The 65,875-nt window shown below is 38.4% G+C and overlaps 1 protein-coding gene across 1 annotated transcript; it reads left to right on the top strand.

Annotated features, from left to right (window-relative positions):
• Positions 1-7,467: 7,467 nt before the first annotated feature.
• Positions 7,468-31,681, top strand: LOC132546166 (putative mediator of RNA polymerase II transcription subunit 26). The gene is made up of 2 exons (XM_060209874.1): positions 7,468-8,012; positions 25,529-31,681. The coding sequence occupies exons 1-2, from the start codon at positions 7,749-7,751 to the stop codon at positions 28,010-28,012; spliced, it is 2,748 nt and encodes a 915-aa protein (XP_060065857.1). The 5' UTR covers positions 7,468-7,748; the 3' UTR covers positions 28,013-31,681.
• The last annotated feature ends 34,194 nt before the right edge of the window (positions 31,682-65,875 follow it).

The following is a 65,875-nucleotide window of genomic DNA, read 5'->3' as shown; positions in this document are numbered from 1 at the left end:
AAAAACTTGTAGCATGTTACGTAATCGTTGTAAGATAATGTCATTGGAATGATGGTGTCTACAACAAAAACAAGTCCAAATCAAATCATCAGAGAATTAAACTACAATTACCATAGGGTGATAAATGATCTTTTGTATCTCTATCCCTACTAAGTATGGTGTAGGAAATTCGAACTAAGGTTATTAGCATTCTAAAAGCTCAATCCTGAGCCGATCATCTCTCAGAATTAGACAGGAGAGAGAAGAAACTCTCTTTTACATGTTTGTCATTACGAATGAAATGGTATGATATATTAGTAATGACCTTGATCATTGTTTTTAAAATTGTTGGTATTTACTGTCAGAGGTATCGATGTCACTGAAGTGTCCTTTTTGAAATGATTGCAGAATGAGGCATTTAGAATTCAGTGTAAAATATTCTCCACCTTTAACGCTTAGGTGTAAAGACATGCATAGACATCACTTATGTGTGTTCGCATATAATTCATTTGTAATATCCTTAAGTGTGACTTTTATTTGCTGCAGGGTAATCTAGGAATTAAGAAAACTGCATCAATTAATCTGCGTGACTAGTCGGCAACTCACATCTAACGGTAATGTTAACGAAATCCTGCATGTCAGGATTTAATTCATTTGAATAGAGGAATGTTTCATAATATACACATATATCTGATGTTGTTTTGAATTCATTCGGCATAGAAAATGGTGAAAGATATTGAATTCGCGGATAGTGCACCTCCCCATTTAAATGTTATCCATAGCAGTCAATTAGGAGTTTTCTTGGTCCCCGCATTGCATTTTAAGCCGTACTCATCACTGACAGGTCTTGTAAAGGCTAAATAGCTGTACGCTTTGTAATGAAAGATGCTACCTAATTATGTACCATCGTTATCATTATGACGTAATTTCTGCTACAGATAAAGAACATACGTTTGAAATGTATGTGTATATATATAAAACAAAAGATTTTTTTAATTAATTGTGTCTAACGATGTAAATGATAATTCCGGATAAGGCTTTAATTTTCCTGGTGTGATATTCATGAAATGATCGTGTTTACATGAGGAGGACAGGAGTCTAAGGAAAATCGAGAGCGGAAAACAAAGGTTATGGAAAAAAGGGTAAGTGGGAGTGAAAAAAATTCTTGTAACCTCTCCATCAACTGCCTACAGGAGATAAAAGGGAAAACGAAACGCTTTCTTAGGCGAGTCAAAACAATGACTAGCTCAATCTACATACCGCTACCTAGGCGATATATCTAGTTTGAGAACCAGAAACAGAGCTAATTGGAGTATATGTTGGTCTCCGTGGACTTACATGTCTAGCCAAGGTCAGGGGTGCCGTCACACGTAGTCCTATTGTCTTTGGACAACACCATAATTGTATTAAGATTTTGCAGTTTTGCAATTTATAGATGAGGGTCCCCTATGCCTTTAAAAAGGCTGTAGACTTCTGATCTCGGAGGAATAGAAAGAAATGTACTTGCATATTTTTTTTATAAAATAACAAAAAACACACTCGATCTCTTCTGTGACAAAGGACATATTCAGCTGAATTGAGTTTCCCTAATAATTAGCCAAACAGTCGTTCTAGATTAGCCGCCAGACGTCTAACGACCTTTCTGTACACGAGGATGGAACTCACAGTAAACAGATAGGGATGTGGGTCTAACAGTGGCTAGTTGGAAGGTTTTCCTCTCAAAATTTTCGTGTGCTGTTAATTACTTACTGTTCCAATAATATGTAATGCACTATCTGCTTTGCAACGTCGCTACGGCTTTCATAACGAGTCATAATCTATTTGAGCCCAACTGGTTAATTACATTAACACAATAAACATGTTCCGGTGTAAAAGTCCGAAGGAAAAGTTTTAATTGAGAATTTAAAACACGGAACACTAAAGTAACAAATCGTGAGAAATCAGGAAGCGGAAATCACATTTTAAAGTAGATTTTCAGCGATCGATACATTAACTAGCATGACTGAACAAAGAACCCCCAGTTAAAACTTCATTAACGAAACATCCTTAAGAACTTATTTACATAACTATTAAGTACATGTACATATCTTAAAATATCTAGTATACATCACAAACACGCTGACACACGGAAATACAGAGTTAATTCATGCCTGAAATGTTTATTACCATAATGATTAAGAATTGTCAAATCGAATACAGTACAATTTCTTATTCAGCATGCCGAGAGTTAGAGTTATAGCCCTAGCTGTTCACATTCATTACGTCGTGTAGTCTGGATGGCCAAGAAACTTAATCATCTGAGGTTTGAAAACAGGCCACCTGGAAGTTTAAGACCTTCCTTGTAACAGAAATACATCTTGTTGCTGTATATGTATATAGATAAACATTATTGTATAATATATAACAGGTGATATATTCTTTATTAAATTGTGGTACATATCTTCAAAGAATCGTGAATTCTAAAATCCCCACTGGCAGTTTTCAGTCCTCTCTCTTTGAACCGTCAACCAGTTGTAATATTGTCTTGGAATGATTTTGTGATTAAATAGATACTGTCTCGCTCCTGACAGTCTAATTGCACTCTTGTCTAATAACTACTGTTATTTAACCACCTATCATAAATATGACACTGTGCCCGTTCAAGCCATCATCCAAGTCCATTTGTTTGTACCGTTTTCCATCCTCTGTATGGAATATTGTCTTAACATATTCAACAAAAGAGAAACTGCCTGACTTCAAATTCTGCAAGACGGGTCAAAGTCGTGAATGTATGAAATGTTGCACAAAAGACTGACACAAGTGAATATCACATGTTAAAACAAATTCATTCAGACTTTGATAGATTATAGTCAGGTAATGAAACAAACTTCATCATACAGCTCTTTCGTCCATAGAAACCTAAAGGCCAAGTACATGTTCTTCTATTTGGACGTGCCTTTTAGTAGGACAAATTGGCTTGAATTAAAATTGTCAATTGATTCTGTGTAGAAACTTCTGGTCGAGACCCGAGACTCATTTGTGATTGTAATATGACAGAGCATAAATGTTACGATCAAGAAAAGGAAAGTTCATTAGGGTACTGTACAAACGACACACGAGAGAATTTAAAGTCATGTATCTAGGTAGAGTACCGTCAAATTAATAAACTTCGTATACGGCAGTTTCATCCTCCTGTGACTCATCAATGATGTCAAGGGCTTAAATTTTGAAGCCTAGAAGACGACTGAGAAAAATCCAATTTGATCGAAGTACATGGCTTAGAATACACTTGTTCTGGTGATAAAATTCACAGGTTCTTCACTATCTGTTCTAATAAGCTTTTCGATAGATCCTGAAAAACAAAATGTCGCTTCCAAGTTTCTACTCCATTTTAGCATTGTGATTTGAGGTTGGTTGTGTCCTCCATCTGATGTCTTTATTTCAATTTCTCATTCCTGGTTCTTCTTCTTTTCAAGGGGGTTTAATTTATGTCATTTCAGATATTAGAAAGTTTCCATCGACAATATGTTTTTTTTCTCCTCCAAGTACCGCCTTCATTTCACTTCATTTTACAGGATTTCTTCTGTCTTTTTTTCTTTTAAACAAAATTTAAATCACGGAGTTGAACACCAGACTAAGGTCCATAACACAAATGCAGTATGGAGAAGAAATAGAAATCGATAAGCAAATATCAATTCAGCAAACCTGTTGTGTGTATTTTGTTATTTTATATCTCAATTTGATTCTTTTCCATTTACAAGGACTGAGCATTGCAATCAAAGAAAAATTTGAAATAAGTCTGTAAATAGGAGGCACTAGCACAATACATCATAGATTTCCCATTTGATTTTCTCTCCATTTCGTCCCCTTCTCAGAGGATGTCTGTTTTCACAGTGACACTAATTACCCGCAGTTCAAACCATTTACACGACATATTATATAATCAAAAGCATGACGTCTACAGAAAAAGAAGAATGCGCGAAGATGATAAAGTACCTATATTCATAAAGTAATTTAGATATTCCTTTCGTTGTATCTGTATAGAATTTTGTATAACTGAAATTAGAAATAGAATGTGGGACATCAGTTTTTCACAGACTCTTGAAGACTACACAGATGTCAGAGAAATGTGACATCAGCCTGCCACAGACTCCTGAAGACTACACAGATGTCAGAGTAATATGACATCAGCCTGCCACAGACTCCTGAAGACTACACAGATGTCAGAGAAATGTGACATTAGCCTGTCACAGACTCCTGAAGACAAGGCTGATGTCACATTTCTCTGACATCAGTGTAGTCTTCAGGAGTCTGTCGAAGGCTAATGTCACATTTCTCTGACATCTATGTAGTCTTTAGGAATCTGTGGCACGCTGATGTCACATTTCTCTAACATCTGTGTAGTCTTCAGGCGTCTGTGGCACGCTGATATCACATTTCTCTAACATCTGTGTAGTCTTCAGGAGTCTGTCGAAGGCTGATGTCACATTTCTATGACACCTGTGTAGTCTTTAGGAGTCTATGGCACGCTGATGTCACATTTCTATGACATCTGTGTAGTCTTTAGGAGTCTGTGGCAGGCTGACGTCACAGTTCTATGGCATCTTTGTAGATGTCGAAGAAATGAGACATCAGCCTGCCACAGACTGTTGAAGTCTACACAGATGTTACTTGCTAAATATAGTAAAAGAGAAATCCATCAAAATCGTCAACTTCAGAACTCTAAGTCGATACGAGAGTGGGAACTAATGAGACTACACAGAACTCAAAACGGTGGTGAAATCGTTTAGCCCCCAAAATAAGTATAGCTGATATCACATGTCAAACTACTGATGTGTATAGGTGAGTCACCTATCATTATGTCAGATCTTGAGGTTAGATGGCTGGTGTTGTGTGCGTTTTCTAAATTCTGCGATTTACACACCGGAATATACACGTTTGGTGGCGTGAAGCTGCAATATACATTGTATATCTGCTAGGGTGTTTTGCATGACTTCCTTTTGGCGTTTTCGTTGAAGGTTGAAGAGCAATAATTTCCAATGGTTATCCTATGGCGCGGCTGGTTGTGATATCACTTAATTACGTGTATATTACACCTGCCTTTGGCGCTGTGGATAGTAGGATTTGAAGACCCATAAAATTGTTTTGTTGTAATGGTATAAATGAAGGGCGTATTGTAATTGTTTTTGTTTTGTGCTTGTGAATTCATATTGTGAGAACAGTGGTGCTTATTGTTTGCTGAAAACTCTTTCTAGAATCTGTGCTGACGTATCATTTTCTACGATATCACCAACTGGATGTTTTCAGCAATGCTATCTGCAGTTCAATTTTCTTTCAACAATTATCGTTCACTCTTAGGAGGCTTGTACTTCATGGAGACACAGACTGTATAGCTTCTTGTTCCATAAACAAGTTGGTCACAATGGGAGATAATGATCTGCACATAGCATTGCCGTAAACATCGCTGGTGATATTTTAGAAAATGACACGTCATTACAAATTCTAGAAAATCACAACATTCAATACCTGGAACACTATGGCTCTCGGCACTGTGTAAAACGTTTTATCTCAATCGTGGGCATTCTTTACAAAATAGACTTTGTATTCAAAACATTTTGCCCTGATTAACCCAGTGATGGTTCAAGAATGTCTCCTGCAGATCAGGAAATATAAAATGCCAATGAAATGGAAGCAGACTCCAATAGGACCCAAGGGATTCTTCTTGTTTATGTATCTGTAAACTTTACAGCTATAATGCGATCTCCTATCCATATATAGCTATATCAGCATGTTGCTTTAGTTGTCATCTCGTTCTTTTGACTAGAGAAGCTGACTAGTCACTGAAATGTTGTCGTGATTTTTGTTGGTTGTGCTAAATGGAAACTGAATATATATACTAAAGATACTTGAAAACAAAGTCTTCACAAATCGTTGTCCCTTGAACACCTATGGTCATTTTAAGGCAGATCGTTCTTGTAGTAACAAGTAGTTATTTCACTTAACATGATGCGGGAGGCCCATCGCATAGCCAGAGCAGTTGGGCAATGTGTCTTTCTCAAAGACACGACCACGGTCTTCAATATAAGTATATGAAATATATCACAATAAGTTATTTTAATTTTGGTCAAAATCTTCCGAGTAGGAGTAAAATATCGGGTAAAGTTTTTATTAGATAACTGGATTTTTTAGTCAGGTTTGAGGACAAGAAATGAAGTCATTTGAAGGGAGGTAACTTGGTATAAATGTTGACGTCCTTTTCATATTTAATCCTGCAATGTGATAGCTCTGATCACTGCTTTGCTTTGCGGCTATCAAAGGCAGAATGTCGAGTCCGCCGGAGATCTGGGTTACATCTTGTAACAACACAGACTCGTGTTGAACGGGACTCGTGTAACATTTAGCATTATGTGTGCACACCAGCCATGCAGTATTACAGAAGCCACCTACGACTTTAACAGGGATTGATACACCTTACATACAAACACATGTACAATGCCACGGCTTTTGTTACGACGTGTCAATAGCAATATTAACGATTAAACACTGTTATCGGCGTGTCCGGAGACGTTGATTTTGGTCAGCGATAATGTTACCCTGGTCCTTGCCTATAAGTTCACGTTGGCTTCTCAGTGCGTAAAAATATAATATTAAAATATATGAAAAAAATAATTTGGTAGAAAATATTTTTGTTTAAAATTCCATTATATATTTAATTTATTTAGAAGGTTAAGAGATTGATAATGTCTTTTCTCTCTTTTTTGTAGCGAAAATAAAAAAAAGAATCTGTAACTTATAAATACATCCGTTAAAAAACACTTTGATTCGACAAAGTAAATCTGTGTGTATCAGATACCGTGTAGATAGATATATGTGTGTATGATATGATATACTGGGTCGGAGCTAGACTTGTAACACTGACTGGCCTAAAATGACGCTAGCACGACCACAGCTATATACGTGTGTTGCTGTTTCCTGTCTAGTGGTCCGCTATCCCATGACGTTCGAGCTGGTAACAATAGGCCCTCATTCAATCTCTATTCGAACATTTACAGTAAATTGTCGAGTGCAGTAAAAATCATTGAAGCGAGGCAAGGACTCGGTGTCAGTGTCTTCATCGTGTGTACTCCGACTGTACAGGTAAAGCGACATACCGATATAGTAACACACCGGACAAGCTCTTCTGCGTAGCAATGACAGATACGGTGTAAACACTGTCCGAATCAGTCTCTTAATGTCGGTAAAATCTAACTAAATCTTCTACTAAAGTCAGCGTCAATACACAGTGGTGCAGTTCACCTTTCGCCTCGCATGAGGTGTATTCCGTTTCATACTATGACCCGGCAGACGGTAGTTTATTGCCGACTGCCTTCTTCTACTTCCTGAAACCCCCGTATCGATGAATGGATTGGCCCGAAAATTGGAAAGCGTGCCGTTGTATGCTAGCTGTAGCGATAGGCAGAGTGGCCGACTCTCGGTGGTAGGACGGCCATACCGAAGTGTGTGTACTAGACTTAGCAAATCGAGTGACGCTGTCAGCTGATTATCAAATACTAAACTTGAGGAACAGAGACAATGGTGCAGATATAGTGTGTGGGGTAGTGACAGTCGAGTTGGAGGCACTGTCAATGTGGAGTCCGGGTCAGGTTTGACAGGGTCACTGTTGATGTGGAGCAGTACTATGTGTTTCTGGTTTTACCCTATGTAGTGATCGGCCGGGGGATTCTATAACATATATCTCCACGGGACCAGCATCGTCTCATAAAAACCTCACAGTGCAGGCGGTGGATAGCATGGGGGATTTGTCATCCCCTAAAAGGCGGGAAGTTTTTGATCGTCTGCGAAGGAGATACGAATTTTATCGCCGCCATCAAAACGGGTCATTGAGGAGATTCGAAAACACAATAAACGGTTTGTACGAACAACAACGCCAAGACACTGTTCTATTACATCAACGATGGCTGGAGAGCAGGGCTAAGAAAGTCTCAAAGCAGTCCAAGGCGAGCAAAGATTCCAGCGCCGGACACGGGACTGACCCCCGTAACCTCGTAGTAACGGTAAGCAACCCATTCATAAAAATCATTTTACTGTGTCGCGGGACCCCTGAACGTACCCCTGTGATCGGCTGGCCTGGATATTTTCCCACACTCTATCTAACGCGATGTGATACTGGCTACCTGTCAATGTGCAAGCTTTGTCGTATAGAAATCAACTATTTCACTAGTGTCCATACAGTTTAGATGTTTTGACCTTCCCTAATTAACTGACCATTCAGTTAAGGTGTGTACCTATTGACCTCAACATATACATTATTATATTCTAATCCGCCTGTGTGTATATAGGTCTGTCCTACCCAGTGACATTCATTAGTCGAGTAAATAAGTAAAAATCACACTGTCATAAATTCGACCTTTGTTTACTTTCGGATACGTAGGCGCTACCCAGAACGGTTTTGTTATTGTATATATAGAAAACAGCGTGGGAAGCTGTGTATAGTTCGTCATAAACCCCTTTACACACGCTTATAAATAGGAAGTAATTCGTAACCTACCGTCACACTGTGATGGTACGCAAATGTGTGGGTAGTGGGTACACTCGATATCTAAGATCTTGACATACAAATCGTTCAAAGAAAGCTATGATTCCAGTCATCCTACGATACTTCCGTTGATGTTTTTCTTATAATTAACGAATTTCCGAACAGAGGAAACTTGTATTAAATTTCAGGAAATCCAGAATTAATGACGTGAAACGCATAGTTTGTGTCATTCAGAACGTATGATGTCGTTTAAACGAGGATATTTAACATGTGATTTTAATATGAACATTTCCGATATAACAATAGCTATTATTGATAAAATGGCCCAACAGCATAATTAAATAATACGTGACTTGTGTCATTATTTACTCGTCTGTTGTTTGAATAATCGAGACCCATGTCGTAGCGTTTAGATAATACGTTATTGTATTACCAGAGAATGTGACGTGAAAGTGTAGAGTACATTTTAGTTCTTGTAAACGAAAGATTTCAAAATACCAAGAATTCGCGGATAATTCCTACCTTTAGCTGAGAATTTTCATAAATATTTTCTGAATTTATCGTATAGGAAATCCATCAACCCTTTTTTCATAAAAACCCAGGAATTTTCGCCCAAAATCTATGAAAAATTCCATCCACTTTAACGAAACTCCTTAAGTCTTTGACAGTCGTCCGTGATGACCCTACGTCTCGTCTGTAAACCAAGTTACTTCGTCCAATCGTTAACTTGTAGTCAGGGTCCGAGTTTTACGATACGGGTATCTATAGAAAGCAGTCGGCAGTTATCTTGACCGCGTTCTTTTGTAAGCGAATTTGGAAATTGGATACTTTAGGTTTGAGGCGGGCTATTCCTCCCAAACAGGAGGACAGGTGGTCGTGTGTTGTCTAGTAGCTCTACTAGACCGATATATAACTGAATCTAACCTTGTTTATTTTTATACGTCTAAAGTAAATTGACACCGGTTGGTTCCGGAGTTTATCATATTTTGGTTTTTACTGGTGTCACGTGAATGAAGCTACAGACCAATAATTGTAAATAAATACGATACATTACTCGCTTGTTATATAGTTATTTTACTGTTGTTGAATTACAAATTCGAAAAGACATTTCATAATTGTGTAACTTTATTAATTTGAAAAAATATATATATATACATATGATGTTAGAACATGAAAAAAGTGCTGGGATTTTGAATTTAAGTATAATGCAATTTTACAAATATCCTGATTTTTATGAACTTCACAACCCAGTTTAGTTAGTAATTATCGAGCCGACTGAATCTTGCCCTTAAAACGACAAAGAGTAGAATTAGTATATTTTACACAGCATAAGATTAGATACCTCAGGCCATACGTAACACGGTCAGCGACATGGTAGTGTTTAGTACCGTCAGAACAACCTAACGGTATGTAACGCGAGCGATGACCCATGTCCTAGGTTTGAATAGTAAACTATCGAGGTAATTAATTAATACAGAGTATTTCGGTGTGTTGTGTCCTATGTATGGGTATTTAGGCCTCGTTTACTGAAATGTCTGGTAAATAGGCTTGTTTTGGTCATCATCTTGTACAATTTAGTAGCCTACTTCACATATTTGTAAATACTTGTGAATAGTCTACTAGTAAGCCACTCCTTTGTACGTGATCAGAGCTACATACGTAGTTTGTACTTATATAGAGTCGGTGTAAACAACACCAAATCAACAGTAGGCACCCTGCACATCGCTGGGACGATGTCATAAAATACCTGTATGATTGTAATTAATAAAAACGAGTAATTATCAAATAGGAAGTATTACGATAACGTCACTTTCATGTTGTCTTGAGAAAAAAATATATTAAATGCCGAGAACGTCGGGCCCATCTTTGCGTGAATATATAACTTTTAAGATGTGTATTAAAATTTGTATTAAACTCTTCCCCAAACATGGTCTATGCCAAGTTCACAAAACCAAGTTAACGAACAGCCCTAGCATATCTTAATGATAAGTTTTAATGTGATATTTACGCTAACCAAATTCATATATAATCGTTGTTTGGTTATGCACGTAACTAGATTATAATATTGCACATGGTTCGAGGGTATTCTTTTAGGGAAATAATGTCTAGTGCTATATGTAGTTATAATACGTGATTCAGTGGAATTTTTTTTATAAAGTGAAAGGATTACGATATGTTTTTGTATTTTTTACGCTGACCTTGGGTCAGTTTCATGTCTTAACGTGCCTGATAGGCCAGTCCTCCTGGTAACTTTTACAGCACGACAGAAACAAAAACCCCATGTTAAACCGATTATGCCACATAACTGGACTATCTTTCCAGAATACACGTTCATTTACACTCGTACTTCGCTGTCTGTACTATTGGTCTGTGATAAACGAACATGTCGAATATATTTGAAGGCAAAAAATTGGTCTGTTGGTTTGATTCACCTTAGAATTTGACATTTCTAAATAGGAAATTAAAAGATGTTTTGATGACCACGTGTCCTACTTAGGTTACGACTCGTGTTTTTATTCCACTTAAACACGAATAATGATTCACACTTCACAGTGACAGTTTAGGTTTTGAAGAATATATAATTAATACAAATTGTATGGGCAGCTGTCTTCACCACTTTCACAAGTGTAACCCCGGAGGCCTAGCAAAAAAACTGAAATATGTAATTTTACCCCCCCCCCCCCACCACTTTCTTTTAGTTTATCATAGAATGGTCCACCGTAGTATTGACACATATTAAAAATAGTTGAAAATGAACCTGCTCTCAAGGATTTTTTACCCTTGCACTCAAAATTTTGTTTACGATTTCTGTTATCCTTCTGAGTAAATAAAAATCTTCGAAACTCAAATGTTTTTGGTATATCCTCTGTAGAGGACACGTATATATTGAGGACAAAACCCTCTGTTGTCGGAGATTTATATACTGCATAGCTATCCTTCAATCAATCGTGATGTTTATTTCAAGAATAAAAGAAAAATCAAGAGTAGCTACTCCGCTAAAGAATATTCCGCGACAATTCTTTAAAAAATGTTTAAGATTAAATATTTTTGACCCTAAACTCGGCTACAACAACTGTCGTGAATGTAATATATCAGTTTACAATTTTGTTGACTGACAATTATTGTCATTAAGAGCCAAACAACACGGACAAGATACATGTTTAATTGTGGTTTTCTAGTCTAGTCGGTATTTCCCTGATATAATTAATTGTCTTTCAATTTATCAACCAGTTACGATAGAATCTCCTTCAATGTTTCACGACATTGTTGACGATGATCAGATGCAACGGTTTTGATGAATTCATTATTAATTGTCAACTGATCAGATAATTGTAAAATTTCATGACCTCGTTTTTGTTTTAATTGTTTTAATTCTGATATGAAATAAGTTATATATTACAATGCCATTCAGGATGGCAGTGATGGTAAAGAGTAAGGTCGTTTCTTGAGCATTCGTATTTTCTTTTCATGTTTAATACTAATCCCTGTTCAAGTGTGGAGCGTATAGCCGTTAATGATTTTGGAGCACTTCGAAATGGAGTCGTGCTGTCAATATATACATCGTGTTTATGTAATAATCATTCTCGTAAAAAGTTATTGGTGAAATCTTTATCGTTTATTGTAAAATTTCATTAAAGTACACTGGGAAATTTAAACATTTTGGCACAGTGATGGAATTCGTTGCCAGTCTGACAAATTTGTCAAATATTATAACTTTTTCTTTATTTTTAAGTCCACCAACGTAACTATTGATAAACATTCAAACATGATTACAACAGCATGGTGCAATAAAGAAATAATAGTAAACTAATTACGTTAACTGGTTTGATGGGCAAGAAGATGGAACACATTAATAGAACTTGAAAGTAATATATAGAAAAATACAATGAAGTAACTCTTCTGTGAAATGTCCGTTTTCAATCCGCGTTTGGTCAAAAGCTGTTTACATCGTTCCTCTTCTATGTCTTAATTTCCCTTGAGGAAGGCTGTTGATAGTGTCCCGAGAGCGGTCACTGACGTCTGTATCACATGCGCGGGGCGGTGGCCGAGAGGTGGTGGGACTTCACTCGTCTGGAATGCTTTAAGTACACTCGTTTCCTGCCTCTTTGTAAAGACGCATTATTTACATGAGATTTGATACCGTGTAACATACAATTTACTTCTGACACAAATTGATTGTAGAAGATGATCGCAACAGTTCAAACAACGCGTATAAGCGATATTTTGTCGCCTGCTAAATTCTAGGTACGCAAGAGTGTATTTCTTTCCTTCAAATTGGGGATATTTTTAGTGAACTCGTTTCATTTCAAATATTAACGTTTTTTTAACGATTCTGGTTTGAAGACATTTTGTGTCAGTTTTAAACAGTTTAAATACACCAGTGCAGCTCCCCACCGAGAGATCAGAACCACTTGTGTACTTTTAGATAGATAGCCTGGTTGTCTGCGCTCGCTGTCTTTGTTAAAACCCATTCCTTTCCAAATCGTTCAAATATAATCTGTAGCGCATCAGGTGGTTTTTGCACCAAGACCACAAGGGGTGAAAAACTGAATACATGATAAGTTGCTGTACATATGTACACCGACACTATGCTTTAGAGGGGGAGTGTGGGGGATAGTCATTCCCGGAAGTAAGCATGGACTAAGTGAAGCATATCGCGATCTCCGATAGAAAAGACGCAATAAAAACTGATAACCTGGTTTTGTAAAGTATATATATATATATAGGAAGTAATGTATTCAACATGCACACGTGTAGTGCCAAATACCTACACGTGTATGTAGAATATCGTCGTTCTAACTCGCTGTCACACGACTGAACGACGCACATTCAATTGATTTTTGTAATAAAACTCTTATGTATTTCAGTTTGTGAGATAAGTGATTAAAGCTACTCGTGTAGAAACCATAGTTGTAACATACACTACAAACTTCATGGATAGCTGGTTGTTTAACGAATCGTCAATAATACATGAATTTATGTACAAAATATAATATCTTCCCGCAGGCTTTGAACGTTTTACAAAAACACAAGTAAACAAAAAGGTGTACCTGGATACTAAGTACAAATATATATATTATGTAATTTACAAGGAACTTCTCGAATATAGAATAAGTCTTGCAAATATTTAATTGTATCAGTGTTTGCAAATCCGTACCGTAATTTATTTTCACATACATATATCGCCATATATCTTGGGCGTGTCGTCAAATATATGTATAATGTACTAGATATAATTCCGTCATTTAGTTTCACACGAATGCTGTGTAATTCGATGAAAACTCCCATATATGTTATCGTGTTGTATTCGTCAATGTGTCATTAGTATATCATATTATAATATGAGACTGTATTCTATAATTTACAGGTATTCGGTTCGTTGATTAGAAATGACCGCTGGTCACTTCCGGTATCACCATACTTGTATGAAAAACTTCTCACTAAAATGAAATAACATAACAACATATACCATTAAAACAGAACAAGTTTATTGTTTAAACGTAATTTACCAGAAAAAAGCATTGCTTTCGACCGCAGACGTCGATATGACAGTCAACACTTGATATTCGTTACAAATAGAATGCCTGTGTGATCGTTTTCACTTATTGGACAGAAGCAACTTTTATTTATGACTTTCATGGCTTATACTATTCTAAAAATAACACCAATCCACTCCATGCGTGAAAACGTAAATATTCCTAAAGAAACACTAGACATTTCGCTTCATCAAATCCAGCCGATCGAGAACCGCATCAGTTCTTGAGATACCAATGCGCAATAAACTGCTTTTATCATAACGAAAAGAAAAAAAAAGTGAAATGCTGTATATTAAAAGAATTTTGCATTTTCAGACAGAAAAAAATGTGATGATACTATTTCAAAGATTGTTGTTTATGATAACATGAGGAAATATAACATTCGGCAATTCTAGATTTTGGATTGAAATTTGCTGACATCAGTATTTGGTTAAATGGGAAATTCAATCGCAATTTTTGTCCTAGACGACGAAACTTTCATCTGAATGTTGCACTGTCACCAGATGGTAGTTTACAGTCAACATAAATACAGTTTGTGTGACCGATAATTACTGAACTATGTTGCTGATATTGTATTCCAATCGAAGGTATATTTTTTTGTTTTTTTTCCCTGATGTCTCCGTCGACAGTGCCTCACGTTTGGCCATTAGTGGAGTAATAGCCAGTGTGAGGTTTCTTAACGTCTCCTGACCGAGACCTGTCGTCGTCTTTTAAACGATTTTGCTGTCTACTTGGCGCTTAGCATTATGGTAGTGTGACATCTTTGTCAGTATAATGTGGTCGGTGGAGTGCCCTGATGGTACCGTAAGCTTCGACAGTAAAATTCAGTGTGATAGCACTATAAAGCTTGCTTCAGTTCCGCACAATCACAAGGAGTCTTACACGAACATATCCCAGCTTCCGATAACACGTATACTCAACACATACACTCTCCTGGCATGTATGTTGAGACTGTTCTTTAGTGACCATAGCTGATGATAGGACGTCAAATAATATAAAAACCAAAGCATTTCAAACGTTACCTCAACTTCAACTCGAGTATGCCAGCTATACGTTGTAAATGCGTTGTATGCACATCCTTTCATGCTTCTGCCTGCTGTCACACATACCGCCATATTCCATCATATTGTGTATGTACCGTCACATATCTATTACTTGTGAACCGTCTAACATCTACCGTAATACATCCTACATTGTGATACATCTTGCACGTAACTCTTCTGTGTACATGCTGTATACACACTCGAATCAATATGCGATTTTGTTCGTTTGACAGTTGCAGGTGCATAATTGATGGCGCTTGTTGACGAATTAACCCGTTCATGCTGCAGTGAACCGAAAGTATGAACGAGATTTATATTTGAAAAACGTTCTTTCATGTCAGTTTTTAATTTTCTTTTCTTCTCAAATAGGTTTAGACTTCAAAGAATCGGACATAAATGCCCTCAAATAAATTTTACTCCGCTGAAAGTTGAAGGAGTTAAGTGTGAAGATTTTTTATATGAAAACTAACAAGTTAATGTAAATATGTTTAATATAGCACTTCACATTTAGTCATCACAGTTCCCGTGATTCCATTACACTATCGTAAACATACATTAATAAATAGACTGGTATACATTACTGTGTCTATGACTTGCATATTTCAAACAGTCTTGTTTGCTAACTTTGCCTTCTAGCTTGAATATGTCTCAGTTTTCTTAAGACTACTTAAATGTTTTCACCTGAATTTTCTAATGTAGAATTTTAGGCCCTTTCTTGAGTTTAGACTGTCCGAATTGTTTCTACTTCACATCAACTTTCTTATATCTTATAACTGGGAGTCAAGACCAAGATAAGATAGCCGATATAACTTCAGAATAATTCAAACTATCAGGAACTTTCTTTTTGTCTTGTTTGTGGAACGGACTATGCAAGGCAGATCACTTTCTCACAATTTTTACAACTTTACGTCATGTTTCTTAAATTTCAGCCATTGTTTCTGTCTACTCTGAAAGTAAAGCGCTGTTTCATGATTAAAATTGGTGACAAGTCTTGAGCACTGCTAATTTCATAGCTACCAGGACGCTTTCTATTCTGGATCATGTCGGCTTGGGAGACGGTCCTGTTCCATTGTAAAATGATATGTCCTCTGTTCTATGAAAGTCCTAGCTACGATACCAGCAAGCTTAGTATTATATCTAGGACCACAGGCTAGCCTGATTCAGTAGTCCGCCTACATCTGTAAAAGCTACCTTGTTCTGCGTAGGACGTTGTCATCTTCAATGGTGTAGGTGGGAGACTGTCTAGTAGTTTGTCTATAATGCTGCTCTGCTCTGTTCTGATATGGGACGTTGCCTAGTTCACTGGCCTTTATGTTACGCTGTCTATTTCGTCTAGCTGTAGTGATCGGACATAGTCTTGTTTGATGCAGATATATGACAATATCTATAGTTCGCTGGAATAGCCCAATGGTAACTATAGGACGTTGGCATAGCCCAATGGTAGTTATATGACGCTGGCATAGCCCAATGGTAGTTATAGCACGCTGATTATAGCCCAATGGTAGTTATAGCACGCTGATTATAGCCCAATGGTAGTAACAAGACGCCGGCATAGCCCAATGGTAGTTATAGAACGCTGATTATAGCCCAATGGTAGTTATAGCACGCTGATTATAGCCCAATGGTAGTAACAAGACGCCGGCATAGCCCATTGGTAGTTATAGAACGCTGATTATAGCCCAATGGTAGTTACAGGACGCTGATTATAGCCCAATGGTAGTAACAAGACGCCGGCATAGCCCAATGGTAGTTATAGGACGCAGATTATAGCCCAATGGTAGTAACAGGGCGCGGATTCTAGCCCAATGGTAGTAACAAGACGCCGGAATAGCCCAATGTTAGTTTTAGGACTGTTATATGGCACTCTCTATTGTCCACTGCCTAGTTCAACGGTACAGCAGTTAAAAGGACGCCGTCTAGCTAGTTTTCTTGTCCTGAAGTAGTTTAATGACACGCAGTCTAATCCAATGTTAGTTATAAGACCAATAGTAGTTTCAGGCCGTAGTTAAAAGACGACGTCTTACTTTGATAGGCTGCTTGTTATTTATGATAGAAGCCAATGGCTGGTCTACTATTTTGACAAACACTAGTATGATGAAAAACTTGAGGCCTGCCTACAAGGCATCACCTAGGTCAACTTTTATTAATAGAAAACCAGTGCATATCTGTCCGATCTTCCAGATCTGATAGTTTTGTCTCCCCAAGACGAAACTGGGAAAATTGATCGCAATGATGCCCCACACAACCATTGATCGACGACAAACAGACAACTACACACACAGTTTATCGATACAGAACATGCAGTATCACACGAGTGCCGGGTATCCTCGGACACATGGACCACACTATGTACCGGGTATCCACGGACACATGTACCACACTATGTACCAGGTATCCTCGGACACATGTACCACACTATGTACCGGGTATCCTCGGACATGTACCACACTATGTACCGGGTATCCTTGGACACATGTACCACACTAAGTACCGGGTATCCTCGGGCATGTAACATACAATGTACCGGGTATCCTCGGACATGTACCACACTATGTACCGGGTATCCTCGGACACATGTACCACACTATGTACCGGGTATCCCGGGACACATGTACCACACATTGTACCGGGTATCCTCGGACACATGTACCACACTATGTACCGGGTATTCTAGGACATGTACCACACTATGTACCGGGTATCCTCGGACATGTACCACACATTGTACCGGATATCATCGAACACATGTATCACACTATGTACCGGGTGTCCCCGGACATGTACCACACTATGTACCGGGTATCCCCAGACACATGTACCACACTATGTACCCGGTATCCTAGGACATGTACCACACTATGTACCGGGTGTTCCCGGACATGTACCACACTATGTACCGGGTGTCCCCGGACATGTACCACACTATGTACCGGATATCCCCAGACACATGTACCACACTATGTACCGGGTATCCCCAGACACGTACCACACTATGTACCCGGTATCCTAGGACATGTACCACACTATGTACCGGGTATCCACGGACACATGTACCACACTATGTACCAGGTATCCTCGGACACATGTACCACACTATGTACCGGGTATCCTCGGACATGTACCACACTAAGTACCGGGTATCCTCGGGCATGTAACATACAATGTACCGGGTATCCTCGGACATGTACCACACTATGTACCGGGTATCCTCGGACACATGTACCACACTATGTACCGGGTATCCCGGGACACATGTATCACACATTGTACCGGGTATCCTCGGACACATGTTCCACACTATGTACCGGGTATTCTAGGACATGTACCACACTATGTACCGGGTATCCTCGGACATGTACCACACATTGTACCGGATATCATCGAACACATGTATCACACTATGTACCGGGTATCCTTGGACATGGACCACACTATGTACCGGGTATCATTGGACACATGTACCACACTATGTACCGGGTATCCTCGGACACATGTACCACACTATGTACCGGGTGTCCCTGGACATGTACCACACTATGTACCGGGTATCCCCAGACACATGTACCACACTATGTACCCGGTATCCTAGGACATGTACCACACTATGCACCGGGTGTCCCCGGACATGTACCACACTATGTACCGGGTATCCTCAGACACATGTACCACACTATGTACCGGGTATCCTCGGACATGTACCACACTTATGTACCGGGTATCATCGGACACATGTATCACACAAGTTACTTTGTATCCCCGGACACATGTACTACTGTATAACTGTCCAAATAAAAAGGCGATTGGACAGTAAATCCCAACAGGTTTGAGAACACGAACCTCCAAGGTACACTTAACCCTTGTGATTCATCATACCGGCCACCGATCTACCGCACACTACCGTGACAACCTGTGTATACCAACCAATGGTGCGCCACGTGCTGTACCATGACACCCTGTGTATACCGGCCACAGGAAAATACTGACACCCTGTGTATACCGGCCACAGGAAAATACCGGGTACATTGATCTTTCTTGCATACACGAGAATAAATGGCAATATGACCACACACTAGTAGTAATTCAATCACTCTTTTCTTCAACACACAGAAGTATTGATATTACTGTCAACAGAGGTTCCGATAAACGTTTGACGTTGGTAGTCCTATAGTATTGATACCAAACACACTCCCTTCCTGCGATTGATCTGAAGTTAAAACAGTACCGTACATTACCAATGATCAATAACCAACTCTCGCGTCGGACGTTGTGATCAAGGTAGTCCGAGATCTGTTGTAATCAACCCATATGCATCCAAGTCTGTTATTTGAATATGCTAATCAATTCACATATATCGCATATGCAGTTTACTTTTAACCTTTCTATTAGGAAATTCGGTTAATGGACTCTGTGCAGATCAGGAAACGATATTACCAGTTAGTCCCTGTGATCACACAAACGTAAATGTGTTACAAGCGATGACCTACACTATATCTATATGAAATAAATGTAGTTTTAGGACATAATGGTTCAGTGTCACACCCCAAACTGGTCACTTGTTAAGAACTTGTCTCACTGCCTGCAACATTTATCCAACTTTAAAGCATACAATATTTCGTGACACTAAACCTGTCGTTTCCTGAAGACCTCGTTCGTCAACTTGTTACATCTGAGACTTTCTATTGTCAGGCTCATCATATTCGTATTTACATACCTGTACATGGTTAATCTAAATTAACATTCATTGGTAAATAATTCGCTCATTAAGACGGCCCTAACATACACCACAAAACTTTAAGTGATCCGACGACAGCAAATTTGAATTCTCATGAATTATTTTGCACGATATTTCATAATGAGGCCTTCCTAGACCTGTACTTGGAAATTTCTATAACAAGGTGTCGAATGAAGTGAGATTTCTCTTAGCCTGATATTGCGATGAAGAGTTAATGCGAAGTTAAAACGCCCCCGTTACCGACACGTTCCTCAAAAGGTAAATGAAAAACATTAAATATTCGTATTTTGCCTAGATTAAGATACTGTATTTTATAGGTAGAAGTGAATAACAATGTAACTTCAGTATTCTCCATTAAAGCTTGCGTGTCGAGGAAGTCCGGGTAAAACCCGACGAATTGAAAATTTCTAGAAATTATGCATATCAAGGGGACCATTGCTTGTTGGGTTTATTCAAGTGAACAACCAGGGTCATCTTGTGGCGAGGTTTCCTTGTAGTAGTCGGTGACTTTTTCATTGAATGAAGACTGAGCTATCAGGATCTCTTCAAATGGACCTATTGTTGTAGATAAGAAATTTTTGAGGGGGTGGTCTTGCCCATTAGATAGTTGGATGGCACAGTTTTAACGCTCTTGCCTTTCACCTAGCCGTCCGGTGTTCGATTCCCCTAACGAAACAGATGGAGGGTCTCGCGCTCGACCCGTGAGTTTAACCCGGCTACTCGACTTTCGCTTACACCCGGACTAATAATAAATGATAGTTAATATATGTAGAAGAATCATACAAACGGATTATACATTGGTCAAAGTCATACAGGTCAAAGTCTACTTCGGTCGGTGACTAGTCCACAAGGACAATACAAAATTATGTGTAAATGATTGACTGATTAAACCGTCACCATTTGGTGAAGGTTACTGAGGGGCATATGAAGTACATACACGTCATCCGCATACGCACTGTCGCATCCTAATGCATTGTCACACCTGTGATGAATTTTGATGGGATTTTTATACACAGAAGTCAGAGAAGTGTTCGTTTTTTATTGTTTAAACAACCAATATTAATTATCATTGTCACATTTCCCAACAAATCGTCAACAAACTTGGTCACGCCACACAAATATCGGGTAAAAAATGCCAGAGTTACTCGATGTCATCTTTTTATCATTTCATATCTTAGATATTATTTTTAGAATTGGGATTATTTTGTCTAAAGTACTACATTATATATGTGAATGCTTTCCTTTAGAGTAACTTGTCCAATTTATAGTCTCCATTTCATTCCAACACTAGACAGTATTGAACTGCTGAGGTAAACTGTGAATTGATTGTGGGCTGCGAGGCTTGTATCACCACCACTGTAGATCTGGTCTGGTAGTCTGGATCAAGGAGGGGGTCATGGACGACGAATTTGAGACTAGTCTAGCATTGGATAAAAATTAAAGAAATGCCTCGGGTAACTCGGACTGTTACTGTTAAGGGTTAGTCACTATTTCCGAGACTGAAGTATAATCGCAGCGAAAATCAAGATGCATTGAAAGTGAAATTCAAGGATAAATTCATTGTACATCCTTAATGCTTCAAGATTTTTTTTAGTAAACTCACGCACATATGAATAGTAGTGAAAACGATACTCTCGATAGTTCAGACAAACTTTGTTACCTTAGACCTAACTACATGCACCTAATTACTTCTATAACAAGGCGAATGTTCACAACCACCGTTTAAGGTGTTCTTTCTTCCTGTTCTGAAAATTCGACCCCATTCTTATCAGTTTATGAAAACAAAAACAAAAAAGTGTGTGTGAATGTTTTATTGTTATGAATAAGGTGAAATACTTAGATATTTGTCTTTGAATATGCTAAATTTTCTCTTGTATGCTACTTAAACATGTTCTCTCCAGGCTGATAGAAAGTACACGTAGAAGCAGGTAGCATGATCGAGGTGTCGACAGCGTTAAAACATATCGACACCATAGTCAGATGTTCTGGAAAGATAATATCACAACTTTAATTTTATTCGGACTGGGCCGCTTCAGACTCTATCGATGGTAATCTGTCCATACTTAATTACCTCATCACTAAGATTTGTAAACAAATATTTCTCCATCTATGCTGTAAATTGTTTATTTCAATTTTTGAAATGTTGGGCAATGTTTAATGTCGTACAATATGCGTTACTTTCCGCACTGCTCGTGTTCGCGCAGCATGCATTTGTTGAATAAACATGTCTGTGTATATTCGGACCATCTGCGAGAGTCTGGCCACGGAGCAGCTGCTGGCTGAGAGGGTGTTGACTGAGATTATCGGACCTGGCCCTCGCTGTGGTACACATTTATACCGATCCACTTGAAATATGTAAAATTGTAAACAGACGTAAAGATTAAGATAACACACACAAGATATATCATTAGAGGATGCACATCTCTCTCATTGTACGAGGTGTCTCGTGTTATGAAATTACCGTGTTTACTCGACCACAATTCAAATATTTACTAGAAATACAGATTTATTTAAATATATTTTACATTAAGATTGTTAGCGTTTAAACAAGTGATACAAACGTGTTGTTGTTTTTCTTGTAAATAATAGCTAAGACTGGTATATCACAAACGTACATAATACTTTCATACACACGAATAGTCACGCCATACAGAAATTATGCACATTGCTCACACTTTATATTCAATTAATGAATACAGTCATCATGCAGACATCGACAATCACATCATACACGCATGCACGGTCATATAAGCAAAAAGATTCCTTGTTTTTATGTGGTATTATTACCAAGTATTAATATTCTTTGACCTTGTCATTGAAAATGTGCATCAACTCATGATGCACTGACAGCAAACACGTTATTGACATTAAAATTGATTATTTTATCATTGGAGAGCGAGTTAAATAAAAATCAGTATTCGAAATGTCTTACTGCTTTACTTGTAAATGCGTGCAAACTACCTAAGTAGTGCAAGCCTGAAGATCGTTTCTTTAGGTTCATAAACGAACATTCCCCATAGCTGTAAGAACATGTCTTTAGGTTCATAAACGAACATTTCCCATAGCTGTAAGAACATGTCTTTTGGTTCATAAACAAACATTCCCCATAGTTAGAAGAACATGTCTTTAGGTTCATAAACGAACATTCCCCATAGTTAGAAGAACATGTCTTTAGGTTCATAAACGAACATTCCCCATAGTTAGAAGAACATGTCTTTAGGTTCATAAACAAACATTCCCCATAGTTAGAAGAACATGTCTTTGGTTCATAAACAAACATTCCCCATAGATAGAAGAACATGTCTTTAGGTTCATAAACGAACATTCCCCATAGTTAGAAGAACATGTCTTTAGGTTCATAAACGAACATTCCCCATAGCTGTAAGAACATGTCTTTTGGTTCATAAATAAACGTTCCCCATAGTTAGAAGAACATGTCTTTTGGTTCATAAATAAACATTCCCCATAGCTGTAAGAACATGTCTTTTGGTTCATAAATAAACGTTCCCCATAGTTAGAAGAACATGTCTTTTGGTTCATAAATAAACATTCCCCATAGTTAGAAGAACATGTCTTTAGGTTCATAAACGAACATTTCCCATAGCTGTAAGAACATGTCTTTTGGTTCATAAACAAACATTCCCCATAGCTGTAAGAACATGTCTTTAGGTTCATAAATGAACATTCCCCATAGTTTGAAGAACATGTCTTTAGGTTCATAAACGAACATTTCCCATAGCTGTAAGAACATGTCTTTAGGTTCATAAACGAACATTTCCCATAGTTAGAAGAACATGTCTTTAGGTTCATAAACGAACATTCCCCATAGTTTGAAGAACATGTCTTTAGGTTCATAAACGAACATTCCCCATAGTTAGAAGAACATGTCTTTAGGTTCATAAACGAACATTCCCCATAGTTAGAAGAACATGTCTTTAGGTTCATAAACGAACATTTCCCATAGCTGTAAGAACATGTCTTTAGGTTCATAAACGAACATTTCCCATAGTTAGAAGAACATGTCTTTAGGTTCATAAACGAACATTCCCCATAGTTAGAAGAACATGTCTTTAGGTTCATAAACAAACATTCCCCATAGCTGTAAGAACATGTCTTTTGGTTCATAAATAAACGTTCCCCATAGTTAGAAGAACATGTCTTTTGGTTCATAAATAAACATTCCCCATAGTTAGAAGAACATGTCTTTAGGTTCATAAACGAACATTCCCCATAGTTAGAAGAACATGTCTTTAGGTTCATAAACGAACATTCCCCATAGTTAGAAGAACATGTCTTTAGGTTCATAAACGAACATTTCCCATAGCTGTAAGAGCATGTCTTTAGGTTCATAAACGAACATTTCCCATAGCTGTAAGAACATGTCTTTAGGTTCATAAACGAACATTCCCCATAGTTAGAAGAACATGTCTTTAGGTTCATAAACGAACATTTCCCATAGTTAGAAGAACATGTCTTTAGGTTCATAAACGAACATTTCCCATAGTTAGAAGAACATGTCTTTAGGTTCATAAACGAACATTCCCCATAGTTAGAAGAACATGTCTTTAGGTTCATAAACGAACATTTCCCATAGTTAGAAGAACATGTCTTTAGGTTCATGAATGAACATTTCCCATAGCTGTAAGAACATGTCTTTAGGTTCATAAACGAACATTCCCCATAGTTTGAAGAACATGTCTTTATGTTAATAAACGAACACTCCTCATAGCTTTAACAACATGTCTTTTGGTTCATAAACAAACATTCCCCATAGCTGTAAGAACATGTCTTTATGTTAATAAACGAACATTTCCCATGGTTTGAAGACCACGTCTTTAGGTTTATAAATGAACATTTCCCATAGCTGGAAGAACATGTCTTCAGGTTCATAAACGAACATTTCCCATGGTTTGAAGAACATGTCTTTTGGTACATAAACAAACATTCCCCATAGCTGTAAGAACATGTCTTTAGGTTCATAAACGAACATTCCCCATAGTTTGAAGAACATGTCTTTAGGTTCATAAACGAACATTTCCCATAGCTGGAAGAACATGTCTTTAGGTTCATAAACGAACATTTCTCATGGTTTGAAGAACACGTCTTTAGGTTTATAAATGAACATTCCCCATAGTTTGAAGAACATGTCTTTAGGTTCATAAACAAACATTCCCCATAGTTTGAAGAACATGTCTTTATGTTAATAAACGAACACTCCTCATAGCTTTAACAACATGTCTTTTGGTTCATAAACAAACATTCCCCATAGCTGTAAGAACATGTCTTTATGTTAATAAACGAACATTTCCCATGGTTTGAAGAACACGTCTTTAGGTTTATAAATGAACATTCCCCATAGTTTGAAGAACATGTCTTTAGGTTCATAAACGAACATTTCCCATAGCTGTAAGAGCATGTCTTTAGGTTCATAAACAAACATTCCCCATAGCTGTAAGAACATGTCTTTAGGTTCATAAATGAACATTCCCCATAGTTTGAAGAACATGTCTTTAGGTTCATAAACGAACATTTCCCATAGCTGGAAGAACATGTCTTTAGGTTCATAAACGAACATTTCCCATGGTTTGAAGAACACGTCTTTAGGTTTATAAATGAACATTCCTCATAGTTTGAAGAACATGTCTTTAGGTTCATAAACGAACATTCCCCATAATGTAGAATGATGTGTGCTAATAATCCATTTCTTCTTTTTTTCTTGCAGCAACGTCTGAAAAAGAAGATCGATAGCAGCCAGACGGAAAACCCTCCAGTGGACACCAGCGCATTTGACTTCGACGACAGTGACACAACTACAACAAAGAAGACCGTGAACGCAGGATCACAGGGCCTTGACGTTTCTGTGCATATCGTCCAACAGATTAGTGGCAATTCCCACCCAGACCAAAAAATCCAAACAAATGTGAACGTTAGCACCACAGTCAAAACACACTATTCTGGGGCACCTCCCGAACAGGGAAGTGCGCAGTCCTCAGCAAACGTCGAAACTAGCACGAGCTTTGAGTGTAAACAGGAGCAAGGCGCTGACGATATTCCATGTGGTGGTTCTAATCAGTCTGACTCCAGTCATAATTCGTCGGATATTCTTAACCAAGCCGAGTTAGATGATATTCTAAACACAATCGATAACGGTGATAGTGAGATTAGTGACGAATTGATTGAGGAATTGAAAAAGTTTGATCAAATTTATACTAAAGTGTTACAAGAAGACAGTAATGATAGCCAGGACAAAATGTTTAACATGACTAGCACTTCTCCGGTGCTTCAAAAAGGCCCTGGACCATATCCTGACGCGACTCCTACTGGGTATGACTCTAATCAAAACTTGAATCCAGTAAGAACTCCCCCAATGCCACAGAACTTCCGGTCACATTTAAGTGAGACCGGGCCGGCTGCCGAGACCCTCAAACAAATGGCAGCCCAGCACCAAAGTCTTCAACAAGACGTGTACGGCATGAAGACGATGGAAGACACCTTTTCTCAGACAAACACCAATTACCGCCAAAATGGTTACCCACCGAACATGAATCAACAACAGCATTTTCTTTCATCGCAGCAGGCCGGTTATCTAGGCCAACAACATGGTATTAACAGTATGCGCGGACCGGTGCCGTACGGTCAGGGCAAGGCTGATATGAGTTTGACGTATGGTGGGACGAAACCCCTTTCTCATTACTCAACACCACAAGGCTCCTCTCAGCCAGCGACACCTTCATCATTACAACAACTTCAAAACCAGGTACAAGCACATTTCGACCAGGGAACACAAATGGAAATTACACAAACACAACACATGCAGGTTTCTGACGGTCCTCACCGCATGCAAATGTCGCAGACACAACAATTACAGATGCGACCGCCGCATCAGATAGCGATGTCGCAACACCAGTCATTTTCTATGCCAGGTGGCAACATGACTCCAAACCAGTCACAATACATGAACGAACAAATGAATATGGAGATGGTTGAAAAAATGAGAAAACAACAGCAACAACACACCGCTCCGTCTCAGCATCCAAATCAACAACAACAGCAACAGTCGCATCCTTCACAACCTACCCATCCTCAACAACAGCAGCAGCAACATGCTCAACAACAACGCTCACAGCAACAGCACACACAACAACAGCAAACAATGATTGACCGACAAGCAGCACAAATGCAGCAGTACATGGGCCGGCCACCGCCGGAGTACAAGATGCAACCGTCAAGTCAGGGGGCGCCCGAGGGCTATACACCAAACGGTGTAGGGTCAAATCCGCTACAAACAATGCAAAATATGGTGAACCAAACTAATACCATGCAAACGGCAGGGTATGGACAAATCAAAAGTGAAAGTGGTTCTGTTCAAATGCATAATGGAATGATGCAAAGTGCACAAATGTCAACATTACAGAGAATGAACTCTGCTGGTCCGGCGGTAGGAATGCCAGGCCCTGTTAGTGCGAGTCCGGTGCCGGGCGCGTCTGCGCCGTACGCTGGTCAGCCGTCTATTCAGCGTCAACAGTCGTACCCAGGAACGCAGAATAGTGCTCAAGAGCCGCGACAACCGCGACCAGGGGGAACGACGTATACCAGTGCAATAATGCGTAACCAGAGACCGCCTAACGTGAACGTAGGTCCTGATGGCCTCAACATATCTCAGCCTCGCACTCAGCACGAATGGCCACGACAAATGGTACCCGGCCCGCAGGGACCTCGGTATGCAGGACCGCCCCACCAGGGCGGACCGGGTGCAATGAGTCGACCTCAGATGTCAGCCGCAAGTATGATGCAATACGGCTCTTATACAAATCAATGTGGTACAATGAACTCAGTCGCCGGTATTCAAATGCAAAGGCAAACTCGACCGATGCAAATGAGTGCAATGCAGTCTCAACAGGCTGCAATGATGCAAGGTAGTACACAGCAGATGATGATGCAACAACAGAATATGCAAATTTCTCAAAGGATGAACATTCGAGGGCCTATTCCTGGCGCTTCCGGTACAATGGCGCCATCTATGGACGCTAATCCTGCTGGTTATAACGCGACACCAGGGGGCACGCACGGACATCAGGAGGATTTTATAAATTTATTAGATAGTGCACAGACTGGTAACTCTGACTTTATCGATGGAATAACGGTACAGAGTTCAGATGGGAATAATGACGCCAATTGGCTGGACGAAATTCTCGGCGCAAAGTGAACGTTTATTTGAGTTTGTGCTGCTAGAGTATAATTTACGTAATTTGAGATATGTTAAATCAGGGCCACGTGTGATGTTTTGTTGTCATCGAATACACGTTTCCCCGGGTGTTCAAGGGAACCTCGCACAAAAAGGATTACAGTGCGTCGTTAGCTTATGCTGAATGTGTATTCGATTGATTACATGCGACAGCTAACTACCTCGTCGGGAGATGTTTGGACATTTATGTGGAACAAGTCATTTCAAGGTCATAGTGTATTTTTTAGTGTGACTTGGGCGTCACAGTAAAAACATCTTGGATGGAGCATATTCCTTATCCTTATTCGATATGAAAGCTGTGTTGTACTGTACAGTTAACTGATGTCGAGATCTCGGAAATATTTTTAATAACGATTGTACATCATTTGTTCAATGTCTTGTTCCTTCCCGATCACTCTCATGTTGTACATACATTTTTATAAGACTTTTTCCCCGTGCGTCATAGGTCTGTAGCCCCATGTGTACATAGTGTTACGACGGATGAAGACGTTTGTTCTATTATAGTATTCATTTCCGAACACGTGGCTCGAGAGCTCCACACTCTGAGTCATGGCTGTGATTATGTTAATTTACTTTTTCATGACATGGTATTTTCAGGTACATTTAACTCTTTATACCAGTATCAATTTCACTCTCGGTCGTTAAACCTCTTCGTTTACTCTCTTGCTCAACCTTTCGTTCTATATAATCTTTCCTTCTAAAACTTAACGCTCATTTGACAGCTTTGTTTTTCGCTTCGAAATGTATCTTTTTTCCTTCAAACCTCCAAACCATGCCGTTATCAATGCCATGCTGTGAACTAAATATAGATTACTTTCTTTTTCCGTCACTTTTCAAGCTCAACTTCAGTTATGTGTGTGCGTGTTTTATTTGATTGGTTATGTTTGAAAAACATATCGTGGAATGTTGCCCTAATAGTAAGGCAGCTTGAACTAAATTCTGTTCAGTGGTCGAGCAAAGTTGATATGATTTGACAATCCTTAAATATTTTACCGGCTGTGATTGAAGCTAACCATGCGTTTGGGTCCCTGACGTGGCCGCCCGGAGACAGGCCATCCTTATTTATGTATCAAGGGGCTGTGACGGTGATCGTACCACTATGATCGTCAAACCTTCACGCCTGGCTGGGCACGTCGGGGGTCTTCCGTGACAACAGTGAATTATTACTCAGCTTCGAGGTGTTCTTCGATGTAGAGACATACAAACAACGGAGCCTCTCGCCGCGTCAAGTGATTTCCGACTACAGGCGTGGTGACGTTTCATCTCCAGACAGTTTAAAAATGTAGTTCTTTTATTTTTTTATGTTTCAGTCTTATTCTCGTATTTCGTTTGATTATATATATTTCATACGGTCACTGAGTACAGAAGCGTGTCTATGTAAAAGGTTAAACGTCTTCCCTGTAACGGTCATGTGTGTAATGTAAACATTACACAAGTAATCATGACAATCGACCAATGATACTTCAATCATCGCATCGGCTCAGGAAGCGGTTTAGAATTGAACCGGAAGTGGCTATGAATTAACCGGAAATAGCCACGTTGACAACGAGAAAACAAAAATGCGTTGGCGGTATATTGAACACATAGGCACACGAGAGAAAGACACGTGTTTTGATCAGTTTACTCTTGTTTAGGTCCTGTTGAGTCCGTGATGCGAGGTAGGAAGGAATGGTGGCTTTTGTTTCGCCTAGTCTTCCGCAAAGTACTAAATTGTTTACTTGCTATACTTGCTGCTTGTAACAAGGCATTAACTAATCTAACTTAAAGACATTAATCGGCACAAGTCATGTCACCCTTTGCTCTCGAATTAGCAAGCACGATTTTTGTTAGATTGATATTGATGAGTCTAGCGTGGCGTCAATAGAAAAAAAAACTTATAACTTCCACTGTTAAAACGAGCACAATCAAAGTCTAGCCATAATCCGCTGATTTCATGGGTTAACGTTAATCAAATGATATTGTCACATATTTCGTCATTTTTGTATATTTTTATGAGTGATTGATTTTAGATATTCAAGTGAAGAATTCATACCGCGATCTTGATTTTACCAGACATTTTAGTAAAGTTAAACAATTTATTTGATATTCTGATATTTTCCTACCGACGTGATGAGAGCTGTAAAGGTATGAAGAGCGTGCGTGAGGGTGAAGTGGGAGTGTGCTGGAGTCGAATGTTCTCATTTAACATGTCTTATGTAAACTCTTTCACAAAAAATATTTGAATAGATTACTGTTTTTTAAATCATAATTTTTAGATATGTTGCATTGTATTTGATAAATTCTGTTTGAAAACAAGAATCTCATCGGCGAATGAAATTTTTACCCTATAAAATCTGCCGCGTGACTCCCATGACAAGTGACCACACAAACATCGCTTACTACGGGGCTGACAGTATTAACAGTATTTTAATATATACCTAATTATATTTTATTTGAAGTTTGTATATTTGTTGATTTTTTTCGTTTCACACAAATACTGTAATACTGTATATATACTTAGTGTGTCAGTGTATCAGATGCCATTCTAAGTAAATTTTCTTAACAACCTTACAATGATGAAGGTCGCAAAGGTTTTAAATATATGCAATTTTAGTGATTAATTGTTCTCAGGTAAATATGGATTACCTGTATGGACACGTGCTTCTTTCATCTGTCGCTCATCTTTATTCAATATTGCATTATTATTTTAAAATTAAATTTTGAAACAAGTATTTGGTTGCTACGGGATAATTCATTATAGAAAGATACTGTCATAGTTAATGAATTTACTGTCAAGGAGGTAAATTACATTTTCAGCCGCTTTAAAAGTCTCAACCGTTTTTTAAGGATTTCAAACGAAACGGTTTCTTATGTTAAAGATTTTGATTTATTTCGCTGTTAATCTGTTCATCATTCATTACATTTCCTCGTATTCCTCTGTCCATGTTTTACATGTGTCAGATAGCGTGGGACCAAATATTATCAAGATTCATAGAAATCATTTTCATACCGACTCTCGATCCATTGTTATAAGTATTGTATTGTCCTCACCTCAACTCCCGCTGTCTCTTCCTCGTAGATATTGTATCGGAGATAAATACGAAAAAGCTTTTGAAGATATCAAATGAATGATGAGAGCGTTTGCAATTAAATGTCGCCATCTTTCAAATTGAAATTGTACCATAAAAATGATAAGAATCGACCCTGTTGAACAGATTGTGATATGACTGGTTTTCTCGATACTTTGTAATTTTAATTGGCATAACTTTATTGGAAATTAATTACTCTTATAATAGAAAGTGTCCGAAATAGTGAGGGACCACATTGTGATATGTATATAAAGGCGACTTTCATCGCAAAACACGGGAGATAACTCTGAAGAGGGGAGCTAACTCTCCATCAGTCGTTCAATGTTCGACAAGGAGATGGACAGTCTCCGAGCAATTTCAACCCTAGGTATTGAAACATCACCATTAAGACATTAAGATATATAATGAATGTTGTTATACTTGCTATCATTTTCACTAAATTCAACTACTTAATTTAAAGTTTGTTATCATTTCATTTTATATTTTTGCCAAAAATAACTGAACAAGAAAAACTTTCTGTTGTTAACTATTGTGTATTATAATACTGATGTTGCTATTAAAATTTGATGAGAAAAGTTTCTATTAAAAATGAATTGAAGTTAATTTTCCTGTGTTATTGCTTTTGTCTGTACGTCTCTACCAACCTTTATTTCACCTGACGATCTTTCAGTTATATCAATCTGAATTGATACAAAAGACTATAAGACGACCTGAAATGAAAAAAAAACTGTTCCCAAACCATGTGTTATGGAAGACTTACCGTTTCACACACAACGCTCTCGGGGATATTGTTGTTTTGATAAGCATCAACATATAAAGATCTTGGATTGTACGGGACAATACTTTGTATTTCACTTAGAAGAAAAAAAACAGGTTTAATTCTTTCCAATATACACCAGCTTCGTGAAAGTTATCGTAAACAAGGATCCCACTAATGATAGGTCTCGCTTCCTACCACTTCCATCAAATTACCCAGCATTCTGAAGTTTTGAAGTCGTTTAAATTTGATTCTCTCGTAGTTTAACGTCAGTTTGTAACCAATTAATTATAAACAACTTTCTTGTAATATTTTGACACTGATACATCCAGAATGTAACATGATTTTTATGATTTTTCATAATTCTTCAAAATTCAACGGAAGAAAACATTTTGACAAAAATACGAGGAAAACGTGTATGGAATATAAAAGTATTTTTATTTCTAATTGAACAGGACAAAGCATGAAAATTTTACAGCAAATTCTCAAAAAATGAGAACTAATCGGAGAAACAAATAAAATGTTGGATAGGAAATATCACTCCTGTAATGTGTGGGTTGTAATTGCCTATAAAATACCTAGCTAAATGCAAAATTCACAACATTCCTACTTGTTAGATACCTGAACCATAATGTCTGGAAATTAATTGTTCTGCAAAAGTGGCTTGATTTGTTTATCCACTCTGTGACAATATAACATTTCAAGTTTGCTGAAAATTAGGATTTTTGTCGCAGGCGACCAAATAGTATCTACACGGATGGAGCTCTGATCCATTCACATCAGTCGTTTGTTTATGCTTCATAAAAGATAGTTGGTGAACGGAAAAGAGAAAATATGAAGAACAAGAGTAAAGGTCGAAACAGCATTTATTTACTGTTGTCATAGTTACGAAACAATTGTTATAACATTGTAATTGTTATGAAACGCGTGTTCTACCAGCGTTACCATTGTCGTTATAACACTTGTTCAAGTTGAACAATGTTGCGATTATGAAATCTGGTGCAATGGTTCCCTACTTATTGGAACGATTTAAACGTGATTATTGGTAAAATAAGCAACATTTATACCAATGGTGGGGGTCGGGTGGGGGGGGGAGGGGCAACTGCCCCCTGCCCCCTGCCCCCCAATTGTCCCAGAGGTGACTTTTGTGAAACGTGGGGGGGATTGTTATGTACATGTATTCCGACATTATTTTGTTTCCATTTGTATCTTTTCTACTTTGATTTATTTCAATACATTTTATCGACTTTTCCCAGTATTATTGTGTCGTTATTCCCCTTCAAAATACGCTCAAAATGCAGGAAATGGAGCCAAAATTTTCAAAATTTTCTGGGGGAGGACCCCCAGACCCCTCGCCAAAGCTTCGCGACGCACGGCGTTGCCAGATCCCCCCCCCCTCCAACTTTAGATCCTGACTACGCCACTGATTACAGGTGTTCCGTCTTCGAGACTGTTCCTGTCTCACCAAAGACCGCCATTGTTCTCGCTACGTTCGATTGGAACTCTTTGCTTTCCTGAATTGAAATAATTCACCAGTCAGATCATCTATATTCAAATAAATATGTGTCTTATCTTTGCTTTGTGGGCAAGTCCTTTCACAGTTCACTGTTCACTGCGGTCTAATTACAGAGAACTAGATGTTCAATGTATACACGTATCCATCAAGTGCATGTTAAGGATAAGATCTTTTCACGTCAACTTTCTTGGCTTATGTTTTCAAAAAGTTAATTAAAAACCGTGTCCGCAAATTTTTATTTTACAGGCAGTATGTGACGCATCTATATATTTGCTGAGAATATTGCTAATATTGGCGCAAAATGAAATCCCATTGACATTGATGCAATAGCATGGATGCCCGTTCCGGTTATTTTGCAGTGCATTGCCAGCCCTTACAATATGGCCGAGAGCTCTCTTCCTCCTCACACCGGTTTTCTCAGAATCTGCCTATCACTTGCCACAGATAAATCCCTACTGACATCGAGTTAAGTTGTCAGAGGGCGGCCGCCATTGTTTAACCGCTGATCTAACGCGCCGTATGAAGGACAGAGGACATTATACAAAACAGTCGCTTTATTGGCGACACATGACAATCGCCCTTTGTCCATTTGGTGGTCATTTTATAATTACCACTGTCCAAGCTCTACCCGGGGATAAGAAAGCATAGTCGTTTTAAGCCGTACAAGTTTGTTTTGCCCGCTAAATAAATTGCATGCTTTTCGTGAATTTTCAGTGATAATACTTGGTAGTTTCTATAGACGAGTTTCATAACACGACACCTTTAATTCTCGTCTTAACCTATACTATAACACTAGCTGGTTTATGCTACACAGAACCAACTGAAATCATTGTGTTAAGCTTACATAGAGGCACTGGAAGACGCTGACCAATGTATTTACGATCAATTTTAAAGGCATTGTTGAGAAATATTTTAATTTGATAGCGATAAAGGTTTAGATCCCATCCTATTCAGAACAAGCGCCAAGGAATCATTTCATTATGTTAGGGGACAGTGATTTGCTTACAATTGTATTGTAACCTTTTATTGGCGTTGGACTATCTCTCTTGTCATGGAGTGGAAACACTATTGAATGGCGTTGCTCCTTTGTGGCACACAGGCTTGGCCCTGAATGGGCTGTCGGGGACGAAAGTTGTTCTTCCACAACAGTGAATGTTCAAACGTTGCCGATGATGGTTAGTTAACACGCGACCAGTATCCGTTTAAAATTAACCAATCATAAACATTGGCAGTGGTGTTAGTACTATCCTTGCTATCCCATCACAGTCTGGGGATCATCTGAAGGTAGACTGTCCTACATTATCTTATCTTAAAGCTACGCATTACCCATAGAAGCACAACTCGTAAATAAGAGATATGTCCAAAATGATACTTTTATGTCACCATGGTGATAAATTACGGTAAATATGTAACACTTAGCAACGCTATACTTGCTAACTTTTTCACGTTAAACGTCAAAGTAAATACTTTTCTAATTAAACATTTTGGTATGATATTACACAGTACAGGAGGTCTAGCCGTTCACACTACTCAACAAGTTGTTCTCACACTAAGATGCGTCCTACATCACACCGTCACAATACATCACGCGGGGCTTGATCTAGACAAACGCTGTCGATTAAAATACAATACATTAATGTCTATTCAAACATATTAATTATGATTACAAATAACACATCGTACAATACACTCCGTTTCCAAGATGGGATTGATAGCAATTGCTATTATGAATATATAAATGAAATAGGAAAAATCACAGTAGTGTGGCAATTTATTTAGTTAAGCATCATGAAGATTCAGAAATGAACGTGTGCTTGAATCTTGCTGTTCTTCATGTTAACTTTAAAATATATCCTTATATATGTAAAGAAAGTTACAACTTGTGACTCTCCTTGTACAAATTACAAATTGTCTTGTTCAGCTATTAAAACCCTTGTTTGCTACACGTTTAGTTACGATACCAATATGTAGGATACATCCAGGTCATTTGTGAGGTCGGTAGTAAGGAATTTTACAAGCTTACGTCCTGGGCATATTGGCGGGAGTAAGCTTGGTAGAAATCCTTTGACGAGTAGATCTATAACAATGATGGTTTCCAATACAACACCAGTCACATTCATAGATTTATATTAGAAAGTGTTGTCGTGAATGTCCTCCACACACGGACCAGTACAATTCAAGAGGCCGCAGCGTAGACATAATTTCACAAAGGATACTAACCTGTGTTGTATAGAGCCAACGGTTTTTAGATACAACAATAGTGGATATTTAGATGCTTTATGTTGCAGAAGTCGTTGCTTTCTTTAATGGAACCCTTCGTGTATATATATATATATATACCTGCATTTCTTTTCAATGTTTTAAGCGACATCAGCATAACAATTACATTCATAAAAATATTATTAATATTGCCAATTCATTAACATCCCAATTTTGACCAATATTCCATATATTCAAGGCATGATAGAATTATCATTGAACAGTAGAATATGTAGCCTTCATTGTGATGTCAAAGATAAACGACGTGATGTCACGAGTAGATGTAGGTCTAATTTTTCAGAATTTGTGTTCTACGGTTTTCGGCAGCAGTTCGTTATAATATCGTAATGGTTGATGGTATTTACAAAATGACAGTTTTCATAAAAGAGATACAGGCGTTTATCTTTGTTACATAATTATATGAGAACTCTAGATTTGTATTGTGTAATTTTCGATCGTGTTGTTTCAAATCAAAGATTTCGTATCCATGTATATCTCACAGGCAACGTTGAGAAATTAAAGAGGAGGACAGTTTGTGTGATAAAACTAAACAGGTAAAGCATTGATGACATTTACAGCAAGGGTGAAAACGTAATGGAAGACAACACAGTGGACAGATTTTAAACCGAATCAAAACGGAAACCAAACAATTCATGTAGACAACAAAAATCAGATTTTTGAAAAAACAAATATGAAGGTCGCTTTTGATGATGTATTAATCAAAATAATTCGGCAAATTTTGGATTTCATTTTAAAGAACGATTCAAGGGAAGGTGGAGGATCATCTTTTACTAAGCATTTGGCAGGGAGACCCATGCTAAATTTTAAAGCCATCAGGAATGCTTACCATTCAGTGATTATAATGAATATGGGATTAATTCCTAAGAAAAGAAAGTAGGACAATATTGAAAGATTCAGGTGTTGAGAGTTTACCACGCCACAAGGAAGGCACCTGAGAAGATGTTTGCAATATACATGTTGCAGGCATTGTTTAAAATTTCACACAATTGCAGTTCAACTATAACTTTATACAACCTGATCTTATTGAGGAAGTTTGGTAATGAACCGATATTACACGGTTTGTATCAATTTTTCTGAAACAATGTACTACCTTTTTTCAGAAAGAATGGTGGTACTTCTGTCATTGACATCATAATCACTCATTAGTCGACAGGAGAGTGTTTAAAAGAATAATGCTTTGTACTTTTGTAACGTAGAGTGACCTCAGACATTGTTATAGAAGAATGGGCTAATTTCGCTAGCAACCATTAACAGGTATGTGTCTGCATGCCCAACAGCTCCAACAAATGTCTTGTGCACTCTAACGGACGACTAACGACGAATCCGTCCAAACTTCATCAGCGCCTGATTAACTCGGGGAGGCAGATTTAGAATACCACTTTCCGCAGTTTTGAAACCATTTGCATTGTTGAATCTTCAGAGTCAAATACACAGATTTAAATATAGACATCAATTCGTTTGTCAATAATCGACCATATTTGAACATAATGTATATGGAGACTTGACATTTTACGTTAGAAGTCGCATGCTTACCTATTTAACGCGACCTGCTGTTTGTCTTCTGCTGCTATACCACGCGGCTCTAATTAGGTTAGATGGCTCGCTAAAGGAATGAGTGTACCACTAGCTAACAATATTTGGACCACTTTCTGCTTCTCGCTCGCACTTCAGTACGTATATTATACTTTAATAGGCTGAGTAGATCAAGCGTCTTTGGCAACACCTTCTGGCTAAGTAGCATCACCAAGACTCCCCAAATGTAGTAATGTAACACGTTTATTTTAGAAATCAGCCAAGACTTTCTGGGGAAAACTGCTGAAACATAGTATTGATAACAAAGCCGTACGTTTAATTGACTAATTAAGACATTTACAAATCTGCAGGTGTATTTGTGTTTTCGAACACTTCGAGATCGCTTAAATGTTTGGTATGTGTTTTATTGTTGTCAAACAACACAATTGTGTCAAATGCAGACATTGATTCCAAAATGTTTCAATCAATTTTATACAAACTTTTATTCTGCTTTAATCCTTAGCTTCCTCTGTCAGCCGGAGTTATCGTGACTGCAGAGTTATTTCCCTTTTTTGAATCTCTGAATAGAAACATAGGTGCCCCAACGTCTCCCTTTCTAAAATGTAACTTGCTGACCACCTCTACGTGTCATGTTTTCATATATTTAATTTGCTATTCCAGAACTTGTTATAGATTACTTGATATCCAGGGAAATTCAGTTCTATCAATCAAGAAGTTACTTAGCCAGCGTTTTTCTTCGGAAGAACTGAACCAATGTACCTGTGCAGTCATTATCATGTAACTGAATCCCATTGGTTGTCAGAACATTAAACATGCTCTGCATTACTAAGGTCGTAACTATATATCTTCATGTCTATTTCATTTCAAATGACATTCAATCAAAGCATGAGATAAATATACGTAAATTGCACAAGCAGGGGTTATATCTGACGGATTCATGTGTTTCTTATTCACAGGTTTCAACAATACTTATACACATACGTATATTCCTATCTCGAAAATTAGTTTTGTGAATTGCGTTCGTGTTAGACATCTGGGTGTTACCTTAGTTTTTGCTTCTAACTTTGAGATACCAACGTCAGCAACGATGACATTTAAAATATGTTTCCGATATTAATGTGACACAACGGCAATCTTTGGTCATACATTATACAACCCCTCCACGGTACTTGATTGTGCCCACATTTTGCGAGGAATTATGTTATTTGTGTATCTTCCCATCCAGATGTTATTTTCCCGTTAATTTTCTTTTCTTTTGCAGATTTGTTTTTGCCATTTTCCCTTTTCCCTTTTAGGCTCTTGTTCCTTTTTGCAGGTTCCTGTTGTTTATTTAATATTCTGTTATTTCGAAATTTTCGTTTTGTTTTTGTTTGTTTTATCAGTGTTTGTAGATTTCTTGGTTTTGTTTTTCCATTTGTTTGAGCTACTCTGATTCAAGTTAATGTTTATCCATTTGTTTTGATGTTTCTGCTGTGGCAGTTTTTTCTTTCAGTTTATTTTGGCGTTTCATTGTCCTTTTGTTGTCTTTCAATTGTTTTGACGTTCGGTTGTTTCCGATTCTTGTCTTTCCCTTTCGTTTGGTGTTTGGTTATTTCCTATTGTTGTCTTTCCATTTGTTTTGGTGTTTGGTTATTTCCCATTGTTGTCTTTCCATTTGTTTTGATGTTTGGTTATTTGCTATTGTTGTCTCCCCATTTGTTTGGATGTTTGGTTATTTCCTATTGTTGTCTCTCCATTTGTTTGGTGTTTCTTTATTTACCAATGTTGTCTTTCCATTTGTTTGGTGTTTGGTTATTTCCTATTGTTGTCTCTCCATGTGTTTGGTGTTTCTTTATTTACCAATGTTGTCTTTCCATTTGTTTTGGTGTTTAGTTATTTCCTATTGTTGTCTTTCCATTTGTTTTGGTTATTTTCGTTATTTCCTAATGTTGCCTTTCCATTTGTTTTGGTGTTTGGTAATTTCCTATTGTTGTCTTTCCTTTTGTTTTGGTGTTTTGTTATTTCCTATTGTTTTCTTTCCATTTGTTTTGGTGTTTGGTTATTTTCGTTATTTCCTATTGTTTTCTGTCCATTTGTTTTGGTGTTTGGTTATTTCCTAATGTTGCCTTTCCATTTGTTTTGGTGTTTTGTTATTTCCTATTGTTGTCTTTCCATTTGTTTTGGTGTTTGGTTATTTTCGTTATTTCCTATTGTTTTCTGTCCATTTGTTTTGGCGTTTGGTTATTTCCTAATGTTGCCTTTCCATTTGTTTTGGTGTTTGGTTATTTCCCATTGTTGTCTTTCCTTTTGTTTTGGTGTTTGGTAATTTCGTATCGTTGTCTCTCCATTTGTTTGATGTTCCGTTATTTCCTGATGTTGTCTTTCCATTTGTTTTGGTGTTTCGTTATTCCTATCGTTGTCTTTCCCTGTATTTTTTGTGTCTCCATTGTTTCAGTTGTTAATTCCGTTTATTATGTCTCCCCAGGTTTGTTTATTTAGAGTCTTCTTCTCAGTTCCTTGGTCACGCTGTACTTCCTTATGTTTTTGGTATCTCCTCGGTTCGTTTATCAGTTCGATATCAGTCCTTTGTTTCTACGTCTTCTCCTATTATTTCTGTTGTTTTTCATGTGTCAAAGTTCCGGTAGAATTTTGGTTTTGTATTGCTGTCTCTTCAGATCTTTTTTAACATTTTAACTCCTCTTCTGATGATGATAAACCTCCTGTTGCAAACAGTGTATCATTGTCGTCATGTCTGATGAAGTGGAATAATTTTTGGAGTTAGCTCTTCGAATTTAACAGATTTATAAATTAAAAATAACTTAATGTCGTAAGTCCACGCAGTCGTGTCTTTTTGTCACGATGTCTTTATTTTATAACTGACCATTCAATATTTAATATTTAAGAAAGTTACTCCAGGCTTTAGAGTTACACGGTCACATGAAAACAATAGACATAGTATTTAACAGTTCGACAAATAAATGATCTATTCACTGAGTTTTCACCAGGAAAGAATTGGCGGGAAAGCGATGATTTCAAAATGCGTCGTTAGTTTACTCTAAATTAACCTTCTTGATGACTAACAAGTAATCAGTTGCTAGTGAGCTATTTACCAGGTCACTGGTTGGGAAGATATTCTTTCATTTTCCTTAGTGTTATACATTAAGGTAGGCAGGAGCTCGATTCCTGGCTTCACTAATGCATTTTCGTTTCATATTCCGGATTTAATAAAACAAAATCTTCAAACCACATCACATCTAGAAACAAAGACCAGATTGCAGTGTTTTATTACTAATTTGTTCGATATTATAGCATTTATGAGAAAAAAAATATCCATTAAGTAAATGAAATCCTAACGATATGGATTATGTGACAATATCGTTATGTTTCTATGAAAAATTAACGCGCTTTAGCGGTACATGTTGGTGAACAGGTCTGCCTCATTGTCGAGAACATCTGACTGGGCAGACACTTTCCTCCGATGTGTTCTTTGCAAATGGTATCGATTAATCACGATGTCGCCGCCATGTCTGTCTGCTGTGTGCTATGTGTGTCATTTCGATCGCCCTCCGTCCGTGAAACAATCAAAACCTTTATCTACCCCGAGCAAAAATGGTAATAAGCTGTCTGATTCCGAAAGTATAAATGGTTGTGTTGGTATTTATCATAAGTTCGGATTAAATACAAATATTCGCTGTATCAGGCGGTCCGAGACGGTCAGTGTATGTATATGATACGTGTTGACAGATACCACATGCGGTCCACTTTTAAGCTTCCTGATTTAACGGGTTCACGTACGGCGTTAATAATTTTCTTTGCCTCTGTTTTTGTGTCTCAGTTTTGTCATTGCTGAATCAAAGTTGAGTAATAGTTTTCTTTGTTGGTTTGGTATAATATTCATCAATTTTCGGAATAGTAGATATTTTCCATGTCTGTTTAAGTAAGCTATGGTACATCATTTTTTCCGGAAGCGGTAGTTTTCATTTCTTTGACGTTTTCATGATTTCACATCGTTTACGTTGTTTCCACGAAAAGTTGACATTTCCAAGAGAGTTTATGATTTCACACATGATTTTCTTAAATGGTCGGTGATCTCTAGGGAATACGTATTTATCGATTTTTTCCTGTACCGGTGCTGGGCATCGGTACATCATTTCCCGGAATGATAGGCATTTTCTATGCATCGACGATATGCCACAGAAAGTTCGATGATTTCCATGTGTCGACGGTGTTACATCTCACGGAATGATGTACGTTTTTCAATGCAACGACGCTGTGGCACATTTTTAAAATGAGGAATCGATGTTTTCTCATTTATCGGCGGTGTGCTATATTTTATCACGGAATGATCGGTGCTTTTCTATACAACGGCCCTTTCTTTAAGAAAGACAAATGTTTTCTCATGTATCTGCGTTGTGCTGCATTATATAACGGACGGAAATGGGTTTTCTTTGTAACGGCCCAGTGGTATATATTTTCCGGAAAGCTCAATGGTTTCTTTATATCGGCGGTGTGCTGCATTTGTTTTTCTGGCAGCTCGATAATTTCCATGTAACGGCGCTGTGCTACATTTTTTTTCCGGAAAGCCCAATGGTTTCTTTTTATCGACGCTGTGCTACATTTCTTTTTTCCGGAAAGCTCAATTGTTTCTATATATCGGCGGTGTGCTACATCTTGTCACAGAATGATCGACCTTTTCCATATAACGACACTGTGGCACATCTTTTTAAGGAAGAATCGATGTTTTTTCATGTATTATCATCTTTTCTCAGAAGTACCGGCCATCCGAGTATACATTTACTAGAACTTGTGCAAGTCTAATGGATTGAATAAAAAAGTAGTTCGCGGAGGAATAACGTCTACACTGAGTTTTACGGTCGTTTCTTGCTTCGCTTCGAACTGGACAGTAACCATTTTAAAATTGTCACAGAGCATATTGTAACCTTTCTTGTGTATTCATGGCACCAAAACACTGAGTCAAGGATCAATTCTGTATCAGGATCGCTCAGTGTGAACCACTTTGTTGCAGACAACGTTTACAAGGTCTCGCAATGTCACATTTTGATTTATGCATTAATTATCATACAATTTTTTTTATTGTTTTATCTTAAAAATTTTATATTCCACAAAAGGAATTTGATTATACTTTTATTCAAAGTTTAGCATCAAACGTGTTTAGAGGCCCCCCGCCTTACAGAAGCTGTAAAGGATGTATACATATGCTCAGATCAATGTATATATGGCCAGATTCATGAACGGATCAAACAGGCTAAATTTGGTGGTTTCACTGAGTCAAGCTTTGGTAGAAATAGAAATATTAGGAAATTCAAACCGATATAGAAGTTGTGGACAGAAAACACTAAAATTCTATCGATGGAATAAAATATCCATGTCAAACAGAGATACGTGTCTGAACTATATCCCCGTTTGACGTGTCTGAACTGTATCCCCGTTTGACGTGTCTGAACTATATACCCGTTTGACGTGTCTTAACTATATACCCGTTTGACGTGTCTGAACTTTATCCCCGTTTACGTGTCAGGCCTTTATCCGCGTTAGACATGTCTAAACTATGTCCCCGTTTGACGTGTCTGAACTATATCCCTGTTTGCCATGTCTGAACTATATCCCTGTTTGACGTGTCTGAACTGTATCCCCGTTTGAAGTTTCTGAACTAAATCCATGTTTGACATGTCTGAACTATATCCCCGTTTGACGTGTCTGAACTGTATCTCCGTTTGACGTGTCTGAACTATATACCCGTTTGACGTGTCTTAACTATATACCCGTTTGACGTGTCTGAACTTTATCCCCGTTTGACGTGTCAGGCCTGTATCCGCGTTAGACATGTCTAAACTATATCCCCGTTTGACGTGTCTGAACTATATCCCTGTTTGCCATGTCTGAACTATATCCCCGTTTGACGTGTCTGAACTGTATCCCCGTTTGACGTGTCTGAACTATATACCCGTTTGACGTGTCCGAACTGTATACCCGTTTGACGTGTCTGAACTATATCCCCGTTTGACGTGTCTGAACTATATCCCCGGTTGACGTGTCTGAACTATATCCCCGTTTGACGTGTCTGAACTTTATCCCCTTTTGACGTGTCTGAACTTTATCCCCGTTTGACGTGTCTGAACTGTATCCCTGATATATAGGTCAGACACGTCAAACGGGGATACAGTTCGGACATGACGAACGCGGATACAGGCCTGACACAAACACGTTGAAAAAGGAAATGAACCCGAAGTTTGCATTGCTTACAAGTTCATAATCTAACATATTCTTAGTCGAGCTTTATCTTGTTTTGGCTTTCAGAGGGAAAACTTCGAGAGGACAACTGACTGAACAAACATCTCCGGCCGCCATTGCATATTCAACCAATGTTCACGGGAAAGCAGTTTGAAGCTCAGGTCAGACATAGCGCAGCTTCAGAGGCATGACTTAATTTTAGTGAAACAAGAAACTATGATTGGTCTCGATTTTTGTGATTTGTGTTTTTTGTGTTTTCTTTGAAACAAAATCATGGCGCACCGATTCGTTGTTCAAATTCGCACACCCGCTAAAATGTAGGCAAACCGGAAATTGACAGATAAGCTAGAATGCGAGAGAAGTACTACTTTGTTTTACATTACCAAAACCATGACAACTAGTCAACACTTGCCGTATCTATCATACCAAGATAGGGAGGATAGTCCGTGGAACCGCTGGTGCCCTGGCACAGGTTGTAACCAAAACATTCTCATCTGTAACCCGTAAGCAGATAACGTATCATAGGACAAAAGATATGTCTTCAACAGGCTTTGAGTATTTGATAAGTGGCCTCTGACTCAAATAGCGTACATTAGGTAAAAACCTCAATTAATAACATTTAAAATGCTCCAATTTTTAAACAAAGCCGAAAGTAAATGGGAAATCTAAGAAACTGTGTAAAGGTGTGCCTGAAGAATTCTCAATATGGTTCTGAAGAATTCTAAATGTGGTTCTGAAGAATTCTAAAGGTATGTATGAAGAATTCTAAAGGTATGTATGAAGAATTCTAAAGGTATGTATGAAGAATTCTAAAGGTATGTATGAAGAATTCTAAAGGTATGTATGAAGAATTCTAAAGGTGTGTCTGAAGAATTCTAAAGGTGTGTCTGAAGAATTCTAAAGGTGTGTCTGAAGAATTCTAAAGGTATGTATGAAGAATTCTAAAGGTATGTATGAAGAATTCTGAAGGTGTGCCTGAAGAATTCTGAATGTGTGTTTAAAGAATTCTAAGGGTGTGTGCGAAGAAATCTGAAGACGGGGATATAGAATTCTAAAGATGTGTCTGAATGATTTTATTTTGGTGTTTGAATAATGCAAATGCTTGGCAGAAGCATTCTAAAGCTTTGCCTGAATAAATCTAGGAGCATCTTAAATATCAGGTGTATCTTGCGTATTATGAAGGTGATCTTGGCCTTAAAAAACCAACCAAACAAACACGTCATGAATTATATTCAACGCAGCGAGAAAAGAAAGCACTTTTTTAAAATCGAAAATCTGAAAATCGGTCAGAAAGGAAGGATGAATCGATGAATGGAGACAAGTAAAAAGAGCGGATGAGTCATCTTTATGACCTCATTTTAATTCCGAAAATGGGACGAAATGAGTAAACATTTCACTCGCCTGGCTTCATGTATTAATAGTACAATTTATACAAAATCTCTTGAGACATGTCTGTCTGACGGTTGGTTTTAGCTTCATGTACCTCTCAACAGCGGTCATAATGCTTTCTCCTTTTTGGTGATTTTTAAAACAAACAGTAATAAATGGTGTTATTTGTTAAGATCTAATAAGTTCAAGGTTACAATAGCCAACTGTAAACAAACTTAGCCGTTATCGCTGGAACGAAATGTACAGTTAAGCTGTTTTCTATCTTATTATGCAATATAACCACAATTCTTAATAAAAATCTATCAAATATCGATAGTGAGGAAAATGTAAGGATTAATGTGAACGGGTCCTTCATTTAGGATAAATATAAAAATGTCAACATGAAAACACGATAAGTCTTCAAAATAAATACATTTAAAAGTATTCAAAACGTCGATCTTCCTACCGAAAAGAACAGTTCTAACACACTACGGTGAATAAAAAATTATAACACAGGAGGATATTATAAGAATATAATACATTGTTACAATAATCATTATACAGGAGTGCGATATAACAATAACTATTACACAGGAGTGTTATGTAACAATAATCATTACACAGGAGTGTTACATAACAATACTTATTACACAGAAGTATTATATAACAATAACTATTACGCAGGAGTGTAAAATAACAATAACTGTTACACATGAGTGTTATATAACAATACATATTACACAGAAGTATTATATAACAATAACTATTACACAGGAGTGTAAAATAACAATAACTATTACACAGGAGTGTTATATAACAACACTTATTACACAGGAGTGTAAAATAACAATACTTATTACACAGAAGTATTATATAACAATAACTATTACACAGGAGTGTAAAATAACAATAACTATTACACAGGAGTGTTATATAACAATACTTATTACACAGGAGTGTCATATAACAATACTTATTACACAGGAGTGTTATATAACAATAATATTACACAGGAGTGTCATATAACTTATTACACAGGAGTGTTATATAACAATAATTATTACACAGGAGTGTTATATAACAACACTTATTACACAGGAGTTGTATATAACAAAACTTATTACACAGCAGTGTTATATAACAATACTTATTACACAGGAGTGTCATATAACAATACTTATTACACAGGAGTGTTATATAACAATAATTATTACACAGGAGTGTCATATAACAATACTTATTACACAGGAGTGTTATATAACAATAATTATTACACAGGAGTGTTATATAACAACACTTATTACACAGGAGTTGTATATAACAAAACTTATTACACAGGAGTGTTATATAACAATACTGATGATAGAGGAGAGTAAGATAACAATACGTATTACAGCTAAAGGTAAGATAACAATACTTGTCAAGCTGGTACATGTATCACGAGGATTAGTCCTTAGCGCGGCTGTCGGGCCGAAATGATGGGGGCAGGGATCGATGACGAGGGGTAATTAGTTTACACCTCCAGGCTATGGTGTGGTAAGAGACGTCTGCTAATGCTAACATTGTCACAGATATAATTACGGGCCACTGCACATTCAGATTGTGCAAACAAAACGTCACATCCTTCCACTAATCAGACCCTCCCTTCGTCTTATGGCCGAATTTGATGATGTCTAATTTGAAAACTCGGCCCGTTTGGAGAAGTTGAGCTAATGAATCCATAAATGTTCTCCATGAATTTTTGATTTTATGGCTCTGGATGTTTCAGGTCAAAGGCATTAAGATCAAACGATTTAAAAACAAAGTTGTGTCAATTACCCCTTAATGTCCCCCAGAAGTAGTGGCAAGGGCTTGATTGCATCGCGTTCCAGCGATTGGTTCGTTAATTGGTAGAAGAAAGGCGGGAGAGGCACTTTCGTTTTCATTATTATTTTCTACCGTAATTCCATTAACGTTGTTCAAAGAACACGAGAGAGCCGGAGCGACATGTCCATTCTTCAGGGAAAACAAGAAATTCGTTTAAGATTGTACGCATGCAGGAAACGGAACAGCTTCATGAGAACAGTTATATCACTAGGATAGCCAGGAAAGGTTCGAAAATAAGTTTATTGTGCTGTGTTTAGAAATATGTAACGATGTATAGGTGGCACCAAACTATCTACGTCACAATGCCCTGCAGTCATTACAACCGGAAGTTATTTAGCGACTGTCATGTAATCAAACATTTGCCATAATAAAGGTGCCGCCATATACCGGAAATACCATAATTACACAAAAAAAAAAAAAAAAATCCGCCATTATACCAGATAGAACATAACTACAACTCATATGCTGTCGTTATACAGGATATACCATAATTACAAAATATTCACCTCTATACCGGATATAACAGAACTACACCAGACACTCGTCGTTATCCCGGATGTATCATACACCGGATATGCTGTCGGTATACCGGATATACCATAATCACTCCAAACATCCTGCCGTTATACCGGATATATCATAATCACTCCAAACACCCTGCCGTTACACCGGATATATCATAATCACTCCAAACATCTCGTCGCTACACCGGACATACCATAATCACTTAAAACATCCTGCCGTTATACCGGATATAACATAATCACTCCAAACATCCTGCCGTTATACCGGATATAACATAATCACTCCAAACACCCTGCCGTTATACCGGATATATCATAATCACTCCAAACACCCTGCCGTTATACCGGATATATCATAATCACTCCAAACACCCTGCCGTTATACCGGATATACCATAATCACTCCAAACATCTCGTCGCTACACCGGACATACCATAATCACTTAAAACATCCTGCCGTTATACCGGATATAACATAATCACTCCAAACATCCTGCCGTTATACCGGATATAACATAATCACTCCAAACATCCTGCCGTTATACCGGATATACCATAATCACTCCAAACATCCTGCCGGTATACCGGATATAACATAATCACTCCAAACATCCTCCCGTTATACCGGATATACACCGGTCAAACAATGTACCATTATTTAGGATTAACCATTGTTACAACGGATTACGTCACTCCTATGGCCATTTTACACAAACCTGTGTTTAGAACGTTCTTCAACGTAAGAAAAGCCTTTTAGTGAGCTCCTAAAGGGATTCTTAAACTAATATCAGTAACTCTGCTCTTGAAACTGTTGTCAGACATTTTTACGATTCAGAATCAAACTGTAGTAAAACTATGTCGCTACAACCCAAGGTCAAACTGTACTCAAACTCTGTCACTAAAACCCAAGGTCAAACTGTAGTCAAACTATGTCACTAAAACCCAAGGTCAAACTGCACTAAAAAACTGTCACTAAAACCCAAGGTCAAACTGTACTCAAACTCTGTCACTAAAACCCAAGGTCAAACTGTACTCAAACTCTGTCACTAAAACCCAAGGTCAAACTGAAGTCAAGCTATGTCACTAAAACCCAAGGTCAAACTGAAGTCAAACTATGTCACTAAAACCCAAGGTCAAACTGTAGTCAATCTATGTCACTAAAACTCAAGGTCAAACTGTAGTCAAACTATGTCACTAAAACTCAAGGTCAAACTGTAGTCAAACTCTGTCACTAAAAACCAAGGTCAAACTGTATTCAAAAACTGTCACTAAAACCCAAGGTCAAACTGTACTCAAACTCTGTCACTAAAACCCAAGGTCAAACTGTACTCAAACTCTGTCACTAAAACCCAAGGTCAAACTGTACTCAAACTCTGTCACTAAAACCCAAGGTCAAACTGTAGTCAAACTATGTCACTAAAACCCAAGGTCAAACTGCACTAAAAAACTGTCACTAAAACCCAAGGTCAAACTGTACTCAAACTCTGTCACTAAAACCCAAGGTCAAACTGTACTCAAACTCTGTCACTAAAACCCAAGGTCAAACTGAAGTCAAACTATGTCACTAAAACCCAAGGTCAAACTGAAGTCAAACTATGTCACTAAAACCCAAGGTCAAACTGTAGTCAATCTATGTCACTAAAACTCAAGGTCAAACTGTAGTCAAACTATGTCACTAAAACTCAAGGTCAAACTGTAGTCAAACTCTGTCACTAAAAACCAAGGTCAAACTGTATTCAAAAACTGTCACTAAAACCCAAGGTCAAACTGTACTCAAACTCTGTCACTAAAACCCAAGGTCAAACTGTACTCAAACTCTGTCACTAAAACCCAAGGTCAAACTGTACTCAAACTCTGTCACTAAAACCCAAGGTAAAACTGAAGTCAAACTATGTCACTAAAACCCAAGGTCAAACTGTACTCAAACTCTGTCACTAAAACCCAAGGTCAAACTGTACTCAAACTCTGTCACTAAAACCCAAGGTCAAACTGAAGTCAAACTCTGTCACTAAAACCCAAGGTAAAACTGTACTCAAACTCTGTCACTAAAACCCAAGGTAAAACTGAAGTCAAACTATGTCACTAAAACCCAAGGTCAAACTGTAGTCAATCTATGTCACTAAAACTCAAGGTCAAACTGTAGTCAAACTCTGTCACTAAAACTCAAGGTCAAACTATAGTCAAACTATGTCACTAAAACTCAAGGTCAAACTGTAGTCAATCTATGTCACTAAAACTCAAGGTCAAACTGTAGTCAAACTCTGTCACTAAAACTCAAGGTCAAACTATAGTCAAACTATGTCACTAAAACTCAAGGTCAAACTGTAGTAAACTCTGTCACTAAAACTCTAGTCAAACTATGTCACTAAAACTCAAGGTCAAACTATAGTAAAGCTCTGTCACTAAAACTCAGGGTCAAACTGTAGTCAAACTCTGTCGCTACAACCCAAGGTCAAACTGTAGCATAACATTGTCGTTTCAACCAAAGGTCAAACTGTAGCTATAACAAGCAATGTTGCTTCATTACAAGATCAAACTGTGGTCATCATTACCAATGTCCTTGTAACACAATGTCATACGAAAAGAAAATAAAGCACCAGAAAAAGGGGAACGACGAAAAACAGCGAAAGCTTCAAAACCCATCACAGCCGTCTTATCACTTCTGTTGGTTTAAATCTTTTCGTTTTGCACTTTGTGACTTGGCAACAAAAAGCGAAAAGGCGAAATATCATACACCAGCTTTCGTAGTATTTATAGAGTGATTGATAACTTGTACTTCTTTGCTGACGGCAGTCAGAATCTGTATTTCTTACATATTTTTGAAAATAGAATACCTCAACCGAATTTTTTTTAATGATAACTAAATGAAAATGTCTTATTTCCTAAAGAGAGGACATACATATACCTAAGACAATGACAATCAGATACTGTTTACAGAACGCCTATAGCTGGCTCGGCTCCGAGGTCAGTCCGCACCGATACCAACCTATTCCACATCACCAGCGTTAGGAAGTCTATGATAGCGAGACGTGCGCTGTAGGTCCCATCAATTATTCCTGTGTTTTCTGTGACCAGTCCGGGGATTTCTGAATAATACATTTATAACCGGAACAGGACGGACAGTAGTCACGAGATTAATGTCGCAGCCGGAACTCACAAATCAGCTTTTTTTGATTGGTCAAAATTTATCATAATCATGGAACACAAAATGTCCCGATTTTAGACCATGTCATCTATCGTCTGTCGTGATATTTAAGGAGAAAGAACACACAGGCCGCACATGCTGTATATAGATGTGTAGAACTATCCATGCCTTCACGATCTCCCACAGGTGATGTATAGAGTCTGCTCGGCAGGGTAAATGATGACCGCTGTTTGTATACAACTTGTACGTCCTGTCTAGAGCTGACCAGACAAAACCCTCATAACGATATTACAATATTACTCCATTTTATAAAATCACACTTTATTTATTTCAGTTGATATTCCTTATTAAATGTTATAATTGCTATCACTATTTAAACTTCAGCACCCATATGTAAAATTTGACCGTTTCCGCTTTTCTCGCAATTCATTGATGCACAGTGTCAAAATTTTGCAATGTAAATGAGAAGAATTATGGAAAAGTTTCGTTATCTGCTATTTGAGATGTAGTTGGCATGGAATTGCCTGTGATCAGATTACTGATACGGCAAAACGTTTGTCAAAAGGTAAAACCTCTTATTGCTTGTCTCATTTTCCTCCACACAATTCATAAATCATTCCTGTCAATAAATCCATATTTGCATACTATGGAATGCATGTAGCGCAACTTTTATGCAACAAATTATCCGCGGAAATCCTTGGTTTACTGTTAGAGTTTTTGTTGTCGTTACCGAAATGATTTTACCAGAAATTATTGTCATTTAGAAAAAAAAATCTTTTCTGCGACATGATGTGATTTGTAAAACAAATAGTTTCAAAGAGCAATGCTTTTTTTATTTAAGCAATGACTAAATTAAAAAAAAATAAAGAGAAATAAATTTTCGGAAAGTTTTGAGGCTCTTGTAATCAGTCACAATTTACCAGTTACGTGCCGTATGATAACCATCAAAAACAGGCAATCACAAAGTAACAAAAATGAACCATGTTTTAGATTGTCTCTTTTTCGCCAAAGAATTATAAAACACGTTACTAATTCGCAGAGAGATTAAATTTTGAAATACGAACATAATTTTTGTATATCACCTGTTAGCAATGAAACGCTGTCGTTATCATCGCCAATATCACTTATATAATGATTTGATAAGGGGTTTATACATATACAGAACAGTTACTTGCTGTAGAGAAGACGAGCAGTGACCTGGTACCTGTATAAAACACACAGCGATCTTTCTGCATCCTTTGCACTTCATTTCGGCTAATTAATCGTATAGTGTTAGAAAGATCAAATCCATCTGAACAGCTCTGTTCCTTTGACTGCGATACGGACACTTCCTCGACAGTGGCCAATACATTCAGGCATGTTTCAGACTTACAATTGCATGTCGCTAATCTACCTCTTACGATAGTCACTTAGCCTCCTCAACCAAAACGCAAACTTTCCTGTTAAATATTTTCATGAAATGTGTGAGACTGGCGCATCAGTGAATGTCTATAAATATTCGTGGAATAACAAAGCTGATTTATAATAGTGAGATAATTGTGGGATGTGACTTGAGAGCTATAGTATTGGGTACTGTCGAGCTGTAAGCTGGTCATGCTAGGGAGACGGGATCTTAACTAACCACGTATGCTTAGTCGTCATTCATTACGTGCTATTAGCCACGGTTCGTGGTCTTGATAAAGCCGTGCTGCTGTGGAAATCGCCTTACTCTACGTCTCCGCGCACTAAAAGTAAGGGTAAAGTACAGACATCGGGAGTATAGCTACCAACAGGGGTAATCTACCAAGTCTTTAAGTGAGCAGGACGCATTAAGAGTGACCAAAACAGGGCAAAACGGTCGGATGGTAAGGGAAGATGAAGATATATTCCGTTAAATTTTGAAACAGTTTTAACTTATACTTGAATCGATCTTAAACCCAATAACATGCGCGGAGATTGTCCATTGACATTGGTCGGAATTTATCGAAATGGAAATCTGAAGAATATGACAATAATTTTTAAATAGAATGAGTTCGGGTTTTTTTATGTGAACAACAGATGAGATTTATCACAGGTAGATGTTGATATAGATTGTGCTGCGCGTTCAGATCTGTTATTTTTTTACCAGTATGTGTCAATATGAATCATGTGACAGGTAGCATTGCGTTACGATTGTGTTTGACAAGTAAATGTGAGTATGAATATTATTTTACATGCAGACGTGAGTTGATGCTATGTTTTATAGAAAGACATACTTTACCGGTAATCTGTATACAGAAACCGATTTACAGATTTAAGGGGTTTGGTAGGAGTGGATGTCTTAAACACGAGCACAAACAGCGTAGTCTGTACGTGACAAACACAAGTATAAACAGCGTAGTATACACGTGACAAACCCGAGTACAAAAAGCGTACTATGAACGTGACAAACACGAGTACAAACAGCGTAGTAAGCACGTGACAAACACGAGTACAAACAGCGTAGTATACACGTGACAAACACGAGTACAAACAGTGTAGTATGCACGTGACAAATACGAATACAAACAGTGTAGTAAGCACGTGACAAACACAAGTAAAAACAGCGTAGTAAGCACGTGACGAACCCGAGTACAAAAAGCGTACTATGAACGTGACAAACACGAGTACAAACAGCGTAGTAAGCATGTGACGAACCCGAGTACAAACAGCATAGTATGCACGTAAATAAAACGAGTATAAGCAGCGTAGTATACACGTGACAAACACGAGTACAAACAGCGTAGTATGCACGTGACAAACACGAGTATAAACAGCGTAGTATACACGTGACAAACACGAGTATATAGACGAGAAGTTTTCTGTAAATAACACCAGTACGAACAATGTACTCTGTGGGTAACAGGAGTACACACAAGGTAGCGTGTGTGGGAGTAACAGGAGTACACACAAGGTAGCGTGTGTGGGAGTAACAGGAGTACACACAAGGTAGCGTGTATGGGAGTAACAGGAGTACACACAAGGTAGCGTGTATGGGAGTAACAGGAGTACACACAAGGTAGCGTGTGTGGGAGTAACAGGAGTACAGACACGGTGTATGGGAGTAACAGGAGTACAGACAAGGTAGCGTGTATGGGAGTAACAGGAGTACAGACAAGGTAGTGTGTATGGGAGTAACAGGAGTACAGACAAGGTAGTGTGTATGGGAGTAACAGGAGTACAGACAAGGTAGTGTGTATGGGAGTAACAGGAGTACAGACAAGGTAGTGTGTGTGGGAGTAACAGGAGTAGAGACAAGGTAACATGTGCGGAAGTAACAGGAGTACACACAAGGTAGCGTGTGTGGGAGTAACAGGAGTACAGACAAGGTAGCGTGTATGGGAGTAACAGGAGTACAGACAAGGTAGTGTGTATGGGAGTAACAGGAGTACAGACAAGGTGTATGTGGGTAACAGGAGTACAGACAAGGTAGTGTGTATGGTAGTAACAGGAGTACAGACACGGTGTATGGGAGTAACAGGAGTACACACAAGGTAGCGTGTGTGGGAGTAACAGGAGTACAGACAAGGTAGTGTGTATGGGAGTAACAGGAGTACAGACAAGGTAGCGTGTATGGGAGTAACAGGAGTACAGACAAGGTAGTGTGTATGGGAGTAACAGGAGTACAGACAAGGTAGTGTGTATGGGAGTAACAGGAGTACAGACAAGGTAGTGTGTATGGGAGTAACAGGACACAGACAAGTGTAGTACAGACAAGGCAGTGTGTATGGGAGTAACAGGAGTACAGACAAGGTATTGTGTATGGGAGTAACAGGAGTACAGACAAGGTAGTGTGTATGGGAGTAACAGGAGTACAGACAAGGTAGTGTGTATGGGAGTAACAGGAGTACAGACAAGGTAGCGTGTATGGGAGTAACAGGAGTACAGACAAGGTAGTGTGTATGGGAGTAACAGGAGTAACAGGAGTACAGACAAGGTGTATGGGAGTAACAGGAGTAACAGGAGTACAGACAAGGTAGTGTGTATGGGAGTAACAGGAGTACAGACAAGGTAGTGTGTATGGGAGTAACAGGAGTACAGACAAGGTAGTGTGTATGGGAGTAACAGGAGTACAGACAAGGTGTATGGGAGTAACAGGAGTACAGACAAGGTGTATGGGAGTAACAGGAGTACAGACAAGGTAGTGTGTATGGGAGTAACAGGAGTACAGACAAGGTAGTGTGTATGGGAGTAACAGGAGTACAGACAAGGTAGTGTGTATGGGAGTAACAGGACTACAGACAAGGTAGTGTGTGTGGGAGTAACAGGAGTACAGACAAGGTGTATGGGAGTAACAGGAGTACAGACAAGGTAGTGTGTATGGGAGTAACAGGAGTACAGACAAGGTAGTGTGTATGGGAGTAACAGGAGTACAGACAAGGTAGTGTGTACGCGAGTAACAGGAGTACAGACATGGTAGTGTGTATGGGAGTAACAGGAGTACAGACAAGGTAGTGTGTATGGGAGTAACAGGAGTACAGACAAGGTAGTGTGTATGGGAGTAACAGGAGTACAGACAAGGTAGTGTGTATGGGAGTAACAGGAGTACAGACAAGGTAGTGTGTATGGGAGTAACAGGAGTACAGACAAGGTAGTGTGTATGGGAGTAACAGGAGTACAGACACGGTTGTGTGTATGGGAGTAACAGGAGTACAGACAAGGTAGTGTGTATGGGAGTAACAGGAGTACAGACAAGGTAGTGTGTATGGGAGTAACAGGAGTACAGACAAGGTAGTGTGTATGGGAGTAACAGGAGTACAGACAAGGTAGTGTGTATGGGAGTAACAGGAGTACAGACAAGGTAGTGTGTATGGGAGTAACAGGAGTACAGACAAGGTAGTGTGTATGGGAGTAACAGGAGTACAGACAAGGTAGTGTGTATGGGAGTAACACGAGTAACAGGAGTACAGACAAGGTAGTGTGTATGGGAGTAACAGGAGTACAGACAAGGTAGTGTGTATGGGAGTAACAGGAGTACAGACAAGGTAGTGTGTATGTGAGTAACACGAGTAACAGGAGTACAGACAAGGTAGTGTGTATGGGAGTAACAGGAGTACAGACAAGGTAGTGTGTATGGGAGTAACAGGAGTACAGACAAGGTAGTGTGTATGGGAGTAACACGAGTAACAGGAGTATAAACAAGGTAGTGTGTATGGGAGTAACAGGAGTACAGACAAGGTAGTGTGTATGGGAGTAACAGGAGTACAGACAAGGTGTATGGGAGTAACAGGAGTACAGACAAGGTAGTGTGTATGGGAGTAACAGGAGTACAGACAAGGTAGTGTGTATGGGAGTAACAGGACTAGTGTGTATGGGAGTAACAGGAGTACAGACAAGGTAGTGTGTATGGGAGTAACAGGAGTACAGACAAGGTGTATGGGAGTAACAGGAGTACAGACAAGGAAGTGTGTATGGGAGTAACAGGAGTACAGACAAGGTAGTGTGTATGGGAGTAACAGGAGTACAGACAAGGTAGTGTGTATGGGAGTAACAGGAGTAACAGGAGTACAGACAAGGTAGTGTGTATGGGAGTAACAGGAGTACAGACAAGGTAGTGTGTATGGGAGTAACAGACAAGGTAGTGTGTATGGGAGAGTACAGACAAGGTAGTGTGTATGGGAGTAACAGGTGTAGTACAGACAAGGTAGTGTGTGCGGGAGTAACAGGAGTACAGACAAGGTAGTGTGTATGGGAGTAACAGGAGTACAGACAAGGTAGTGTGTATGTGTAGTAACAGACAAGGTAGTGTGTATGACAGACAAGGTAGTGTGTATGGGAGTAACAGGAGTACAGATAATGGGAGTAACAGGAGTACAGACAAGGTAGTATGGGAGTAACAGGAGTACAGACAAGGTAGTGTGTATGGGAGTAACAGGACTACAGACAAGGTAGTGTGTGTGGGAGTAACAGGAGTACAGACAAGGTGTATGGGAGTAACAGGAGTACAGACAAGGTGTATGGGAGTAACAGGAGTACAGACAAGGTGTATGGGAGTAACAGGAGTAGAGACAAGGTAGTGTGTATGGGAGTAACAGGAGTACAGACAAGGTAGTGTGTATGGGAGTAACAGGAGTACAGACAAGGTAGTGTGTATGGGAGTAACAGGAGTACAGACAAGGTAGTGTGTATGGGAGTAACAGGAGTACAGACAAGGTAGTGTGTATGTGAGTTACACTCGAGTAACAGTAACAGGAGTACAGACAAGGTAGTGTGTATGGGAGTAACAGGAGTACAGACAAGGTAGTGTGTATGGGAGTAACAGGAGTACAGACAAGGTAGTGTGTATGGGAGTAACAGGAGTACAGACAAGGTAGTGTGTATGGGAGTAACAGGAGTACAGACAAGGTGTATGGGAGTAACAGGAGTACAGACAAGGTAGTGTGTATGGGAGTAACAGGAGTACAGACAAGGTAGTGTGTATGGGAGTAACAGGAGTACAGACAAGGTAGTGTGTATGGGAGTAACAGGAGTACAGACAAGGTAGTGTGTATGGGAGTAACAGGAGTACAGACAAGGTAGTGTGTATGGGAGTAACAGGAGTACAGACAAGGTAGTGTGTATGGGAGTAACAGGAGTAACAGGAGTACAGACAAGGTAGTGTGTATGGGAGTAACAGGAGTACAGACAAGGTAGTGTGTATGGGAGTAACAGGAGTACAGACAAGGTAGTGTGTATGGGAGTAACAGGAGTACAGACAAGGTAGTGTGTATGGGAGTAACAGGAGTACAGACAAGGAGTACAGACAAGGTATGGGAGTAACAGGAGTACAGACAAGGTAGTGTGTATGGGAGTAACAGGAGTACAGACAAGGTAGTGTGTATGGGAGTAACAGGAGTACAGACAAGGTAGTGTGTATGGGAGTAACAGGAGTACAGACAAGGTAGTGTGTATGGGAGTAACAGGAGTACAGACAAGGTGTATGGGAGTAACAAGGTAGTGTGTATGGGAGTAACAGGAGTACAGACAAGGTAGTGTGTATGGGAGTAACAGGAGTACAGACAAGGTAGTGTGTATGGGAGTAACAGGAGTACAGACAAGGTAGTGTGTATGTGAGTAACAGGAGTACAGACAAGGTAGTGTGTGCGGGAGTAACAGGAGTACAGACAAGGTAGTGTGTATGGGAGTAACAGGAGTACAGACAAGGTAGTGTGTATGTGAGTAACAGGAGTACAGACAAGGTAGTGTGTATGTGAGTAACAGGAGTACAGACAAGGTAGTGTGTATGGGAGTAACAGGAGTACAGACAAGGTAGCGTGTATGGGAGTAACAGGGGTACAGACAAGGTAGCGTGTATGGGAGTTAGACGGGAACGGACAAAGTAGTGTGTGTTTATGTTACAAGAGCACAGACAAAGTAGTCTGTGTTTATGTTACAAGAGCACAGACAAAGTAGTCTGTGTTTGAGTAACACGAGTACGGGAAAGTTATTCTGTATTTGAGTAACACGAGTAAGGACAAGGTAGTATGTATTTGAGTTGCACGAGTAAGGACAAGGTAGTCTGTATTTGAGTTACACGAGTAAAGATAAGGTAGTCTGTATTTGAGTTGCACGAGTAAGGACAAGGTAGTCTGTATTTGAGTAACACGAGTAAGGACAAGGTAGTATGTGTTTGAGTTACACGAGTAAGGATAAGGTAGTCTGTATTTGAGTTGCACGAGTAAGGACAAGGTAGTCTGTATTTGAGTTGCACGAGTAAGGACAAGGTAGTCTGTATTTGAGTAACACGAGTAAGGACAAGGTAGTATGTATTTGAGTTGCACGAGTAAGGACAAGGTAGTCTGTATTTGAGTTACACGAGTAAAGATAAGGTAGTCTGTATTTGAGTTGCACGAGTAAGGACAAGGTAGTCTGTATTTGAGTAACACGAGTAAGGACAAGGTAGTATGTGTTTGAGTTACACGAGTAAGGATAAGGTAGTCTGTATTTGAGTTGCACGAGTAAGGACAAGGTAGTCTGTATTTGAGTTGCACGAGTAAGGACAAGGTAGTCTGTATTTGAGTAACACGAGTAAGGACAAGGTAGTATGTATTTGAGTTGCACGAGTAAGGACAAGGTAGTCTGTATTTGAGTTACACGAGTAAAGATAAGGTAGTCTGTATTTGAGTTGCACGAGTAAGGACAAGGTAGTCTGTATTTGAGTTGCACGAGTAAGGACAAGGTAGTCTGTATTTGAGTAACACGAGTAAGGACAAGGTAGTATGTATTTGAGTTGCACGAGTAAGGACAAGGTAGTCTGTATTTGAGTTACACGCGTAAAGATAAGGTAGTCTGTATTTGAGTAACACGAGTAAGGACAAGGTAGTATGTATTTGAGTTGCACGAGTAAGGACAAGGTAGTCTGTATTTGAGTAACACGAGTAAGGACATGGTAGTATGTGTTTGAGTTACACGAGTAAGGATAAGGTAGTCTGTATTTGAGTTGCACGAGTAAGGACAAGGTAGTCTGTATTTGAGTAACACGAGTAAGGACAAGGTAGTATGTATTTGAGTTGCACTAGTAAGGACAAGGTAGTCTGTATTTGAGTTACACGAGTAAGGATAAGGTAGTCTGTATTTGAGTTACACGAGTAAGGATAAGGTAGTCTGTATTTGAGTTACATCAGTAAGGACAAGGTAGTCTGTATTTGAGTTACACGAGTAAGGACAAGGTAGTCTGTATTTGAGTTACACGAGTAAGGACAAGGTAGTCTGTATTTGAGTTACACGAGTAAGGACAAGGGAGTCTGTATTTGAGTTACATGAGTAAGGACAAGGTAGTATCTAGCTTGCGGTTTACATGCATGAACTCCGAGACCAGGGCGACTATAAACGCTGGCCCGGACGTGTTCGGTCGGATCACGGAGATTCCCGGATCAATAGCTTCAGTAGGGAATCACAGTGGACCAGGCAATCTAATGATACTGCGGCATACCAAGTAATTACGACGCGAATTGATCGCACCAACACATCGTCCATAATACAGAAAATAATAAAATATATAATTTGATTTCTTCAATAATATTGTCAATCTCCTTACAAGTGGGTGTGTGTTTACTTGGATATACGCACCGTGAGGATTATCTAAAGCGACGGTCAGACATATTCTCATGCTCCGTCATACTATCGGCCGGCGCTCCGTGCCGGACCACCAAAACCTTCTCCTGATCATTAGTCAGCAGAGTTACAGTTAACTTACAATGTACATAGTACAGAAAGTCTTCCGACGCGTGACTTCTTCAGATATACAACAACTCTCTTCAATACGGTATACGTTACATTCCTCGAAATATTTCTTTTTACTTCGCTGATCATTTTAGGTTCAGTTAGAATTTAAGGAGGATTTTGCTACCTTAACCACAGGTACTGGAAAACTCCAAAACAAACCGATGACAAAATTACTCATGATTTACAAATAACGTCATCAGTATGCCGTTTTGAAGCTTCAGCCATTGAATTGAAATAACGGTAATAATTTTTTCATCGTTTTTGTAGACGTACTGTAAAAGACATGATATTAGACAACTTGGTTGTACACCTAGCACAAGCGAACTTATACCACAACTCAGTTTTATTTTATATTGACCTTGTTATGGCAGTAGTATAAAATAATGATAAAGATGATAAGTATCACCGCCTAAGTGATTCGTCTAACTAGTCACTTGTAAGGGCAATAACTCTTCCCGAATGGTCACTGATTGATGTAATCTTCCTTTGATAAGAGTTCATTAATATCTTTTCTTTTGTTTAGGAATTTTATTTGCCTGAGCTCGGAAGTTTTTAATTTGGTCTCCAGTCGCTGTCACTGTTAAGGAGGAAAATTCGCACTGACCACTCTGCTCACGCTACGCCCACATTGACCAGCAAAGCTATAACAGAGAGACAAAAAAACTTTCGCGCTGGATAAAGACTGGATTGTCTCTTGTAGGTTTTCTGTTATCAGCGCGGCTTCTCTTCGGAAAAAATGTAAATTGTAGCTCATCTGGTCCATCTTTGAATAAGGGAGATAATTCTTACTGACTATAAAATGTAAGGGAGACAACTTTAACTGAGTACATTACTGATAAAAAGAAACAGTTAAATATCCACAAATGATTTGGAATCAGATATAGCCACTCCTGGTCAACCAAGCCTTGATAAAAGCTATTCGACCAAGTACGGGTAGATGTTCATCGACATGTTGAAATATACAGCTGCGTGTCAAAAGTTCAGAAATTGGCAATCGGTGATATGGTTGCCAACGGCAAGAATTTTTTTATAGAATAATAAGTGACAAGGAAAAAAAAGCATTATACAAGTTATCGCTGACCACGAGAATTTACCAAAATCACTGAATTATCGACAAAGCAAGGAATATTACCTAGAGACGGTGTAGAGTCGGGACAGCAAAGATTGTTAGAGTTGTTACATAATAAACCTTGAAATGAAACAAACACTTTTCCTTATCAAAAGTCTTACGGGCGTTGCTTTTTCGACTTTTCTAGTGTTCTAGTATAATCAGAAGCAGACAAAATACAAAATAAATAAATAAATAAATAAATAACACTTCTAACAAATGGCTGTGGTCAATGTTTTTACTCAAAACGAGGCTGCCCAGTAGAGAAAACACGTGACTACTGGAGGCGCGGTACTGGCGATACTTACAGTAGCTATACCTATACCATCTGACCTACAAACAGACATGTGTGGCTATAAAGAACATGCACTGGTCTACTATGAAGAGCTATTCTTCTGCCCCGCCTAGTCTGACACTCCGACAGAAAGCGCGCTCAGAGAGCTCTCCTACTTCAGTCTCCGGCTTGTGAAGAAGCTTGATCGCGTGCAGACAGAACAGTACTTAAAATGGCTGGTCCGCCTGTGGAGCCAGGGTCGATATCATATGTAGTATTGTCAGTATGCTTCGGTTCTGTGGCGATTTGATAGTTTAAAAAAAAGAGATGAAAAGAAGACAAGATAAAAACCTGAACAAGAAACAACAACTGTAGGTAAAAAACAAACAAACTGATCGTATGATGTCAGCCACTTAATTACAATAAACCTCCCTCATAAATGTTATGTAATCGTTAGCGTGTCGCTACTTCTCCGGCCATAGTAATCATTGCCTTGACCGTTCTATAAATTGGCGAGCTGATTGTCTCTCAATCGGTGATCACCGAATTTACGGTGTGTAGCATAATCTCGTTCACGTGACCTCTTATGGTAGTAACCGACAGTTGATATATAGTATGCTTAGTTTACAAACGACTCGTGTAAAGTATAGGTGAATGTGGACTGATGTTATTGGTCTGGACAAAATCCAACATTGACTCCATCACCGACATAGGCACTTGCCTTTTTGTGGACGAACTAGTGATATCTTTATGTTGTATCCAGCAAATGGGAGCACGTGTGACGTCATAGGTATGTAGGTTATACGGTAATACATCATAATCGTTTATAGACAGGTAACACTGTAACTCGAGAAGTTAAGAAATGTACATTAATCCGCCATGATAATCGTTTGTAGTCGGGTAATATTGTAACTCAGGACGTCAGAAGATGTACGTTAATCCGTCATGATAATTGGACAAACATCCCTCTATGACTCCTTAAAGTAGGAAAAAACGTTCCTTTCATCTAATTGGATTATCCGACGGATATTCGTCCGGGCCATCTGAAAAAATCTGGAAAAGTAATCGTCTTGTTTTAAGTAATATCACGTTCTAAAAACTGGAACCGGACAAAATGCCAGTGAAACTACCAAGTATTTAAACGAATATTGATAACATATAACTTTATTTAACATCAAGCTTCTAAAGAATCGGCACAATCGGAACAAGCTCTAAGATATCAAATCAATTGTGATATGTAGCTCGCTAGGTTGGAGAGGAAGGAATGTCACTATGTAGAAATGGAAATAAGAAAAGTAAAACCGAAGTCATGACGATCATACAGATCAGTGAAAAGCTGTCACTGTGTTGGTTTCCGTTACAAGTTCAAGAGATTGTCATGTTCTTCCTGACAGGTTCTGAAGGATATCACTGCTGTAAATGTAGTTACGTTATGAATGAAGAATAAAACCGATGACGCGTAAAAACCCTACCTACAAAGCTTAAGGTCTGTGATCGACAGACTCGAGATTTCGTCATTCTAGACCAATGCAGATTCCATATGTTGTTTTGTGAAATTCTGTTTTTTTGTTTTTGTTTTTAAGTTCTTGTTTTTTGTTTTGTTTTTTTTGTCTGACTCCGGCATAGAGGACAAAATAACCTGTACCGGTCATTCACCATGTTAGCGTTGTACCTTAACTGGTATTTTTTTCGTATGTTTATTTCCTGTCCAGACGCTAAAAATCAATATATACTTTTCTACAAGACAGAAATTCGGTATAAGGTTTCTCAGAGAATGTCAATAGATCCCTTTTGTGGTATCGGCCACAGACACAACTTTTACTAGCTTTCTAAATCCATTCATTATCACCATCCTTCCTTTTTGATCTTCATTAAGTACTTACTTTAACATGTGTCTAAGATGTTGCTTAAATTAACGTACTTTTCAGCACTTCATCATTCTGATGTGTTAAGCACTGTTATGTGACAACGGCCATTTGCTCTCCCTGTCTTGCCTTTCTTTAAACCTTTGTCACCAAATATTAACGTTATTTATTTTTTCACTTAGACCGATGAAATTTTTCATCGCCCGTCCATTGGTTAGTTTGAAAGGCGATGTTTTAAGGCAAGCAGTAACATAAAGACTGGCCATGCTATAATATAAATTTTGTTCCGGTTCTTTTCAATTTTTTTATCAATGAAATATCCATTAAAAAAGAAATAGGTCTACAGCAGGGGTACCACTATATATACTTTCACGATTCAAAAAGTGAATAAAACGCAAGTTAAAATAGATAATTCTGTGATAAAACCTGAATGAATGAAAACACTACCTCACGTATAGTGTATATACACTAGGCGTTAGTGTGGGCCACCTGACTCAGAGCTGTCACACTTTAATATACCGACTGAGGCTAACTAGAATGGTCAGAACGTGTTTTAAAACACACTCTGTCCTCAAGGTTTACATCTTAACAATCAATTATGACGAGAAGTATCTGACTCATGTTATAGATATTGTCAGCGCGGGCGCTCAAAAGGTGTCACTATTCGGCCTACTATCGTGATAGTACGAAATTCATCTGTTTCGGTCGGAGGGAGCCGTCGTTAAGAAAACTGACAGACACTTTATCAACAGATTCAGTCTAACTATTGGATTCTGAATGATATTCCTTTGAGGAAAAAAGACCGAGAGAAAAAACTCGTTAAAGTCTTCTTTTGAATTAAAGGAAACGTTAGGAAAATTGCGTAATCTTTGGAACAGTGTTGGTATAAAACAGAACAGATCCGATATCTCCGTGTGAATTCGGCACGTATTAAGATATATATTCCGACTCCCTAACTGCTTTATTTACATCTGTATCAAATACAAGCTTGTATACAGAATACGACAAAGCCTTCTGGTCTGGATCGATGAAAAGCTTGATATGATTTGCCTGTTTAGACGCGCAATACATTTCATCAGTTATGTAATCTGTCTGTGTAAAACATTTCCCTCATGAATTGCAAATTTGAAACTTTTTTAAAAAGATATCGAACAGTTTTAATCGTGTGTCGCTTTTGGTCGGTGATGCGTGATAACGAGGTCTGAACATGCGCAGATAATTTGTAAACGATAAGGTAGATTATACAGCGCCTGGTGTGTAGATGTTAACGGATTGTCACTAGCATTGTTCTAATCGTTATATACTATCACAATAAACTCATTAGTGAAAAGTGTCATTTTGATAAAAAATTAATAAATTAAAAAAAGAGGGTATTTCGTTTGAAATCCTATGCCTGGTTTATCTTTTGGACTTAAACGCATAACGAGCACCCGTTCCTGAACGTTTACTGGACGCAGACATTAACCAATAATCACGCAGCGATTTTAGACTCGAGACACTCAACATTTCTTTATTTTCATTAGAGCAACCTCGTTAAATGGTCACATGATCAAAACAAATAAGTCTCGCGAGAGTTGGCGAAAGTGTGTAGGCAGTGGCTGGCTGAGTTAGCGTCGTTAGTAGTGCGGCTGTGACTTGACATTCCCGGACCTTTAATTAATCAATGGGATATTGCTTTCTTAATTAATCAATCGTAACGACCATTGTACGGTTACGTAGAGCAAATGTGTTCTACCACGCGATAGTGACATTTGTGAGACACCGGATCCTTTGCTGATTAAATACATTCGTTTGTGTAGCCCAAACCATACCCTACCCTTCTTAGTTCTGGTAGTCCCTTCGTTATGTTATTTACATAATCAATTCTTCGGTCGTACAAATAACTAGCAGCCATTAGAGTGATGAGCGGCCAAGACTGGAGTCGAAGCACGGATAAAATGGTATGGGAGAGATATTTATGTAATTTGAATGGAAAATCGAGGATGATTGAAACACCATTGAGTTACAGGAAAGACATGGCGATGAAATCATACTCTACATTTGCAATTTTAATCGACGAAAAAAAATGCCATTTCGATGATGAACAGGACTGAAATCGATATCGGATTGGAATTCAGTTTCTGAGAAATTGCAAGAAAATTTGCCCATTTGCCATGGTTGATGCTGGTTGTGTTTGCAGATATTACAGACAACATATTCAAGGCAAAGACTGTATTGAAATAAAAAATATACATTACCATTAGCCCTCTCATCTGTGTCAAGGGAGTGTTTGAATCGAAGCACAAATATGCGGGTAGCACAACAAAATAAATTATGGAGTCCACCCAGTTATATAGTTTCTGTAAATACAAATAGTAGGTTCAACGCTCAATGTAATAGGCAATAGCCTGCCACGTATATAATACCCTTACAGGCCAGCCTGGACATAACTTTTCATTGAGTACCCGGGCGTGATGTTAAATTTCTATTGCAAGTAACAGAGGTACGGAAGCACTTAACAAAATAACAGAATTATGACATTATTGTAAGTTAAAGAGACTTCCAGCATCAGTTCAGAGGTCAGCCTAAAAAGTAAGCTTGACGGACAGTAGAGGGTTTACTATATAGATTGGAAAATTTGTGTCTAATCCTCTTACTGTATATTTGTTACAAATAAAATATGTTTATATCAAAAGAGAGCCGAAAGCGTCAGGATTACCCGTAAGACAATGAAACTTATAAAGGATGGTGCATGTTATCAGACACACAACTAAATAGACAGACTTTGTTACAAAGTAAGGGTCAATGTTACTGTTGAGACAGACCTTGTTACAAAGTACTGGTCAAGGTTATTGGTGAGACAGACCTTGTTACAAAGTAAGGGTCAAGGTTACTGGTGATACAGACCTTGTTACAAAGTAAGGGTCAAGGTTACTGTTGAGACAGATCTTGTTACAAAGTAAGGGTCAAGGTTATTGGTGAGATAAACATTGATACATAGTGAGGGTCAATGTTATTGGTGAGAGATACCCTGTTATAAAGTAAGAATCAAGATTATTGTTATAGAGACTCTGTTACAAAGTAAGGGTCAAGGGTATTGGTGAGACAG

This window comes from Ylistrum balloti, unplaced genomic scaffold, assembly GCF_031769215.1.
Source record: "Ylistrum balloti isolate Yb309-2 unplaced genomic scaffold, AGI_CSIRO_Ybal_v1 Utg369876, whole genome shotgun sequence".
Classification (NCBI taxonomy): domain Eukaryota; kingdom Metazoa; phylum Mollusca; class Bivalvia; order Pectinida; family Pectinidae; genus Ylistrum; species Ylistrum balloti.
The sequence above is the reverse complement of the archived record's forward strand: the minus strand, read 5'-3'. Positions and strand labels throughout refer to the sequence as shown.

Bases quoted from the DNA above. Each gene is read 5' to 3' on its own strand.
- LOC132546166 (XM_060209874.1), top strand. From the start codon at position 7,749: ATGGGGGATTTGTCATCCCCTAAAAGGCGGGAAGTTTTTGATCGTCTG. The intron at 8,013-25,528 runs GTAAGCAACCCA...TTTTTCTTGCAG, and splicing joins CCCGTAACCTCGTAGTAACG to CAACGTCTGAAAAAGAAGAT.